Source organism: Choloepus didactylus, chromosome 21, assembly GCF_015220235.1.
Source record: "Choloepus didactylus isolate mChoDid1 chromosome 21, mChoDid1.pri, whole genome shotgun sequence".
NCBI classification, from domain to species: Eukaryota; Metazoa; Chordata; class Mammalia; order Pilosa; family Megalonychidae; genus Choloepus; species Choloepus didactylus.
Genome location: NC_051327.1, coordinates 45,052,375 through 45,124,463, shown reverse-complemented (window position 1 = coordinate 45,124,463; position 72,089 = coordinate 45,052,375). Strand labels below are relative to the sequence as shown.

Below are 72,089 nucleotides of genomic sequence, written 5' to 3'. Positions count from 1 at the left end.
GGGTCTTTAAAAATACATGCAAACTTTGTATTTATTATTAAATATAGAGTCTAGTTCTAATAAATTATAACAAAGGCAAATGTCACTTGATAATATTTCTAACAGGTAAAATTACATTCTCTTTGGCTCTTGAACAAAGATAACATATAAAGAACAGAAAAATAGATTTTCTCATTATATTCATCCAAATTACTTCCAATATATTAGACTCAGTTTAAATGTTACTTCCTCCACAACATTCCTCATTGTGATTGATGCCTCCTTATGTGTTTTCATAGACAGCCATCCTTCCACTGATGGAAACACTTAGTAAACTACATCGGTATACTATATATTTGCTCTTTCTCTTTCTGTTTTTCTTTTAAGGACATGAATTTTCTTAACCTTATTTTCATCATGTTTTCTGAGTCTAAAACAGGCATGCAAGTGAAGATCAAGACAAGGAGTTAACTATGTGCCCTGTTGACACCATGAAGCATTTATTTTTCCTTCTATTATCAGTAATTTCTACTCTGAGAATTTTAACTTTTTCTATGCTTTACTCAAACATGTTTGAAAGAGACATACTAATTTTGATCTGTGAGCACTTAAATGGATTTCTTTCCTCCTATGATACCCAGTGCCCTAAATGATCATTCTCATTGTCCATTTTTCAAATGCACAGAAAATAGCTAGGAAAGAAAGGAATGATAATGAAAAGTGAATTAAAATATAGTGGAGAAAGGAAGGAAGGAAACAAAGGACAGATGTTTAGGATGCTTGATTGGAGGACTGAAGGACTGAAGGATTTATTAAATGTGATATTTAATAAATATTTCCCCAATAAAAGTTTCTCTTATGTCACCATCCTGTATATATAGCAGTATTTCAACAACTGTTTTCTAATCAGGGATATCTAATGTCAAAGAAAAAAACCCCTACACAGGGAGATACAGCACAAAGCTCTATCTCCTATTATATTAAATGTATACAACTCCATAATACACCTATGCTTATTTTGATATGTTAAAATATAATAAAAGTAAATGTTTCATATAGAAAGTCCAAATTTCTTATCACTGAGAAACTGAAGTTCCTGGAAAATGTACCATGTTTGCATACACGGAGACTTTGGGTACACTGTGTCACTTTGACCAGAATTTGTGAGTAGCCCAGAAGGGAATAAACCTGTATCCTGTGAACTTAGTCCAAAGCTTCTGCTTTCTGATTTTGAGGCTATTTCATAATATGTTTGTTTTTACAATATTAATATTTTAAAGGACTTACTATCAAGGCAAATTGGCATTGTAGAAAGATGGATCAACCTAGAGACAATATGTACCTCTTAGCATACTTTCAGAGTACAGGATATAGTCCCTGTTTAGGAACAGATTTACTGATTGGTTCAAGAGGTTCGTGAAACATTGTTTCCAGAACGTGTGGAAACATTTAAAAAAACGAGTAAGGAGTTTTGTAATGCATCCAATAAAAAGAAAAGGATAGATACTGGGTAAAGGGTACATGGAAGCTCTCTGTACTATTTTCAAAATTTTCTGTAAATCTAAATCTATTCTAAAAAAAAAATTACTTTAAAAAAATTCCATCCTTAGCAATTGAGGAACCAAGGGCCAATACTTGCCTGTAACTTTCCATTAAGATAACCTGAATGATACCAGGTCTTAAACTTATTTTGAGCACTTCTCAAACTTGAAATATGCTCCTTTTTTAAGTTATTGCAGTTTTCAGGTTTGTCAAAGAAAAGCACAAGCAGTAGTTAAAGTGGCAGTACAGATTTTATTCGAACTGCCATGGCAGGGGATATGAGAAGCCAGCAGCAGGGGTCTCATGCCCCTTTAGCACAGAGGTAATTAGATTTTTTTTTAAAGCGCACACAAGGGAAGGAAAATGGGAACTGTAAAGTTACTGAAGGTCCGGGGGCGGTCTGGAAGAGAAAAGGGGAACTGAAAGTTTGCTGCCAAAGGTCTGGAAAAGGCCAGGGGCTCTGGCAACGGGCTTAGAGAAGGGGGTCAGGCAGTTGGGCAGTCTTTCTGAGAATACAAAATTCTGTGGTTTAGACAAAAGGAGGGTTGCCTCATCTTATGTAAGAGTTCAGGATAGGGTCAAGGGTCCACCCAGGGACACAGCCTACTATTAGGGAAGTCCACACTCAAGTTTGGACAAATCTCTAGTTCAATGTTTGGGCAAACAGCCAGACGAAGCAGAGTGTCTCACAAGGAGTCACAGGTTCCAGTGGGTTTTTATTTTTTCCTGTCTTACCCTGCTGGGATAGTGGGAAATGCGGTATAAATATTCCCAAAGGCCTGGGATAACAGCCCAACAAACGGGCTACAATAAAGGGAAGAAACTGGAGAAGATGGGAAAACCCTCACAGAATTCACCTCTGGGTCTGTCATAATCAGCACAAGTATGTTAATAGCTCAGCCACTTCACGGCAAATAAGTAAGACTGGAATTAAGCTCCGTCTAACAACAGATCCTAATTTAGACACTTTCCCACTAAAACAAAAGAACAACAGTAACTCCTCAGAAAATGACTACATCTGGGGCCAAACTGTACCGTACCCCTATCCGATAAAGGCACGTTATTTGAGGAGGGTCCTTGCCCTTTCCTCTCCTTCAGGATCTCGCCCTCGCTCTGCAAGGCGGGGTGCAGATACATAACTTTCCTTCCCGAAAACAGGAACAGAGTCTGCGTGTCCCGCACCGAGGTGCATAGTGCGGCGCCACAATTTTATCTCTGCGCCCAGGGCGCACAGAGCGGGAGCAAGGAGCATGCGCGAGTATCGCAAGGAGAGGAACGACTGCGCATGCGGGGAAGGGGTCGCGGGGAAGGGGATCGGGGGAAGGCGGGGTACACTGCGCACGCGCCGCTTCTCCTGGGAGGCGCCTTTCTTTCCTGAGGGTAGGTGAGAGGTTTCCGGTCCTCTCGCTTCGCCCCGCCCCTGCACGGCTCATCCTAAGGGCGTTGCTATGGGGACACAACGGCCACCGCCGACCTGTGGCGGCGCCGCCCGCGAGGTCATCTCTGAGAACCTACGGGCGGCTATGGTGGGAGACCATGGAGCTTTCAAAAAGCGTGGTGGATGGGACCCAGAGGCATTTGGGGCTGGACCGTTGCCGGCATTTCTTCTGGCTGGGTGTCGTCTTCGACACGGTGGGCGTGGCGGTGCTGTTCACCGGGGTCTTCGCTGACCTGCTCTTTTATGACCTGCTGCTCTTCCTGGGGTCCATCATCATCTTCCTCAGCCTCCTGTGGTGGGTCTTCTGGTACACGGGCAACATGGAAATGCCCCCTGAAGAGCACTTGGTCTTCGGCAGGCCTTTCCACATGCACTCCTCCACTGTGGTGGAAGCTCTCCGCCAGAGAGTAAGCCACCGCTTCTCGCTCACTCTCGGTAACGTTTCCAACACGCTTTTGCAGATCAGGAAGCTGCGCCGTCGTAGGGTCGTTCCCACGTCTCTTTCTCTGAGTATGACTATCTCGGGCCAGCTAGAAAAGCAGCCAGAAAAGGAGCACGAGGACACAAACACAACGGAATGCGTTAAGGAGAACAGCGACGCTCAAGACTTTTGTAGAGAGAATCTGGGCTCCAAACCTGAAGATGTGGGAAATTCAGAGGCGGTTTACTCCCCCGGCTCGGATGCTAATCTGCCCCGGTTTCTTACGGAAACACTTTAAAGACTGGTGATACCTGTGTTCGCCGAAAGCCCTCTGGACCAGCCTCCAAGGACCTTGGCCTCTCCAAACGAGTTTATTGCTCCAGCCATCCTTGGGTCTAAGAGCCAGCCTGCTATCTCCTCGACTTTGACAACTCAGCCTCTAGTCCCCCATGCCTTCAAGAGCCAGCCTGCTATCCTCATGGCCTCACAGTGCCAACTCCAGTACCCTGCGCTCTATGAGAGCCAACCCCAGGTGCTTGTGGCCTCACAGAGCCAGTTCCAGGATCTTGCTCAGGCTTTTACTCAGACTGTCGAGACTTCTCAAACCCAGGCTCTGGACACCCAGGTCTCTCTGACGCAGCTTCAGTCCGATCCCTCGTTTCTGACAGTATTTATGAACCCTCAGGTCTCTCTGGCTGTCCAGGACTCTCAGACCTTGTCTCTAATCCAACAAACCTCCGAGACTAGGTCGTTAGTCCAAGAGATTTCTCCAAGTCTGTCTTTGAATGCCCAGGAATTTCATAATAAGCAAATTGCTCAAGCTTCCGAAACTTTGTCCCTGTCCCCCCAAGAACTGCCTAATATCCCATCATCTCCCTCTAAGACAGTGGCTCCGGTGACCCAGGCCCAGCAGTCAGTTCCTACTGAGAGTGCACCAGCTTCTGCTGCTGGGAAGAAAAATAGCTCACTGTAGCACAGATCGTACCACAGCTATTGGAGCTGAAGCTCAGTCCTCTGCCAAATAAGTGCCTTTGGAGGAATATTAAAGTACATTATTCCTTAATTATTTCAGGGTCTGTGTTCTGGTGGTTTCCTCAACCCTTTCACGTCAGAAAAATAAAGCTAGTGGAAATGAAATGGCCTTTTCCTTCAGGGATTAGATATTCTGAACTTTGGTGTTTCTTTTAAAACATATGCTCTTAGCGGATGTGAGCTATTAAGGTTTTACCTACTGTAGCAGATAATTAAATCAGTTCTTTTATTTTGGCTTAGTAAGAAGATCATGGTAATTACATTCCTTTGGGAGTATTGAGGTCTGGGGGTGGGAGGAGATTTTGGCTCATCATCAAGCAGATGATGATTTTAGATGGTACAGGGACACAGTATTAAATAACATTGAGTCATAAAGTGGGAAGTTATTCCCTTTTCAATTCTTTTTCAATCCTTTTGATTATATCAAGGAGAATGTCCTTGGTTTAGTGTTAGTAATCTTTAACACCTCTCCAATGCTTCCTCTCTAATGCTTCAGTAGGCAACAACTACATCCAACTAGGATTTAGTAACATTTGTTTTCAGAAAAATATTTTAGTGGACTTCTATTTAGGCCAATTATACAGGTTTTCAGCATACAATAATGGGTTTGTTTTGAAATACACGTATTTAAGTAAAAACATTCATTGTACATGAGTCAATTTAAAGAGAAATATTAATTTTACAGCTGATACTTGAATGATTCTGAAGTGTGGGAAACATTGACGATTTGTTCTAAACTACCTGAACCTTCTACTGAATCACAAGACCCTCTGTTTTAACCTGTTTAATGAATTTATGGGAAAGCTATTGAAAACAAATTCCACTTAACTCCCCACCCCTTCTGAGTTAGAAAGATAGAAAGATCATGTAGAGATCAGAATTGATGACCCTGCTTCTTCCCGAGTTAAGTAATACTGTTATTAACGATATAAATCACTGAGTATCAATTTCCTAGTCTTTCTTGCCAATCCTATTCCAAAAGTTACCTCTCTGGGGGAGGGGAATAGGGTATGGGGTGAAACCATGCTTTGAGATAATGTGATGCCCCTTGTCATTTAAAGTCTACCAACATATTATCCAAGAAGATGTTTATCTTTATTTCAAATTGGTTTGTTTCATTTCCAGCAAGGGATACAGCTATTAGGTGGAAGTCAAAGTCTCAACTTCCTTACAATTTTCTCCAGTTCTCTTTTAAGAGAATTTATATACATCCTCTCTCTCTAGATATTTACACACATATTTTAGATATAATCTACAGGGGTAAAACATTTTGGCTATTTTGTTTTTGTGCAATTGTTGATGGGTATTTTGTAGATACTTCCTGGAATATGCAATTAATCCTGAAGGCAGTGGGAAATGTTTGAAGGCTTTTTTTTTTTCTTTTGCACCAAGGATTTATTTATGTGTTTGAAAAATCCTACATGGAAACCCAATAAAAAGTGGATAAAAGCACAGTTGCTGTCAGGCATCCAGGCTCCTCACTGGCTTCTCTCTCTCACCCCTCAAGGTGACTCCTAAAGCCCTTATTGGAATCCTGGGGCTCAGAGCTGCTCAGAGTGAAAACCATTGCCCTAAAAAACTCTTTGAAGCTTTAAAGAAGGGTGGAATTGCATTTAGTTTCCAATTCTACTTATGGGCACTGCTGTAAAGTAATAGCAATAGGCCAAAAATTAAGATTAATTAGTAAAGTCTCTCCTATTTAGTTCTAAACTGAAAACATACCCCATTTGCCTGGTTTAGGCCTTCTAGAATGGGCTTCCAGTCCAATTGTGCTCCCAGTGCTTACAGTGTCTGCCTTTCTGGCCAGTGGCCTGCCAATGGCCCACGCCATTCACCATCTACAAGTTGGGGAATTCACTGTTTGCAAAGGATGGGTACCAACCAATGGAATATGAATTCAGGAGTCAGAGACTCAGCAAGTCACCCCTGATCTTGTCTCACCAAGTTGAGACAGCTGGGTTCTCTGGAAGGAGAGAATGGAGTGCCTGGATCTGGTTGGAAACTAAATGCAATTATACCCTGCTAGCAGTATGTGGGCTAGCAGTATGAGCCTCAAAAACCCTGCAGCGGCATCTGTCTCCACCCCACTACTCCCAGTACCATCCAAAAAGCTGGTGGTGGTGGGAGCTGCTACTGGCAGTAGCCAGAGATGTTGCTAAACATCCTACAATGCACAGGACAGCCCCCCATAACAAAGAAGTATCCAGCCCAAAATATCTGTGATGCCAAGGTCGAGAAACCCTGATCTAGAATAATTTTTAAAATTGCTCTATAATTCATGAAGAACTTAAAGAAAAAGTCTTATTTTGATCCTCAGGGGACTCATTTTTCCTTGTATAATAATGGTTATCTTCTCCACTGTACTATGAGGATATCAGTCATCATGTATACCATTTTGTTTCATCTTTGAATCAAAACACACATATGGCATTTATTCATAATAGCTAACATTTATTGAGTGTAATACACCACACACTGTGCTAAGTGATTAAGAGGCATTATCTCGCTCCTTACAACAATGAGGGGTGGGCACTATTATTATCTGGTTACACTTCTAGGATAGTAAATTTGATATTGAGTGGTTAAGTAATTTTCTCAGAGTCACACCGTGTTAATGGAGGAACTGGGATTGGTGTAAAAATAATACATTATAAGTTGTTTTTTGTAAGACTGTTTATTGTAACTTGAGCTATACCATGACAGATCAATCTGTGGGTTACTTGTCTATTTAAAGCTTTACTCTCAAAGAGAATAAGAACCAGCAACTCTTCAATTTTCTTGTTCCATTCTAGATTATTATATTGTAAATGTCATCTTAAGCAAAAACTGCTTTTTTTCTTTCCAGAATGCACCAATGTTTCTGCAGATCCAAGTGCCACCTTTATAAAAGCACAAAAACTTAATCTCATTTTGGAAACCTCTATCTGGAGTTCTGATCTCCCTTCAGACCAGCATGCTTACTAGACGGCCTCTGCCAAGTGGACATGTTTCAGTATTGGGGACAGTTTTTCCAGCTTCAGACAATAAAGTTATTTATTGCCATAATTTTAAGCCATAGTAATCTATAATGTTCCAAAGAAACTTTGTTTTAAAATAAGTTGATTCTGAAATAAACTTATCTCATGAAAGCATTCCAGCATTCCAAATGGAAAATAAGGTCTCACACACTGTGGGTGAAGATATATGTAAGTAAAATTCCATCGGAAATGGGGAAATGCAACTCCTTGTATTTAAGGATGGCTTGTGAACTCATTATGAAATAGCTATCAGAAAGAGTTGAAATAATCAGTGCATTAAAACATGCCACAATTTATATTTATATGCTCATTTGACTTATGTAACATTTGAGTTTCTTTTTATCACAAGGATTTAAAATCTGATTTGAGTACATATTTTAATGATAAATAAAATTATTTGGGACTCCATCCTCTTATGTTTTTTCTTAATATCAGTGAATTGTTTATGTAAGAATGTTCTAATATTTGTATGGTCTCCTTTTTGAATTTTCAATTATAGGCGAAAGTAGGTTTTACATGGTATAATGCTCTGCGTGGAAACTTCCAAAAATTTTAGCTGTTTTTTATATTTTTTTCTTCTTGTTCCATCATATGCTTCATATTATTACTATAATTAAAAAAAAAAAAACTCAAGCTGGAAGATGTTATATATTGCAAATGCTTGGAAAAAAAGAATAGTTGGATTGAATGAGCAATTTAAAAAACATGTGACATTTATAAATTTCTTTATAAGTAATAAATATATGCAAAAGTTCAGCTTCTACATAGACAATGCGTCAGTTAAGCATGGTTGTTTTAATAATTCAAGAACTACATTTAGGAACTTAGGGAAATATCAACTTTAAGGTATTACAGGACAAAGTACTAGTTAGATGCAGAGGACATTGTAGAAGGGCATTATGTGTATGTTTGCAGAAAAACCTATTATCTTACAACACCTGATCAATACTAATATGTTTGGATTTTATCTTGGGTAAATAGAGGTGGTTCTTAAGAACAGAGATTAGTTAACCTCGGGTGGTACATACAGTATGCCTAGAAGCAGAAGATGATGGCCTTGAAAGAAAAATAGAAACTACTCTCATCTTCTTAATTAATATAGAGGTTTATGTATTTCTAAAACACTAAACTTCCCTGGTTTGTTTTTGCAAGTTTTAGGAGAAATGTTTTTACAGAATGGACAAATTTTTTAAAATTTAGTTATTTGTCTAGGTGATATATTTACATATTACAAAATTTAAAAAAGCATAAAAAGGCTCATAGTGGTATCTCCCTAAAACTACCTCTGTTCTCCAGCACAATTCTCTTGACAGACATTAAATGTTATTAGTTTCTTGTAAATCCATATATACTTATATATTTCCACACACTCACACAAATAAAATGCATATTTATACACACACGTATATATTGTTAAAAAAAGTGTTTACATAGTTCAGTGTTGTTCTTTTACATACTGTTCAGCACTTTGCTTTTATCACTTAATGATATATCTAGGGGACATTACCATTTTGGAAGTTAAAGAGCTTTCTTACTCTTTTTTTATGAAAACACAGTATTCCATTGAGTTAATGTATCATAATTTAACCAGTTTCCAATCTAATAAATGTTTTTAATCAATTATAAATATGGACCTTGGTCAACTGCTAATGATTAACCATTGACTTTAAGAAATCCAGTGGCTGTTTAATCTAATCCTTCTCCCCAAAACAAACTAACAAATAAAAATCCTAAGTGACCTGCCTAAAATCACATAGCTAGCTAGTGGCAGAGGCTGGACTAAAATCTGACAGCCTTGACTTTGAGTCCTCTTTCCACCAAATCAGTGTAATTATCATTTCACTGTATTAAAAATAACCCCCCTTTTAAAAAAAATCATCTTAGATGTTTGAATTTGAGTTCAGAAAGGATATTGAAGCATTTTACTTTTTCCTTACCACAAAAACATTTTGATTTTTTTAAGAGGTAATACATGAACAAGGTATAAAAAAAGAAGAAAAACGTGAAATAGTACTAAAAGGGTGAAAAGTAAGTCTTCCTCCAACCCCTGATCCCCCCATTCCTTCTTAAGACCCTTCCCAGAGATTATCATTGTTACTAACCTGTTGTATCCACCCAGTCTATGCCTAATCCATCATAGATGTGTATGTATGTGTGTACGTTTTTCTTTTTTTAACATAAAAGGTAGAGTACTATACCTATTGTTCTGTGCCTTCCGTTTTAAAGTTTCTCTAAAGTTGTTAACATCTGATTAAAATCTGATTTTATAGACTTGTAAACTCTTTGAAAGCTGGAATCATCTCTCCCTTTTCCTCTTTTGTATTTCCCATAGGACATATAACATACACCTAAGTATTTTGGATTTAGTTTTATTCTAGTAATTACAGTCATACTTGATATTAGCCTGAATAAGAATCAACGTGTGTTCTAGTCAGTGCTATTCCAAGCATTTGAATTAATTTATCTGCCATAGTCAAAACTCAGTTGTGAAAAGGCTAGGGATAGTGACAGTACAAAATAAAGTAACAGAGCTCACATAGTATCATTTGTCTTTGTTCTCACCCAAGACTTTTATAACTGGAATTACTAAGAAGTGATTGAATTGATTTATTTTGTATTTTGCATATGCCAAGTGCAGGGGACACAAAGATGATTCTGTTTCTGTAGAAGTCATTTCCTTTCTCTCTGTTTTTACTACTGTGCAGAAAGAAGTTAGGGGGCTAAATAGCCCATAACTAGATAATCAAGCCCTGGACATTGGCTGCAGTTTGTTAATTAAAAAGATTAAAAAGCCCAGGAAACAAACTAAATTCTAAGTAAGAAGATGTAAAATATTACTACTGGGCAATTTATAAATTATTTTCTTCTTCTTTTACTATCTATCTCACAGGTCAATTTTCACTTGACTGCAACTACAACAAGTAACCTAGGATATTTCATATTTATAGGAAGATAAATGGGCAAATATTACTAACTGCCCTTTGCTAAGACCCTACCTACTCTGTCCTGCACACTGTGCCATGCTTTGCGGTCTGTGCTTTATATGCTCTAATTGAATCCTACAACAGCTCTAAAATAGCTTGAAAAAATAAATTATTACTCCCAATTTATAGATAAGGAAACTGAAGTTCTGAGAATATAAGGCAGTTACTCAGAGTTACAGAGTAAATGACAATGCTTGTAATAGAATCTTCCTTCGTGTGACTCCAGGTTCTGAAGGGTGAAATTTCTATCAGCAAAACCAATCAAACAACTCCAAATATAAAAACATTTTAAAATTAATCTCATTAAATGTAACTACCCTTCCCCTATTTTATGAGTTAATATACTTCATTGCACCAAATAAACATAGAAGACTACATGCTATTTAGTCAGCTGCACAAAAAAAAAAAAAAAAGAAAGAAAGAAAGAAAGAAAGAAAACTGCATTTTGGTAAGTGCTAAATGTCAGAAATCACATCAAATCAGAGTGTAATTATAGGCTCAGTGCGGCATGGCTAAGACTTCTTACAATCCACATACTACAGTCCACAAACCCAATGTCAACTCCCACCATCTTAAGAACTCCCAAAGATTGATTTTGCTGGATTAAAAAGGCACAGGGATATTATGATAAAGCGATGCAGTACTTTTGGAAAAGTGGAAACAGGCAGTAATCAGGGGCATAACTCATTATTTCTGTAGTAGTACGGCTTGATTAAATGAGAACAATTACTTTTCTGGTTCTTGTTTCTGAGTACGGCTGAAAGGGGTGAGCTGCCAGTGGAACAAAAGCTTCATAAATGTTGTGAGATAGGAAAAGGCATACTGCTTTAGAATCTATGCTCTTTCTACTGTGATATGCTGCCTCCTTAACATGCTTTTATGCCATACAGTATGTATTTCACATAGTATTTTAATCGATTAGAGAAATAGATCATAGAGCTAAGTACAGTTCTGAGGTCTTATGTCCTCTCTAATACAGAAGTGCTTTTTTACTTAAATAAATCATTTAGTATGGAAAAAAAAATTCCAGCACCATTATCGGATTATACCATGGTAAAATGTTCTTGTTAAATAATGTATTACTTTTTCTGAAACTTAACATCAACTAACCTTAGATTTTTGTGCCTTTGTTTCTTGCTTTGCAAAAGGACTTGTAAATAGCAATTTGAATATAAAGAAGGAAAAGGAGTAAATATTTGCATTACAGTGATTCCCAGACAATCTTCCATTCATTTCAGGATTCCTACTTTGACTGTTTTACCAGTATCTATACTTGAATCGATTTTCTTCATCTAAGCTACCACCGTCCTGCTCGAAATGAGGGTGGACTGTTGAACTAAGTCCTAAGAAAAAGCCCCTTTTCTTGACATGGGGCCTGTGCTGTTTTGAATGTATTATGTCCCCCGAAACGCCATTATCTTTGATGTAATTTTGTGTGGGCAGATGTATCAGTGTTGATTAGACTGTAATTCTTTGAGTGTTTCCACAGAGATGTGACCCACCCAACTGTGAGTGATGACTCTAATTGGATAGCTTCCATGGAAGTGTGGCTCTGCCCATTCAGCATGGGCCTTGATTAGTTCACTGGAGCCCTGCAAAAGCTCAGACAGAAGGAGCAAGATTGCTACAGCCAAGAGGGACACTCTGAAGAATGCCCAGGAGCTGAGAGAGGAGCTGCAGATGAGAAACAGTTTGAAGATAGCTGTTGAAAACAGACTTCTGCTCCAGAGAAGCTAAGAGAGGACAAATGCCCCAAGAGCAACTGAGGGTGACATTTTGAAGAGGAGTTGTGGCCTAGAGAGGAACATCCTGGGAGAAAGCCATTTTGAAACCAGAACTTAGAGCAGATGCCAGCCACATGCCTTCCCAGCTAACAGAGGTTTTCCAGACGCCATTGGCCATCCACCAGTGAAGGTACACAATTGTTGATGCATTACCTTGGACATTTTATGGCCTTAATACTGTAACTGTGTAACCAAATAACCCCCCTTTATAAAAGCCAGTCCATTTCTGGTGTTTTGCATTCTGGCAGCATTAGCAAACTAGAACAGGGCCTTTGCTCACACTTTTCTCTCTGCCTTCAAAACTCTCTCCCCTGCTTAGTTATTCTCAAATCTCAGCTCAGTTATTACTTTCTCAGATAAAGAGGCAAATTCTTCCCACTATAAAACCACATAACATCATGTAATCTCTTTCAAAGGGCTTAATGCATTTGTAAATTCACATTTCTTTGTGATTCCTTGGTCGATGTCTGTTTCTCTCACTAGATTGTAAGCTCCATGAGGCCAAGGGGTATTTCTTATTTGTTGACTGCATAACCTCAATGCCTAGCACAGGGTCTGGTTCTTGGGTGTTCAACAAATATTTGTGGAATGGATGAATATAGATGTTGGCTACTATTAGATTGAAAGCTTTTAGGCAAAGATAAAACTAAGGTAAGGTATCCCTCCCAACTGAAGTCCGATTAGAAAGACAGATAAAGCTAATTTCGATATTATGCCAATAAAACAATAGAACATACGTTATTGATTCACAGTTTCAGTCAAATACATTCGCCTTCTGAGGAATTTGGGGGGAAATTAAGGTATTCTTCTCTGTGTCATTCTTCTGGTAAAAATATGAAAATCATGTTCTAAATAGGAATTATGCAGCATGAGACACTTGTATATCATCACTTTTGTTCCAGCAGAATAAAATGGGAAGTAATTTACCAATGTTCCCCCAAGAATATTAGAGACAGGAATGAAAATTTTTTGAGTATATACAATACAATTTTGTTATATTATGCTTTACTTTTTTGTTCTCTAATTGTTTCAAATATGTCTTGTGTCTTCAATTGGACTAAAATTTTACTATTTGGAAATGTCTAGAGATATTTTTGCTGTTACAACAGTGGGATGGGATGGGGAGTGCTACTGTAGGGTTGCTGCTAAACATCCTGTAGTTCCTCTACCCCCACCCTCAAAAAAGAATTATCAGGCTCAAAATATCAATAGCACTGAGGTTGAGAAACTGAGCTTTATGCTTAGTTCTCTATAATGCCGGGCACAAGAAATGGCTTATACACACACACATCTATCAATTTATCTATCTGACTAAAAGATTTACAATTGAGATCTTGCATTTTTGTCAATAAATGGAGTTTTCATAAAAATAATTGACTCAAAATAACTGTTGACTCTTTTTGGAAAGGGGAACAGAACAAATAGGATATACACTATTGGTTTTGCTATTCAGAAATTGTTGCTCTGTATTCTCCCTACCACTCAGCCATTTGAAAAACATTTGTTGAGTGTTTATAGTGACCCTTTCATCCACAGCCAAGGTTCGTTGGAAGTCATTTGGTACAACATCACCTCCCCACTATAGCCAACATTGCCCAAGCTTGGTCAATGAGAAATTCTTTTCTGGTGCAGTAAGATATCCTTGTAATATGAGTGGCTACAAGAAGGAAAGAAGTTGGGATGCATGCAACTAGGTGAATGAACCTTGAGGACATTCTGTTGAGTGAAATAAGTCAGAAATGAAAGGAAAAAGTATTTTAATGCCTCACTAATATAAACTAACTATAATGAACAAATGCTGAGAATTGAATTTGAGGGCATTGTTTATCAGGGGACAGAAGGTGGGCAGAGATTGGACAATCAACATTGCAGAAGCATAGAATGTTCAGTTCAATAATGCTTATTGTAATGTTTCCAAGATTGTAAGCTCTTACAGCAGTCACATCTATTCCTGAGTTTTAACTGTTATTTTGCGGGATACTGATTACGTGCTTCAACCTGGCGGGCCTGGGCCGGGGGACCGGATCCACCCCTGGGGAGGGTAGTGGGTACGGGTGACAGCGCCCTCCACAGCCCCCCGGGCCTGAGAAGGTGAGGCCGGAGGCAGGCCCCAATTCCTCACCCAAAACCAACCGTTGGAGGAAGCTTGCCGGGTAAGACCACCTCCCTCGTCTAACCACTCAACCCCTCCGCTACAATGCAACGTCCCCTACTGCCAGTGCGCATGCACCAATCATTGTGCAACACCCAACAACCAAAGACAACCTCCGCGCCCTCTCAGAACCAATCCAAGCCTTTAACCTCTACAGCTACCCCGCCCTCTAGACCACCCGTTATAAGCTTGTACTCTCCCCTAATAAACTCTCTTGGTTTCTTCACCCTAAAAAGAAATGTGTCCCGCCTGTTCCTTTCTCGCCGCCCTCCATACTTTGCACGCCTCCGCCGGGGACCTGGCCAAGTCCCCCGCCTCGCCCTTGCCTCCGGGAAAGAGCCCCCGCCGCCGGTACCCCCCGAGCAATCCTGAGAGCCTAGGATTTAGCAACCGGCCACCACCCCCCCCCAGACGAATCAACGACGACCGCATTATTTAAGAGATGTTCATTTGATACACAATGTATATTCTCTGTAGCACATTATCTACCTTGACCTGTAAGTTCAGTTTATTTAAACAACATAATTACATGGAACCTAAAATAGGGAATGAGACCTTATTACTCTGTACAGATTAATTGTAATACCCTAATACATCCCAGAGTATTTTGGGTAGAAAATAAAAAAGTATTTGCAAAGTCCCCTTGAGAGACTGGGGAAAAATATGGAAATATTAAACTTCCCCACCTGGAGAATTCATATTCTCACAAGCATTAGGGACTCCCAATTTAATAAGTCAAGCCCTTGATCTTGGGCCTTGCCGTTATGAAACTTACTCCTGCAAAGGAGAAGCTAAGCTTATTTATAATTATGCCTAAGAGTCACTGCCAGAGAAACTCTTTTGTGGCTCAGATGTGGCCTCTCTCCAAGCCAACTCTGCAAATAAACTCACTACCCTCCCCCCTGCATGGGACATGACTCCCAAAAGTGTAAATCTCCCTGGTATTGTGAGACATGACTCTCAGGGATGAGCCTGGCCCTGGCACTGGGAGATTGACAATGCCTTCTTGACCAAAAAGGGGAAAAGAAATGGAACAAAATAAATTTTCAGTGGCTAAGAGATTTCAAATGGAGCCGAGAGGTCATTGTAGAGGTTATTTTTATGCATTATATAGCCCCCATTGTAAAAGCTGATCCATGTCTGATATTTTGCATTTTGGCAGCTTTGTAAACCAGAACAGGGAGGATAAGGGTTACAGGATATTTTGGGTATTCTTTTTTATTTGTATTTTTTTCTTTATTTTGGAGTAATGAAAATGTTCTAAAATTGATTGTGGTGATAGAATGCAGAACTATATGATGATACTATGAGCCATTGATTGTATACTTTGAATGGATTATATGGTGTATGAATATATCTCAATAAAATTTCATTTAAAAAAAATGAAAACAAGCAAAAAAGAAGCAATGGGGTCTATTGGTTACCTGCTCCATCAAATTACTCATTTGGATTTTGAGATGCTTCAAACATATGACTTTACCATGTACATCGAAATAGGTCTCTGCATTTCTGCTCATAATGGACACAATTCCTTTCTTTTCTTACCTCCTTTTAGTTCTAATTCTCCTGTTATACCCTCCGTCTCCTAACACTGCCACTGATCCAAATTCTTCCTGCCTTTTGAGGCCAAACTCTAGGTTTGCTTTTAGGGTGAAATGCCCTCTGCCTACTCTGCACCACCCGGAGAGCTCATTTCTTAGACATATATCCTTCAGCTCAGTTTATGTGTCAGTGCTTAGCATACAGAGGCTGAGGCTGGGAAGCTTTAGTTCCCCTTGCAGTTGAATATAATGATGGTGTGCTGGTTTGGATGTATTATGTCTCCCAAATCGCCATTATCTTTAATGCAGTCTTGTGTGGGCAGGAAGCGTATTGGTGTTGATTGGGTTGGAGACTTTTGATTGGATGTTTCCGTGGAAATGTGATCACTCAACTGTGGGGAGATCTTTCATTGGATAATTTCCATGCAGATGTGTCCCCACCCATTCAGCATGGGCCTTAATTAGTTTACTGGAGCACTATATAAGCTCAGACAGAAGGAGCGAACTACAGCCAAGAGGGACACTTTGAAGAATGCACAGGAGCTGAGAAGAGAGGAGCTGCAGATGAGAGACAGTTTGAAGATGGCTGTTGAAAATAGACTCTTGCTCCGGAGAAGCTAAGAGAGGACAAACGCTCCAAGAGCAACTGAGAGTGACATTTTGAAGAGGAGCTGTGGCTTAGAGAGGAACATCCTGGAAGAAAGCCATTTTGAAACCAGAACTTGGAGCAGACATCAGCCACATGTCTTCCTAGCTAACCGAGGTTTTCAAGACGCCATTGACCATCCTTCAGTGAAGGTACTCTATTGATGCATTACCTTGGACCCTTTATGGCCTTAAGACCGTAACTGTGTAACCAAAGAAACCCCCTTTATAAAAGCCAATCCATTTCTGGTGTTTTACAATCTGGCAGCATTGGCAAACTAGAACAGAGGGCCACATATAAAGAGCCCTATAAATATGCATTTTAATGTATTAGGACTGTGGTAGTTTGAAGCTGTTATGTACCCCAGAAAAGATGTTCTTTTAATCTATTCCTGTGAGTGTAGACCTATTGTTGATGGAACCTTTTTGATTAGTTTAGCTCAGTTGAGGAGTGCCCTAGGGTGGGTCTTAATCCTTTTCCTGGAGGCCTTTATAAGAGGAAAAAGACTCCAGAGCAGCAAAGAGAGCCAGAAACTAAAAGAAAGAACACAGAAGCAACCAAATCTGGGAGAGGAGAACAGCAGACATCATCATGTGCCTTGCTATCCGACAGAGGAGCCCAACCTTGCCCGTAGTCGGTCTTCAGAGTCCAAGTATCATCCCATCAATGCCTTGATTTGGACATTTTCATGGCTTCAGAATTAATTGTAAGCTAATAAATCCCCATTGTTAAGAGCCAAAAAAAAAGAGAAAAAAAAAGAAAAAAAAAGAAAAAGATGCCCTCGTATCCTTAGAACAAATCCTCTCTTTCTGTGTAAGCTAATTCAAGTTAGTTTCTGTTACTTGCAAGCCAAAAGGCTTTAATCAACAGCACCATTGCTCTAGGGATGATTGCAGAATTCATCTCTAGGGGAGGACTGCTCTTTTGAAAAAAACAGTTTAATGGGCTTTCTGGGTATATGAAAGTAAAACAAAAATTCACTCTGGAGTGAAGACGCTTAGAACAATTAGAAATAACTGTAAAGCATAGTGTTGTAAAAGGATGATTACACCATGGGTGAGGCTGCATCTTTGCAGGTAGTATGTTAACACTTCTTTTGGAGGAGTTTTTCAGTTTGTTAAGGTACTAAAATGCAATATACCAGAAATGGGTTGGCTTTTACAATGGGCATTTATTAGCATACAAATTTACAGTTCTAAGGCCATAAAAATGTCCAAATTAAGGCATCAATAGGACAATGCTTTCTTTGAACAAAGGCTGCTGGCATCCGGGGTTCCTCTGTGAGATAGCAAGGCATTTGGCTGGCATCTGCTGATCCTTCAGTCCCGGGTTTTATTGCTTTCAGCTTCTGGTTCCAGTGGCCTCCTCTCTGAGCTTATATGGGGCCTCTCTTAGCTTCTCCAGGGGCTTTTCTCTCTAAGCTCTCTCCAGGCTTTTTCTGAGTTTTGTCCTCTCATAAAAGACTCTAGTAAAAGGATTAAGACTCACCTTGAATGGGGTGGGTCACATCTCAAATTGAAATAACCTAACCAAAAGATCCCACCCACAACAGGTCTTGACCCACAGGAATGGATTAAAAGAACATGGGCTTTTCTGAGGTACATAACAACCTTCAAACTGTCACAAGGGGGGCTGCTTTATTTTCTCTGATTAGGGCTGGAGATAAAGGAAGATGGGGCTCTGGGGGCTTTTAACTCAGAAAGATGAGTCAGCCTATGTAACAGGGGACTAAGAAGAGGGTCCCCAATGAAGGGGTATGAGCACATAACTCAAGTAGGGAATTATGCTATTTGGTTTTAAGTTTTCTTTTGTATTATTCTTAGGCTTCCATTTCAACTTAAAAAAATCATGGTAGTCTAGTTTTGGGTGTGCTGTGGAAAATAAGGAAGGAGCTATACTCAAGCTTAAGGAGAAAATTTTGCTAGAAGGACCACTTTGGAAAGCTCTTTGACCATTTCTTGTATTGCCATCAAGCCAACAGTTTTACCCTAGAAAAAGATGCCTGTCAATCAAGAGACTATACAAGAATACTCATAGCAGCAATGAAATAATAATGCAAATTAAAAAGAAAGAATCTAAATGTCCAGTGATAGAATAGATAAATGAATCATAGTTTATTCATGTAACGGAATGCTATAGGACAGAGAAAATAAATAAAACTACATATAACAGGGATGGATTTAAGTGGGATAATATTGATTGAAAAAAAGCAACTTTTATAAAATTCAAAATCTGTTTAGAGATACATTTCTCGATGGTAATTACATTTAAAAAGAATGTTTTTAAAACAAGGATAGTATGCAGAATATATATAAAGAACTCCCATTGGGCAAGGGGTTTGAATAGATATTTCACCAAAGAAAATAAATGTCCAATAAGCACATGAAAAGATGCTCAACATCATTAGCTATTAGGGAAATGCAAATCAAAACCACAGTGAGAGTATTCTCCCACTATTATAAGAAATAGCTATTTTAAAAAATAATGGCTATTATAAAAAACAATCGAAGAAGCCAAAAAACAAAATAAGAAGAGTTATTGAGGATGTGAACAGGGGCTGTGGGGAGGGGAGAAATTACTGCTTAATGGGTACAGAGTTTCTGTTTGGGATGATGAAAAAGTTTTGGTAAGGGATGGTGGTAATGGTAATGCAGGATCAGTGAATTGTACACATGAGAGTGTTTAGCATAGGAAAATTTGAATTATAAATATATGTTACCAGGATAGTGACTATCTTTGAGAGAAAATCAAGAAGGTGGAATACGTGAGGAGCACACAGGAAGCCTCAATTTTATAGGCTGATGTTCTGTTTCTTAAATTAGGTATTATAGTCATAGTTGTTTATGTTATTGTTTATACACATCAAAATGTTAGCATATATTATTTTGTACATACTAGCCTTTTTTTTAATGAAAGAATACAGTAATTGCTAAATTGCTTGACAGTCCAAGGTTGCACATTACTGACAGTGTATGAGAGTGCTAACGAATTGTGGTAACCTTTTTGTTTTAAATTTAGTTATTGCTTCGGGGGAAGAGGAAAAGAGATTCCCACTTAAACAGCTGTCTTGAAGCATCCTTGTGAGCTAGGGCATAATTATTTCCTCTGCTCTTGGGACATTGATGATTTCTGTCCAACATTCCCTGTGAACTCTGAAGCAGTGGGGGAACAAATAAATGGTGGGGGACCGAATGGAGACAGCAGAAAGAGTTACCAATTTTACGCTGTTGTAAAACAGAACCGTGCTTTATATTTAACACATAACGCTGTAGCTGGTTTTATGTACTCTTGATAGCTGTATATAGTTTCCGAACGTGCAACATTCTTCCCCTCTTAGAAACTGAGGGGAGGAACCCATCTCTCTCTTTTCTGATTTCTCACTCCAGCATCCACACTCACAGCTCTGAGGCTTTTGGGGAAGTCACCCCGTTAAGCCTTGAGGGTAGGATTATCTTGGGCTTCTATGAGTATGATGGGTAGATATCCTAGGCTCCTGGGTCAGGCAATCTGGTGTGAATCCCCCGGCCTGCCCCTTTTCTATACGTTAATTACCGGCTAACCTCAGTTTCCTCATTTATCTTCAATTATAATATTGGTAAAAGCTCTTTGACTAAGTAATACTCTGACTCCAAAGGTTAATACGAAGGGGAACCCAGCAACTGCTGAGCCCTGTCTTGGAATCTTCAGGGCTGGACGCAACCAGCTTTTCCTACCCGCCTTCTGGCAGTGGTAGGAGGCGGCTCTTAGCACTTTAAATCACCCAGGACGGAGAAAGTCCTCCAAGAAGAAGGCGGGGCCTGATGAGAGCGGGGAGGAGAAAGCTTTGGCGGCACTCTAGCCCGCCGAACTCGCTACCCTCTCTCCAGGTGGGCTCCGTGATTGGCTGAAGGCCGCCGCTTGCCCTTGCGACTTCCGGGGCAGAGAAGCTGGCTAGAGGAAGTACGACTTCCGGCGTGAGGTAGAGCGGTCGTGCTAGCCTGGCCCGATGGCGACTTCGGTGCTTCACACGAGGTTGCCTGGGAATGCGGGCGCTTCGGCCTCTGCTGTCAACAAGCTGGGGGCGTCGAGAACTGGGTAAGGGTCTGGGCTCTTCCTTCTACGTATCTGGGATCAAAATCCCGGACCGGGGTTAGGGCAGAGAATCTGAAAAGGGTCTGGGGCAATAATGGAGTGGAATGGGAGCAGGGGGTAGAGGGTCATCCCAGGTTCTCAAAAATGAGACCATGTTGTAGGTAATGGAGGCGAGAGGGAGCGCTGGAAAAACGAGCCCATTCTCTGTTCCTGAGTCCCTCTTTCTCCCACTGAGCTATATAGCGTTTCGGGCCTAGAAATGGCGTTCATTCCTTTTACTCTTTCCTCCCGTTTTTTTGCTCCAGCTTTGGAACGAATTCCTTGGGCTATTTGTATTGTCAGCCAAATGCTGTCACTGATAGCAAATTGAAGCTGAAATTTTTTGTTTGTTTGGAATTTGACATAACACTTTAATAGCTTTTTCCTTGCACTTAACATTTAAGGCTCTGCCTCCCTTAAAACATTTTGTTTTAATAAGTCATTAGTAGGATGCTATGTTTCTTCAATAAGCTGCTCTGTTTAAATGAGTCAAAACTTGAAAAATACTTAGTGTAATAACATTCGCTATATTTATTGAATGCCTACTCACTGTGTTAAAACTCCTGAGACAGGAGTCTATCAAAAGAGGCAAGTTCTGTCTGTCCCTGCTTTGGAGGAGCTTACGGTCTAGGAGAGAAGTACAGTAAATAGGCCAATAAATCAATGAACAAGATGAATTCAGATAGTGATAAGTGCTGTGAAGAAATAAAACAGGGTAATGGGAGGGGGAACGGAGATGGGGGGTACATTAGATTTCTGGTGGGGAAGGCCTCTTTGACATTTGAGCTGTGACTGGAATGGAGACAAGAATCCAGCCATGTCTATATCAGAGAAAAGTGTGCAATAGAAGGAATAGCAAGGGAAACAGCTTGAGGCATTTGAATAACAGCAGGGACACTATGTCTGCATTAGAACAAGTGGCTGGAGATGAGGTTAGAGGGGTAGGCAGGGGCTAGATTATTGTAGGACCTTGAAGACAGTGGTAAGGAGCTGGATTTTAATTCCAGTAGCAAGAAGACATTAGATGGTTGGAGACTACAGTGGCATGATCTGTTTTAAGTTTTTAAAAGATCATTTGATCACTGTGGCGGCTGAGTAAAGAATGAATTATTGGAGGACGAATGTGGAAGCTTTTGGGGTTGTCGCACTGAATGATGTTGATTGCTTGGTTCAAGAAGTATATTATTCTCTGTCATGCACTTAATAGCTTGATAATCTTGGTTCTACAGAATTTCAGATATGCTTGCAGTAGAGAATGATTTCTTCAGTTCTCCCCCAAGAAGAACTGTTCGGTTTGGTGGAACTGTAACAGAAATCTTGCTGAAGTACAAGAAGGTAAAAGAGGAAATAACATGTGATTGGTTTTTTATTGGTCAGAATATAATCATAGATGCTATACTAAAGACCAGTAGACATGATAATATGAATTTTAGATAACAGCCTTGAAATCAAATAGTTAATAAGAGCAGATGCTGTCAGCTCAAAATTACGGTAATAACAAGTCTTTGCTGAGGTTTCATGTTTTCACATGCTTTATTTACAGCCTATCTTTGAAAAACTTTAGGAGGTGTTAGAATAGAAAACCATTAGAACATTTTATCTTCCTTAAGGAATTATCTAAATATTACATAGGGACGATAAACCAGCTCTGCTGATAAGAGTTTTTGTTTGTTTGTTAGCATTAGTTTACAAATGATGCTATTAAATCTCGTCAGTGGAGGGAAAAAATAAATGACTTTGCATATATATGAAATATCCATTTATAGCCATATATATGAATGGATACTATCTTAGTTCCTCTTTAATTAGATCATTGCAGTGAAGTTTTTTTCACATATATTTTGAAAATCATCAGAGTATCAACTGTCATTCAAATGTCAACACACAAGTATGTATCTTAGCTAAATATGAATGGCTTTTTAGTTATTTGTCATTTTCTTTTATTCAACGCCCTTGGCCCCTTTAACATGAGTTTCTGACTTTTTGTAGTCATGATTTTGTAATCTGCAATTGTGTGAGTTACAATGTCCCCTTTATAATTTTGTCACATGTTAAGGTGTAATTAAAAGTCATGCTGTTGATCTTTTATAGGAAACCAAAGCAAGCATAACTTCATTTTTTTCCCCCTTCTTGTTAAGGGTGAAACAAATGACTTTGAATTGTTGAAGAACCAGCTGTCAGATCCAGACATAAAGGTAATTAATTTAAATTCTGTTTGGTCATTAGCAAATTATCACGACTTTGTGCAGTCATTGATTTGTACTTTTGGTCCTTTTCCATACTCTCAAACTTGCTCTCTCCAGGATACCTTCTTATTTTAATGCAGTGGTTCTCAGCCAGGGGCACTTTTGCCCTGGAGGGGACATTTGGAATCTGGTAATGCCTGGATACATTTTCTTTGTCACAACATGGTAGGGGGAGGAGGCAGCTGGAATCACTTCTGGCATTCATGGGGTGGATGACCGAGGTGCTGCTAAACATCCTACCATATTTTAATCTCTTCCTTTCTGACACCTCTTTCTCCTATTCAGGTCATAAGTCTGTCTCTAATGCTAATTCAAAGACCACAACAAAAGATGACTTCTCTTTCAAGCCATTTACCTGTTACGTAGTAACAACCAATAAGTTTTGGTTTTCTTTTCTTCCTTCACTGTCCAGTTTGGAAAAGAATAGTTTCCAGTTGGCTGGGGTAAAATGATCCATTTGTGTGATCTTGAGCAAGTTGCTGAACCTCTCTACCCCTGTTTACTTCTCTGTAAAACCAGGAAAATAGTAACTCTTATCTCATAAAGGGTTTTAAGAAGATTCCTTGAGGAACGCTTAACACAATCCCTGGCTCATACTAAGGGCTTTGTAATTATTAGCTGTTGTTACTGCTGATGTCTGCACTTTCTCACTTCCCATTCACGTTTAAGTCTACTGCTACCAGTGACTTCTTACGTGCTGATTCCAGTGGACTTTTTGGGTGTGATTCTAATTCTTGTAGCAGTTGACACTTTTGGCCAGCCACTTTATAAAACAACTTCTTCAGCTTCTGTGATCCTGCTGTCTTCTGTTATATCCTTATCTCTAGTCACTCTCTGGACTGATTCTTTTTTTTAAATTTGGTATTGATTGGGTTTCCAAACTTGACCACCTTCTCTAAATTCTTCCTGTGCAATCTTATACCCTCAGGGCTTTGAAATCCACCTGTATCTTGATAACTCCCCAATTTGTGTCTGTAGCTCAGATTGGTCTTGTGGGCTCCAGATTTGTTTCTTAATTGCCTTTTGGATGTATTATTTACTCAGAAGTGTAACAGATGCCCTTAACTTAGCCTGTCTTAAAACTAGCTCATCACCTCACTTCCAAAGCTGTACCTTCTGCAGCCTTCTTTATCTTGTCGAACTGAATTTCTTGCTTACCCAGTTCTTGAGCTAGGAACATTGGATTCTTTCTGGACATTCCTGACCCCTCATATCCATTCACCTACCACATCCTTTGGAAAAAACCTTTCAGGTCTTCCTGTTTTGTTTGTGACCTCTTGTCTGGATTCTTGGAATAATCACACACACACACACACACACACACGCAACCAACCAAAAAAAATGTTTACTCAACAGTGTAGCTTAAATCATCTCTAAAATACATTTCTAAGCATGCCACTGCCCACTAAAAAATGTCAGCCCTATGGAAAAATAAAGATACCAGCTTCTTAGCATGACCTGCAATATTTTTTTCTGTTCTGTTCTTTTTTTTTTTTCCACCGTCATTTCTAAACATTTCATGTGTAATCTTTTGTTTGGTCTCAGTAGATGTTTTTATTCCCTGAATTTGCCGGTTTTTCATCTTTATGCCTTTGCATATCCCTTTTCTTTCTGGCTGGAGAAAGTCCTTTGTACCCACTTTATTTGCTGACTACTTGAGTATGAACTTTGGCTACATTCCTCCTTCCCTTACTTGCTGTGTGACCTAGGGCAGGTTAGTGTACTTTAATGCCTTGATGTCCCTGAATGCGTAAGTGGTATTACCTACCTCAGGTTAATGGTTGTGAGATTAAATGAGTCACATGGATCTATAACTTAGAGTTACTGTCATAGAATAGTGTCTGGCACATAGTAAGTGCTATTTTAATGTTTATTCATTATCACTGTTACAGTTATTACCGTGATATACAGAACCTCACCTCTTCAAGACCCAGTTCAGGTGTGATCTCTTCTGTGGAGTACTCCCTGATTCTCTAAGCACATGTTGTTCCTTCATTCAGGCCATTCCCCACACTTTTAGCAAACCTTTCTAATTACAAAACTGGCTTTCTAGGCCCTGCTTGAGCTGATCCCTGTTTGCTCCACAGATCTGATCTGTCTTTTGCCTTGCTCACCATATGTTCCAGCTTTCCTGTATTACTTTCAGCATCCTGAAAACATACTTTTCCCTGTGTAAGGAAGATAGCTCCCAGAGACTACCCACTCTGTTTAAATACTCATGAGGCAGCACCTCCTCTCTGAAGCTTTTCCTGATCACCACCTTCCCCCACAGGTAGAAAGGACCATTTTCTTTTGTTTCCATTATACTTTATGTAAGCACTTCTCATTCTTGGTATCTTGACATACCAAGAATCTTATCAGTTGTATCTCTTAGTTCGGAGGTGTGCTGCAAGTAGTTTGCTCCTAGTAATAAAGTACTCAAGTCAAAGTTTGTGGATGATTTATTTTTATTTTATATTCATTTTTATTTTTAAATGTTATCCTTGTAATTTTGTCACACTTTCTTTAGTGTGCCTCTGGTCTTAGTGAATTGCATTAATGTTGTTATCCTTAATGGCTGTGAGCATGAAATTTCCAAGGTGTACATGAGCTGTGATTTACTTTATTTCACTTCCAAGTTGCTTGAGGTTTCGTCAGAAAATGTCAAATCCCCTGGAAGTTTATGTACAGATATCACATAGAAAGTACTCAGTGGTGAGTGAAGGTGGGGAGAAGGCGGAGAGCTTCCGTACATCCAGCAAGACCTTGTGGGAGAGTGGACAGAGAGCATAGACTTCGCCTTAGACAGACAGGTTGGAATCCTGGTTCTTTATTGGCTGCTAGGTTGGGCAAATTGCTTATTAATCTCTTTTAGCTTCAGGTTCCTCAACTGAAAAATGGGAATAACAGTAATCATCTTGCCGAATTATTAGGATTAGAAAAAGATGTATGTATGTTGTCTGACATCATGCCTGGCACATAATGTGTCCTCACTAAATGGCACTCCCTATTATTAGTCTGTCACTATAGGTACAACACTGTATTGCTTTTTTTTGCTACCATGCAACAAAACTTTTATTAACATTTTGAACAGGTTCAGCTATTACTGAAACTGGTAATTTCTAAACTTAAATTGGGGCATATGGCTATAGTGCAGAGTAATGCCATCATTGGGCCACTGTAATATCAGACTGAAGAATTAACAACCACTCCTGAGGCGCAGGACCAGGTGCAGAGTGGACTCTTTCTGGATGTTGTAATCAGACAGAGTGCAGCCGTCTTCCAGCTACTTCCCTGCGAAAATGAGCCTCTGCTGGTCGGGGGGATGCCTTCCTTATCCTGCATCTTGGCCTTCACATTCTTGATGGTGTCACTGGGCTCCACCTCCAGGGGGATGATCTTGTCGGTCACGGTCTTCACAAAGATCTGCATGCTCCCCTTCTGCATGCTCCCCTTGAGGCACAGGACCAGGTGCAGAGTGGATTTCTTCTGGATGTTGTAATCAGAAAGAGTGCAGCCATCTTCCAGGTGCTTGCCAGTAAAGATGAGCGTCTGCTGGTCAGGGGCATGCCGTCCTTGTCCTGGATCTTGGCCTTCACATTCTTGATGGTGTCGCTGGGCTCCACCCCCAGGGTGATGGTCTTGCCAGTCAGGGTCTTTACGGAGATCTGCATTTCGAGCTGTTGTCAAAGACCAAAATACCACGAACACCGTCAATCACCTGAATGCTGCCAATAGTTAGCCCGCAGCTCCAGTCGCCTCTGAATTGTATTGCCTTTTTTTTTTTTTAATTTTAATTTTTATTTGAGATAGTTCACATACCATGCAATTATCCAAAGATCCAAAGTGTACAATTAATTGCCCCCAGTACCCTCATACAGCTGTACATCCATCACCACAATTAATTTTTGTTCAATTTTTAGAACCTTTTCATTACTCCAGACAAGAAATAAAGACAAAGAAGCAAAAAAAAAAAAAGAAAGTAAAGGAAACTCAAATCCCCCCATGTCCCTAACTACCCCCCCTCCATTGTTGACTCGTATTATTGGTATAGTACGTTTGTTACTGTTTATGAAAGAACATTGAAATACTACTAACTGTAGTATATAGTTTGCAATAGGTATATATTTTTTTTCCTATGTGCCCCTCTATTATTAACTTCTAGTTCTGGTTCATGGAAGAGATTCTAATATTTGTACAGTTAATCACGGACATTGCCTACCATAGGATTCAGTTTTATACATTCCCATCTTTTGACCTCCAACTTTCCTTCTGGTGACATACATGACTCTGAGCTTCCCCTTTCCACCACATTCATGCACCTGAATTGTATTGCTTTTCAAAAATGTATGTGTCTGTCCTCTATTAGGTCTTAATCAGCATTAACCATTTTCAGAAATTAGGCCCTTTTCCTTATAGTTTTTTCTCATACATGTTTGTTGTATACAAATAATATCTTGTATTTTACATAACTCATACCATATTGTATACATACCTTGTTTCCTTGCTTTATTTATTTAACATTTTTCCCATGTCATTAAACATTGTGAACATTCGTTTTATTGCCTGAAAAATGTTTCATGGAATGGTTCAACCTTCATTTATGTAAAACATACCTCAATCCATTTAAAAGCATTCGAGTCCTTAGTCATATATACTACGTTCTCTGACCATAGAGAAGTTACTAGAAATCTATAAGATCTCTGGAAGGTTCCCAGCTATTTAGAAAGATGATGAATGGGTCGTCTTTGCTTGATTTTTGTTTAGCCATTTTTCCTTTGTTTTATTTTACATTTAGGCTGTTTCATTTTGTATTTTTTTTGTGTGTTTTTATTTTCAGTTTTGCTAATTGGAAAAAAAATCCTACCATGAACATATCTGGCCGCAAATCTTCAAAGCTCAAAGTGGAGTTAATAAAGGAAAGTAGATAAACATACTGCTATGGTGTTTATCAGAAAAGTTCCCAAGTTAATACAGATGGTCCTTGCTTTGCGAGGTAATGCAGGACCACAAAAATGACCATGCAAGCTGAAATTGTGCAAAGTGACCTTCATAATCAGTGGGGAAAATTACAGCTGTTTTGTAACCTTTAAATTTTTTTGTCAAAACATTAAAAACTCTTGTACTGATGTTTATAAATGTGTAGAGATATTTTAAAAAATAGTAAAACTATTTAGTTCACTATAGTTTCAAACATTAGAAACATTGAGAGTTAAAGTATTTTATTTCTTTCATAAAAAGAAATAGTTTTTATATAAAAAGAAATAGTTTAAAGAATGATTGCCTTCTCACATAATATGTAATACGGAGCATGCATCTCTTCTATGCCTTGGCGAATTGTCATAATCCTTTGTAAGTTTAGATCAGCTTCCAACATTTTATTCTTTGCACTTTTAATGTCATGAAATATCTTTGAGTTCCATTCATGTGAAGCTTTTTGCCAGCATTACTCTCTGGGACATCTTCATTTTCATCCTAACCACTTTCCTCATTAAGGTTGATCAATTTGTCTTCACCAAGTTTCTGTGGTTCCATATCTAGAGTCTTTCAAGTGACAGCAGTGTCACTATTGCACAATCAGCTGTTTCTTTCTAAAATTTTATTTATATTCCATTAGTATTTCACTTCCATTGTTATTATGTTTCATTTCTTTGCTGCACTCTCAACTTTGCACTTTGCATCTACTGTACTTTGAGACCAGGAGGCATACATGCCTTGCTGTCTGTATGGTGGAGTAACAGATGCACGGTAACCTATTATGGGCACACCTTGAAAGAAGTGATGTGACTTGTTATGAGTCATGATTCTCACCTGTTTTTTACATAGTGATTTGTGGGTTAAACAGCTTGCAGTGAAGTTTATATTTTAGGCAACTACTAGTTAACATGCCATGATGATGGAAGTTTGTCATATTGTTAGGAGATTGGTGTTATTTAAACTGTTGTACCTGAAATTTGTGCACATTGGAATTATGCAGAGTGCAAGGACTGCTTGTATTTCTACCAACTGAAGTTTGGGTTAAATAACTGTCTGATTTCTCCTTTTGTGGGAGAACTACACACTTGAGTTTAGAGAAAGTTGTATTTATTGATGACTCCAATTGATTAACCTAGATGGAATGTTATCAACATGCTTGCAGGTCAGCTTGAGTATAGAGAAAATGTAAGTGGCTGTTTGTCCATGTGGTCTTATAATATTTGGATCTGCTGTAATTCTGCAGTTTAAAAACAGTCTAAGTTGTCAACATTTGAGGTGTTTTCATATAGGGCAAACAAAAGCTATCAGGCATTTAATTATTTAAAATTACATTTAACTGACTTCTTTTTACTCCACATCAGTTACTAGATTGCTGTTTAATCAGGGGAGTTTATTGTCATCTTTCTCTCTTTTGTTATAAGCTAAGAAATTTCATCCTAATTTTGGCTTAATTCCAAGTTTGTAACGTTTTCCCCCAACTTAAATACTATTAATAGGTGATTGATGCAAGGTAGATGTTTTTCTTGTTATTTTAGAGGATTCATGATTTTGAAAGTACTTTTCTTTGTTCAATTCAAGGATGACCAGCTCATTAACTGGCTGTTAGAATTCCGCTCTTCCGTCATGTACTTGACAAAAGACTTTGAACAGCTTATCAGTATTCTATTGGTAAGTCCATAAGTTATCTCAGTGATTAATATGGAATTAAGTACTTTGAAAATAGTATATTTGTATCAATAAAATGTTTCTATTCTTCTCCCTTCCAACTCTAGAGATTGAAGTGGCTGAATAGAAGTCAGAAAGTGGTGGAAGAGTACTTGGCTTTCCTTGGTAATCTTGTATCAGCACAGACTGTCTTTCTTAGACCTTGTCTCAGCATGATTGTTTCCCATTTTGTACCTCGTAAGTGGTTTCTCGTTGCTGGCTTTGATTTTGATTTTTCTTTTTAAATATCTCTCTTTATTAAAATCCTACCTTCCCCATATGCTATTCAGGTTGCACCATCTTGGAAGATTTCAGGGTGCATATTAGCAGCAGTTCTGGTACATCTTTGCTCTCTACAGTGACTTCTGTGAAGGTGTTTAGATTCATTTGTTGCTGTGATTTTTTTGGAGTTGTAATTTGCTTTAGTGAGTGACAAAGTCTTAAGATCCTTACATAGGGATTTTTAGATTGTAAATTTACCATTGTGCAAAGTTCAGGCTTTGGAAAATAATAGCTTTTTTATATAGCTGTTTGTTGTTTAGATCAATGACAAGAAATTTTTTTTTCCTTTTCTCTCAAAAGCGCGAGTGATCATTAAGGAAGGTGACGTGGATGTTTCAGACTCTGACGATGAAGATGATAGTAAGTATAAAGATTGCCTCCAGTGTCTTAAGAGAATGCATGCTAAATGTTAAAATATACTTGCAACTCTGGAACATAGTCTAATAATTAGACTGCAGCAGATGGTAACCTTGAGGGACTCTTTTGTTATATTTAGCATTAATATGCAAAATTGCCCTAAATGCATTACTGGTAAAATTAGTCAATTTAGTTTTTGCTGAAGTTGGTTGCAGAGAAAAATCTTGAAATTATTATTTTCTGATAAATCTTTCAGTTTTGGTTAACAGGTATTTTTAGTTTCAAGTGCATAATTTTCTGGTTTTAAGTTTTGTTTTGATATTCATACTCTCTTTGTAGATCTTCCTGCTAATTTTGATACATGTCACAGAGCCTTGCAAATAATAGCAAGATATGTCCCATCGTGAGTATACTTTTGTTATTTATTTTGAATCACATGTTCTCAAGAAAATTATAATCTGTGGAAAATTATAAAATGTTAGTACCATCAAACCTCAGATTGTAGTGTGTGTTTTTGTGTCCTGTTGGTGAGCCATTACGTTTTACAGAAAACTGTGTTTTCTGTTCATTGTCTAATTTTTTCAAAACTTGTATGCAGATTGTCCCCCAAATTTTATATAGTGGTTGGAATTTTGCTTTTATCTTCAACAGATGTAATATAGAAAAATTTTCAGTGAGAAACCCCTGGGTGTGTTGTGTCATACCATATGAATAAAAATTGCCGTTCTCAGAAAAACTTTTCAGGTTTGTTGGTTTCTTTTGGAGGGGTGGCAGGACTTCCAGTTTATTGTCTGTTAGTTTAAAAAAATATCCAAGTTGATAATTTTTTAAATTCAAAATCATTATATGTGTAGTGGAAAATGTATAGATTTTAAACTGAAGCTCTTCATTTACCTTATGTGGGAAAAGCCTTTCCCTCTTATTTGCTTATTGGTATCAAAGTTAATATGCTTTCCACATATATCTAGGGAAGGCCCCCCCCCAACCCAAGTCATTAGGAATTTCTCTGATAAAACTATATGTTTATCTGAAGAATCAGTTGCTTAAAGTAGCAGCTGCTGTTTCCTGTATCTATTTGCTCTAAGAATGGAAATGTTATCTTCCTAGAAAGTTCAGTTAAAATTGATTGGTTGATTTCTCACAGGACACAGTGGTTTCTTACGCAGATACTGGCGGAAAAATTTCCATTTGTTCGAAAATCAGAGAGAACGTTGGTAAGAAATCTTTTTAAAGGGAAAATAATGGAAAAGTTCTTTTTTGTGTTTTAGTTTTAGATGATATGTGTTTTTCTTAAAGGTTGTTTCGTCTTTTAGATTTTTAAACCCAGGATTAAGAATTTGCTTCAGATTACTTTCTTATCAAGGGACTGGCTGGAGATTCCCAGTGCCCTTTTCCCTTTTTACAAAGTGTAAGTCAGGGGCAGATTCCATTTCAGAAATATTTTTACAAGGTTAATGCTTATATGTTAGTATTTCCTGTATTAACAGATATAAGCATGCCTTATTTAAAGATGGAACCAGAGTCTTTTATAGATGAATTTTGCTTAAGTTTTTGTGCATTATTTAGGTCATCTTTGTAGTTTTAAATAATTTTAATAGTTTCCATCTAAACATAGGTTATTTTTTCCTAAGTAAAGTGTTACATATATTTTAGGAGTTGATAACAGGCAAATTTTTAAGGTGGTCTGTTTGAAGTGGAAAATTAGAAACCACTCTCCCTTACAAATATACATGCAAAAATCCTTAACAAAATACTGGAAAACTAAATCCAGTAACATATAAAAAGAATTATAACATTAAAAAAGATTTATCCTAGGAATTGAAGGTTAGTTTTTTTTTAACTTTTAATTTGAAATACTTGGAAACAGGACGTAATAGGACAAAATAATTAGGACAATTGACAAAAGTAATACAAACTTAATAGAGAGCGTTCCAACATACCCCAGCATAGCATTCTGTGGGATTTATCACAGTATTGCAATACCATCTCACATTACTAGAACTTTCCAGTCTCCCCAATAAAAACCCTATAGCCTTTATGCATTAACTATCTATTCCTCTATATAACAATCTTGTTTGCTTTGATACCATCTTAGCTTGAATAGTATTCACCAGCTATGTTCCTATACCCTTCCGTCACCCCACCTTTATAGTTCTTGTCACAAGTTACATTATGAGTCCAAACCCACTGATATATCATCATTTCTTATGCATTGCCTTTGAAATCCTGTGAGAAGTAAAAAGTGGAGTTACAAACCAAAGATACGATAATACTAGCATTGGTATTTACCCATGTCATTACCCTCTCTGGAGATCTTTATTTCTTCATGCAGCTTCAGTCTATTGCCTGTTACCCTTTCCTTTCGAACTGCCGAACTCTCTTTAGCATGTTTTGTAGGGCATGTCTAGTGATGATGAACTCCCTAAGCTTTTGTTTTTCTGGGAATGTCTTAATCTCTCCTTCGTTTTTTTTTTAAATTTGATTTTATTGAGATTGTTCACATACCATACAATTATCCAAAGATCCAAACTATACAATCAGTAATAGTTGCCCATGGTACCATCATACAGCTGTGCATTCATCACCACAGTTATTTTTTTTTCAATTTTTAGAACATTTTCATTACTCCAGAAAAGCAGTAAAGACAAAAAAAGGAAACTCAAATCCTCCCATTCCCCTAACCAGCCCTGCTCCATTATTAACTCATAATATTGGTATAGTACTTTTGTTACTGTTACGAAAGAATGTTAAAATACTACCAACTGTAGTATATAGTTTGCAATAGGTATATTTTTTTTCCTATATGCCCCTCTATTATTGTCTTCTGGTTATAGTGTCATACGTTTATTCTACTTAATGAAAGAGATTTCTAATATTTGTACAGTTAATCACAGATATTACCCATCACAAGATTCACTGTTTTATACATTCCCATCTTTTAACCTCCAACTTTCCTTCTGGTGACATATGTGACTCTGAGCTTACCCTTTCCACCACATTCACACACCATTTAGCACTGTTAGTTATTCTCACAACGTGCTATCATCACTTCTGTCCATTTCCAAACACTTAAGTTCACCCTAGTTGAACATTCTGCTCGTAATAAGCAACCACTCCCATTTTTTAGCCTCATTTTATATCCTGGTAACATATATTTCATGTCTATAAGTTTACATATTATAATTAGTTCATATCAGTGAGACCCTACAATATTTGTCCTTATGTGTCTGACTTACTTCACTCAACATGGTGCCCTCAAGCTTTCTTCATCTAACCTGTTTTTTTTTTTTAAGATGGTTTTGTTCACCCACCATACATTCCATCCTAAGTAAACAGTGGTTCCTTGTATAGTCACGTATATATGTATTACCACCCTCACCACTATCTGTATAAGGACATCTCCATTTCTTCCACAAAGAAGGAGGAAGAGTCAAAGAAGGTAGAGACACAAAAGAAAAAGAAAAAAGAAAGAAAGAAACAAACAAACAAACATGACTTCTAGGAAGCAAGAAAAGGAAAGATAGAATTAAACTAAGGTAGAATAAAGAGACATCACCAGTGTCAAGAGTCCCATACCCCTCCCTTATGTCCCCCTCTTATATGTGTTTAGCTTTGGTATATTGCCTTTGTTACATGAAAGGAAGCATAATACAATGTTTCTGTTAACTGTAGTCTCTAGTTTGCATTGATTGCATTTCCCCCCCAGTACCACCCTATTTTTAGCACCTTGTAGGGTTGACATTCATTTGTTCTCCCTCATGTAAAAACATATTTGTACATTTTATCACAATTGTTGAGCACTCTAGGTTTCACTGAGTTGTACAGTCCCAGTCTTTATCTTTCTTCTTTCCTTCGGGTGTCCCACATGCTCCTAATCTTCCTCTTTCAACCATACTCACAGTCATCTTTGTTCAGTGGACTTCCATTGCTGTGCTACCATCACCCAAAACTGTGTTCCAAACCTCTCACTCCTGTCTTTTCCTATGTCTGTAGTGCCCCCTTTAGTATTTCCTACAGAGAAGGTATCTTGTTTACAAATTCTCTCATTGTCTGTCTGTCAGATAATATTTTAGTCCCTCCCTCATATTTGAAGGACAGTTTTGCCTGATATAGGATTCTTGGTTGGTGATTTTTCTCTTTCAGTATCTTAAATATATCACACCACTTCCTTCTGGCCTCAGTGGTTTCCACTGAGAAATCCGCACATAGTCTTATCAAGCTTCCTTTGTTTGTGATGGATTGCTTTTCTCTTGCTGCTTTCAGGATTCTCTCTTTATCTTTGATGTTTGATAATCTGATTTATTAAGTGTCTTGGCGTAGGCCTATTCAGATCTATTCTGGGGTACACGCCGCTTCTTGGATCCGTAATTTTATGTCTTTCTTAAGAGATGGGAAATTTAATTATTTCATCTGTTATTGCTTCTGCCCTTTTTCCCTTCTCTTCTCCTTCTGGGACACCTATGACATGTACATTCATGCATTTTATGTTGTCATTCAGTTCCCTGAGACGTTGTTCATATTTTCCCATTCTTTTCCCTGTCTGTTCTTTGTGTAGGATTTTGGGTGTCTTGTTCTCCAGTTCCTGAGTGTTTTCTTCTGCCTCTTGAGATCTGCTGTTGTACGTTTCCATTGTGTCTTTCATCTCTTGTGTTGTGCCTTTCATCTCCATAGATTCTGTCAGTTTTTTCAGATTTTTGATTTCTACCTTATGTTCACCGAGTGTTTTCATTATACCTTTCATCTCTTTTACCATATCTTCCCTAAACTTGTTGAATTGTTTTAGCATTAGTTGTTTAAATTCCTGTATCTCAGTTGAAGTGTTAGTTTGTTCCTTTGGGCCATATCTTTGTTTTTCTTAGTGTAGGTTGTAGTTTTCTGTTGTCTAGGCATCTGGTTTCCTTGGTTACCCCAATCAGGTTTTTCCAGACAAGAAATGCTCAGGTCTCAGAAGGGGTAGTATTCAGTATCAGGTTTCCCTGACACACCCTGTGAGGCCTCTAGCTGCTGTGCTTTTCCTAACCTGCCCAGCAGATGGCGCATGTCAGCCTGTCCCTCCTGATTCATGTAAAGTGGTGTGGCACTCTGAGTTTCTATTTAGGCTGTTTTCCCCCAGGCTCTGGGGTCTGGTTCTGAGTGGAAAGCCTGTAGTAGAGCTGGGCACCACCTCCTTCCTCTTAGGGAAAATACACCCTCTAGGGAGTTATCGTATGCATTTAAATAGGTTCTTTGTCTCTCTGACTCTGGTATCTTCCACCCTTGTCTGGGTCAGAGCTCTGTGAACTGAAAATGGCTGAGGTTTTCTCCACTGAGCTGCTCAGGTTGAGCAAGAAGAAAGGGACCAGAAAACCCCATTTCAGAGCCAGTCTATGGACTCCAAGTTTCACTTGTCAGCTAGAGGTAACACCTGGTCTTTTGGGCTGCCCCTCCCAGGACAGCAGAGTCTTTTGGTTCTTTAAGATCAGTCGTCCCTAAAAGCCTCTGTCTGATTGTTGGAGATCTGTAGCTTGTATTGAGTAGTCCACATTTGTTAATTAAGACCCCAGTTGGAGCTGGACTGAGGTATATTCACTTGTTCAGAGAGTGCTGCTTTCTACCACATTGAGGTTTTGCTGTTTGGCCTGCTGTGGGGGATGGGGTAGGGGTGGGGTGCTCCTGGTGTGTTTCTGCAGCTTTTACTTACAGATTTTGTGCTGTGATCTCAGGCATTCCTCCCAGTCCAGGTTGGTATACGATGTGTGGACCGTCACGGTTGTCCCCTAGCAGTTATTCCAGATTATTGACTAGTTGTTCCTGGTTATTTATTAGTTGTTCCCGGGGATCAACTAACTTCCATTCCTCTCTATTCCACCATCTTGCTGCCTCTCCCTTTTTTTTTGAAAGATAATTTTGCTGCGTATAGAATGCTGGGTGACAGTTTTTTGCTTTCTGCATTTTAAATACATCTTCCCATTGCCTTCTTACTTCCATGGTTTCTGATGAGAAAATGGTCCTTAATGTTATTTAGGCTCCCTTGTCTGTAACACATTGACTTCTCTTGCAGTGTTCAAAATTCTCTATATGTTTGGCATTAGACAGTTTGATTACAATATGCCTTGGTGTGAATCTATTTGGGTTTATCCTGTTTGGAATTCATTGAGCATCTTGAATGTAGGTACTCATGTTTTCATTAAATTTGGGAAGTTTTTAGCTATTATTTCTTTGAATATTCTCTCTGGCCCTTTATCTCTCCTTCTGGGACTTCCACAGTGCATATATTGGTATTATTCATGGTGTTCCGTAGGTTCCTCGGGCTCTGTTCACTTTTCATTCTTTCTTCTTTCTGCTCTTTAGATTGGATGATTTCAATTGTCTTATCTCCAAGTTCTCTGATTCTTCCTTCTGCCAACTCCAATCTGCTGTTGAACCCTTCTAGGTAATTTTTAATTTCTGTTACTGTTTGGTCCCTTTTCATCATTTGCATCTCTCTTGAAATTTTCTTTATGTTCATCTGTTGCTTTCCTGATTTCCTTTTGTTCTTTGTCCATGTTTTCCTTTTGCTCTTAAGAGCATATGTATGTAACCCTAGGAATTTTCCCTTCCCCCATTTATACAGTTCCAAGTGTCCCCTCTTCCCTAGTTTCTTCACGATTCCAGATGCTTCACTATGTGTTCTACAGCCAGCAATCTCTTGCCCTAGGCAGCATGTTATGACTGCTTTCCCACAATGTTCTGTAGGGGCATTCGGTGAGCTCCCTTCTTACACAGAGGGCAAGTTCTGGGACAGCAAGTTTCTTAGGCCACCACCTAAGATTAGGCCAACAACAGTCTGGTGGTTCTCAAAACATTAAACGTTGAATTACCATGTAACCCAGCAATTCCATTCCTGGGAGAAATGAAGACCTATGTCCACACAAAAGCTTGGATGTGAATGGTTATAGTGGCATTGTTCATAATTGCCAAAAAATGGAAACAACCCAAATGTCCTTTGTTTGAGGGATGGATAAACAAAATTTGGTATAGCCATATAATGGAATATTATTCAGCCATAAAAAGGAACACTTTATATGCTACAAAATGGATGAACCTTGGAAACGTGGGAGAAGCCAAAGACCATGTATTATGGGATTCCATCTCTATGAGATTTTCAGAATAGGCAAATCCTTAGAGACAGAACGCTGGTTAGTGGGAAGTCTTTTGGAGTGATAAAAGTGTTCTAACACTGATTATGGTGATGCTCACATAGCTGTATATAAAAGTCATTGACTTGTACATTTTAAATGGGTGAATTGTATGGTCTATGAATGATATCTCCATAAAGCTATATTAAAAGTAAAACTCTGTAGAAGTATATAAATTTACCAGTTCAACTTACCGGGTTAATTAATATGGTAATTATATTGACCATGGTTTTGCTTTTATGTATTTTAGATCCAGATTTACAAACACTGTTTCTATGTTGTTGGAGAGTGTATATTTTTACCCATTTAAATATTTGAAACTAAAGGTTGTATAATTATGAAACATATTCTCTGTTGACATTTTTATCTTTTTATGTTTTAGGAATGTTATGTTCATAACTTACTGAAGATCAGTGTGTATTTTCCAACCTTGAGGCATGGAATTTTGGAGCTTGTTATTGAAAAATTACTCAAGTTGGATGTAAGTATTGAATAATTTGGTTTTCTCCTTAACTTTCACTTGTTGAACGTATATTTGTTTATAATCGCTATATGTAAAGCAACAATAACTTGACACTGGAAGAGAATGCAAACCTCTACCATCTTGTGATTCATTTCTTGTAACAATATTTCTTGAACTCCATCCATGTGCAGGGCTTATGGACAGTTCTGTCACTCATGTTTGGGGAAAGAGGCATTGGTTAAATGGTCACACACAAAATGTGTTAAAAAAAAAAAAAAGTATAGTATGAGTGCAAATTATAATTGTAAAGAAACTTTTTTTTTTTTTTAAAAGAGATCTGAGATATAAGTTACAGTGGGAATGGGAAGGAAGTGTTGGATTCTAACAACATTAGGAAAAGTGGTCCTTGAGGCAGGTTTGGAAGGGAATAAGTAAGGGTAAGGCAAAGGAATCTTTCAAAGTAGCTCCTTGTGGAATAGGATCTTGGTGTTAGCATTAATAGTCATAAAAAATATCCAGGGGAAGAATTTTGAAGATGATGAGTTCTGTTTTAGGCAGGCTGAGTAGATGGGTTAGATGGTGAATACTCACCAAGCATGTAACTGCAGGTAAGAGACTGGGAACAAACTTGTGAAATAATCAGGTATTGCTGACATTTTTAAGGAGGATGAGAAAAGCAAAAGGTCTTGGGTTTGGTGAGCTAGAAGATGTTTTGTTTCTTTTGCCTTCTAATGGGCTTTCAGTGAAGAGGTGGAAATTCCATTTCAGGAGAGTCTGGGTGGCTAGGAAACAGAGGCTGTTACAGGCATATGTGAGGTTTTATGATGAAAGGAGGGGAAAGAGCAGGGTAAGAGAGACTTTTTTTGGGGGGGGGGGATTGGGAAGACTTGAGCAAATTTGTGGACTGAGGAGATAAGATTTGGTGGAGGAAAAAAATTGATGCTATATAGGAGAACGGAGCTCTGAGGAGGCCAGTCTTGGAAGAAATGGAGATTGGGCACACTGGTACAGTGCTGATGTGGAGTTACACCTCTCTAATTAACTACTTACATAATCTGTAAAGTCTTTTTCTGGTGTATACTTAAGGAACATGTTAGAGTATGTATAGAAAGAAGGTCATGCATAGATAGTAAAAAATAATTGACTTGAATGTTATGTCAAACAAGATATTTGATGTGCTCTCCCAAAAATTTAAAAAATCAAATGTTGGCTAGCATTTCATCCCTTGTTCAGTTGATTGATAATATGCTTTTTATACAACATTCCTTATGCATAGTAAGAGATCAAATTAATATTGAATTTGCTGAGGTGACTGATTTAGAGCATCTTGACTCAGTTCATGTTGATTTTATACAAATACATAGCAGTTATGTATTGGTTTCTAATCTTATAAATTAATGACCCAGATCCATTTAAAAGGTCTGTATCATAATTTTGTGTTGTATTATGGTACTATATAGGATGTTTAAACTGGACACCTTCATGGTTTGTATATCAAATGAATTTCCAGCCCGAAAATAACATAGTTGTATTTTAAATGCTTTTAATTGTTTTTTCTTTTCTTGTTATAATGTAGGTGACTGCATCCCGGCAGGATATTGAAGATGCTGAGGAAACAGCAGCCCAAACTGGTGATGGGATAGATGCCCCAGAAGGGTTGTTTAATATGGTGAGTATTTATACTAATGAAAGCAAACATATAAACTATTCAAATTTTAGAGGGTGAGAAGAGACAGCTGAAAGTGTTTCAGTTTTATTATCTTGGATGCTTATTCTAATTATTTTTGAAAAGTACATATTGTTTGTGAAGGAGTGGTAAATAGAAAAGCATACCAGTTTAGTGTCTGTGTTTTACAAGTTGTATACTTTAGAGCAGTACTCTCTACCTGAGGTGAGGTCTTTAAGTTGGGTCCACTGGAAGGAGAGCCTAAGATAGGGATTCAGGTGCTCTCAGGACACAGGGTGTGACGAGGCGGCGAAGGAGCAAAGCAAGGGTTTGGTCTCATTTGTAAAGTTGCTACCACCTGGGGCTCAGGAGCACCAGTTGCACCACAGAGTTGGTCCCAGTTTGAGGTCCCTTGTGACCCCTTTTTAGTCAGTCATTGGCTCTGAGGGAGAGGGGCAAGAGAGAGGGCAAGAAGGGCAGTTCTCTGGAGAAGGGGCAGCTGTGAGCTGTTGGCAGCCAACATTCACAGCACTTGGGCGTTGGACGTCCTGGCCTAGAAAAGGAGGCCCGGCCTCAACAGTGTCCACCACAGTAGACACCAGGAGCTGGGGAACTCGGTCATGGTTGCACAGCCAGGCTCAACTTGGGTCTTCTAAATAAGAATCAGATGGTTCTGAGTCGTATCCCTGATTGAGAGCCCCTGCCTGGAAAGGTATCTCTTTATTTTCTTTGTTTTATCTTTTAAAGGAAATAACCACTTCTGAGAGTTTACCCATGAACCACTTTGACTGAATTTTTTAACATCCCTTTTTAACTTTACTTTCAAAGGATGAAGATGAAGAAACTGAAGGCGAAATACAGGCTGATCCTGAACGGCTCAGTCAGATGGTACACCCTGTAGCTGAACGCCTGGACATCCTGCTGTCTTTACTTTTGTCCTACATTAAGGAAGTCTGCTATGTAGATGGTAACCACCTATAATAATAACAGCTTCTGTTTGTTGAACATCTGCAATGAATTTGGCTGTGTGCTGGGCATTGTTCACACATTATCTCTGGTACTGGTAACAGTGCTGTAAAACTATTTTGAATATGAGGAAAAGGTTTAGAGAGGTCAGGTTACTTCCCAGTGTCACGTGTCTTGAACATAGTAGGATTGGGATTCAGGCTCTGTTAAATCTGTCTTCAGATCTTTTCACTGAATAATGTATCAAAAAAAAATTATATAAGGAATTTTTTAAATGGGCAAAGTATTTGCATAGACATTTCTCCAAAGAAGATAAAGAAATGGCCAATAAGCTCATAAGATGTTCAGTATCACTGGTTATTAAGGGAATGCAGTTTGAAAAGAGGGAAAATAAGTGTTAGTGGGAATGTGGAGAAATAAGGACCTTCATACATTGCGGTGGGAATGTAAATGATGCAACCCTTGTGGAAAAGTTTGGTGGTTCCTCAAAAAGGTAAATATGGGATTACCTTATAACCCAGAAGTTCCACTCCTGGGTATATATCCAAGAGAAATGAAAACATATCCACGCAAAAACTTGGAAACAAATGTTTAGAGCAGCATTATTTTTAATAGTCAAAGGTGGAAACAACACTAATGTCTGTGAGCTGATGAATGGGTAAACAAATTGACATGTTCACATAACAATGGAATATTATTCAGTCGTAAAAATAAGTGAGCTTCTGATGCATGCTACAACATGAATAAACCTTGAAAACATACTAAGCAAAGGAAGCCAGACACAAAATCCTGCATGTTGTGTAATTCCTTTTATTTGAAATATCCAGAATAGGCAAATCCATACAGACAGAAAACAAATCAGTGCTTGCCAGGGAATAGGGAGTGATTACTTAATGGGTAAGGGCATGTCCTGGGTTGATAAAAATTTTGAAACTAGAGAGAGAAGGTGGTGGTTCACTGAGTTGTGCACTTTAAAATGGTTAGTTGTATGTTAATGTGGATTTCATTTCAATTTTTTAAAAAGTTTTATATATAAGGAGTTTGGTCAGTTTTAGACAGAGATCAAATTATGCTCAAGTTGCTCTAGACATCTAAGAATGGTGCAGAAGGCACTGGTTTGTTACATTTTGTGCTATGGGTTTTTATTTAGAAGGTCTGCCTGGTCTCATCGTTGGCCCAGGTATGGCAGTGAACCACCCTCGTATGCTTAATTGCCCTGGTGGTTTTGCCATGAAAAACCAAAAAAAAAAAAAACAAAAAAGAACAGACAATGCACTCAGCTACTTAGAATAATAAACTGGAGTTTGAGTAATATTTCTATTTTAACTTTCTTCCTGTTGTACAAATAATGTGTTGATTAGAGAACATATTGAAAACTCAGAAAGGATAAAAGAGACCATTTAAACTATTACATTCCACCATTTAGAGAACAATTATCAGCATTTTGATGTGTAATATATATTTTTGTCCTGTTAGTATTTGTAGATTTTGGGTCACACTGTACTTTCATAACCTGCTTTTTTCATCTGACTATTGTAAACATTTTCTCGTAACATTTACTGTTCCTCGAAAAGAGAATTGTTAGTGATACTTGGAGTGTCCCATCATATAGATTTAACTGGTCCCCTATGTTTTTCTCCTCCCTTTTTTTGCCATTATAAATAACAGTGTAATGAACATTCTTGGGCCTATATCTTTGAGTATTTGCTTTTGATAAATTCCTGAGAAGTAGAATTACTGGGTCAGAGGCTTCTGCTACATGAAAAGAAAAACTCTCTGCAAAGTAAAATGGGACTTCATTTTAATCAAAGCTTAATGGATGATGTGTTTCTTAATGGTTTTGTGTTCGTTTTAAAACTTTGGCAAATGAATTCAACTTGCAAATATGTATTTATGAAATTGAAATGCTCTGTTTTCCCCATAGGTAAGACTGATAACGACAAAACAAAGGATTTGTATCGAGATCTGATAAAAATCTTTGACAAACTCCTCTTGCCCACTCATGCCTCCTGCCATGTGCAGTTTTTCATGTTTTACCTCTGCAGCTTCAAACTGGTAAGTTCATCATTAACGTATCTCAGCTTAGTTTGTTCTTGCCCACTAAAAAGGGGCTGGGGGAGAGCAGCGGGACTTGCTGCCTGTGCAGGAGCTAAGGGTTCTGAAGACATCTGTAGTTGGTCACTAGGTGGTGCCGTTCCCTTCAGCCCAAGCCTTTCTCTATTCAAATGTTACCTTCTTGAGAACTGTTTAATTTTCTTTATGCTCTCTCAGCTGAAGTGTTAAATATCCTGAATAAACTTTTTAATCCAAAATTTTAACACGTAGGGCTTTTTGCTTTCTTTTTTGGAAAAAAAAAATCTCAGGAGGTTCTTTCCTCTCTTTTCCTATAATAGGAGACTAGTAATGATGGATAAGAAAGTTAAACTTAATTTACCCAAAAATATGTATTAATAGCTTTTGAAAAGAGCTTTTTTGGGTAGCAGTAGGGGTAATTTGCATCCTTGACTAAAGAGAAGCTTTTGTTCCATGATTAGCATGATTAGTTGAATCCTGACTGTAGTTTAATCCACAGTTCTGTCTCTGGTTAAGATCAATATGCGCAGTCAAAGACTGGAAGGATACTCCGTACTCTGAAAGATACTGCAGAAGGAATTCCCATGCAAGCGTGGATATCACTGGTTTCCAATTCCGGCTGAGCATCAGAATCACTTGTAGAGCTTTTAAAATATGTGATTCCGAAGTCCTTGTCACAAATCTACTGAAACTGTACCTTCACGGTTGATTTTGATGCTCAGGTAGGTTTGGGATCCATTGGATCATTTACTGCCCAGGATGCCTTGTTTTTTTATAGTAGTATCTTAAAGTATGTTAAAAATAAGAACGATGATAACTTTATTCATTATATAGCAGTGTAACCAAGATAGACACTAGAGTTTTCCCACATTGGTGAACCAAAATCTTAGGATTCTGGTAGTCAGAGTGTCTAAGGCATAAAAAGAAGATCAGAGACCAACATCTTCTCTTTTAATAGGGATTTGCAGAAGCATTTTTGGAGCATCTCTGGAAAAAGTTGCAGGATCCAAATAATCCTGCCATCATCAGGCAAGCTGCTGGAAATTACATTGGAAGCTTCATGGCAAGAGCTAAATTTATTCCTCTTATGTAAGTAACTTAATTTTCCTTTTTTTGTTTTCATATCGTACTTTAAAAAGATTAAAACATTGTCTCAAGTCAAATAAATATCTGCTTTATTTTTTGGTCAGTCTTTAAAGTAAAAAAATATTACCCCTCATTTTATAAGAGATGGTAATCTTTCCAAGAGGCAATTTCAGAATAAAGTGCCTCTTTTTTAGATACAAAGCTTCATATGCACAGCTTTTGTCTTCTGTTCTGTATGGTTGCACTTGAACATGAAGACCCATTTGTCTTCATGGATAGTGTACACTATTCTTTACTTTTTTCTTTTTACAGTTTTGTCATTTTTCATTTGCATTCCAAATCAATTGTAACTGTTAAAGCAGAATAAAAACCCTTTTTGAGGTATTAGAAAGACCTATCTAGGAGGGCCAGCTCTGGGCTTATTTCTTCAACTGGTCTGTGGACAAGGATGCTGTTAAAAATCCTTCCCCACCAACTGAAGGCTCTCTGGCCATTTTGGCACCAAAGAGTTGACCTCAGGACTTCATTTAGTACCCAGTAGGGGATGGTAAAATCAATCATCCTTTCCTTCTAAGATGTTGGTAAACATACCCCATTCTTTGGCAGTATCGCCTTTGGAGGACTGGGGGAACACTGGAGAAACCCTTTTGAATTGGTTAGCAGAAATTGCAGAAATTTCTCCATCCCTTGGGACTTCATGCATCTTTAGGTTCCTACCAGTTCTTAGAAATTCTGTGCTCCTACCTTGTAATTGGAAGGTTGTCTCCCACTGACCATCCATCCTTTTCATTCTTTTGTTTGCTTCCTTCTATGCCTGGGGTAATGTTTTTTTTGTTTGTTTGTTTGTTTTTTTTTTAATTCAGTTTTATTGAAATATATTCACATACCATACAGTCATCCATGGTATACAATCAACTGTTCACAGTACGATCATATAGTTATGCATTCATCACCACAATCTATTTCTGAACATTTTCCTTACATCAGAAAGAATCAGAATAAGAATAAAAAATAAAAGTAAAAGAAGAACACCCAAACCATCCCCCCCATCCCACCCTATTTGTCATTTAGTTTTTATCCCCATTTTTCTACTCATCCATCCATACACTAGATAGAGGGAGTGTGCTCCACAAGGTTTTCACAATCACACTGTCACCCCCTGTAATCTACATTATTATATAATCATCTTCAGGGGTCCAGACGGCTGGGTTGGAGTTTGGTAGTTTCAGGTATTTACTTCTAGCTATTCCAATACATTAAAACCTAAGAGGTATTATCTATATAGTGCATAAGAATATCCACCAGAGTGACCTCTCGACTCCATTTGAAATCTCTCAGCCACTGAAGCTCTTTCATCTCATTTTGCATCCCCCTTTTGGTCAAGAAGATATTTTCAATCCCACGATGCCGGGTCCAGATTCATCTCCGGGAGTCATACCCTGCATTGCCAGGGAGATTTACACCCCTGGGAGTTGGGTCCCACGTAGTGGGGAGGGCAGTGAATTCACCTGCCGAGGTGGCTCAGTTAGAGAGAGAGAGCGCCACATCTGAGCAACAAAGATACTCAGGGGGAGACTCTTAGGCACAATTATATGCATGTTTAGCCTCTCCTTTGCAGTAACAAGCTTCATAAGGGCAAGTCCCGGGGTAATGTTTTAAAGGGCTGCAGACTCTTCATATTTGTAATGATAAGCAATTTGTGCATGTTTATGTCACTCTAGTTTTTTTTTTTTTTCACAAAGCAAGTAAATTTGACGTGAAATTTTTTTCCTTTCTAGTACTGTAAAATCATGCCTGGATCTTTTGGTTAACTGGCTGCACATATACCTTAATAACCAGGATTCGGGGTCAAAGGCTTTTTGTGATGTTGCTCTCCATGGACCATTTTATTCAGTGTGTCAAGCCGTGTTCTACACTTTTGTTTTTAGACACAAGCAGTTTTTAAGTGGCAACCTGAGGGAAGGTAAGTGACGTTTGATACAAGCGTGATGGATATGAACTGGGTTTTCATTGTGTAACTTGCTGCCTTTTAGAATGTCCATTCTTTACTTTTTTGAGAATTGGGTACAAACAGTGGATCCAGGAAAATGCATGCACTCAAACTTTTATAATGAATTTCCCACAGTTTATGAGCCTCTAAAAACCCTTAAGCCTCTTTAACAGTTGATGGATTTGAGGTCGAGAATCCCTGCTTTAGAGGTGACGTCCAAAGTACATGTGGACCATGAAGATGCCGTTCTTCAGAGAAGAGGCTGAGCACTTGCTCTGTGCCGGCACCATGTCAAGCTTTCCACACGCTCTCTCCTTGGTATATCAGAGCACAGAGGAGCAGTTTGTTGAAGGTAGTAGAGAAAACAGCCCATTAAAACATTTGAATTGTTCATGAAAAGAAAGAAAACAACTTAAAGTGAATAAAATACATTATTCTCAGGGACTGCCTTCAACTAAAATACATTAATAAACAAGCTTCGTCTGGTAGATTTAAATTATAAATTAATTCTCAAATCTTCAGACAGAAGAGCATAATTCAACGGGGTTCAATTTCTAGTCTTGCCAATAAGTTGGACAAACTGCTCCCCTGTGCCTTTGGTTGAGAATGACAGCTCTAAACCAAAAGTTTTATATATGTTGTGTTAAATATGTTTTTATCTTGCATATTCTAAAAATATGTATGGGTTAAAATTAGTTGTATAAACTAGTAGAATTCACCCAGGTAAGTAAAATGTCTACTTTTCTTTGTATAGATAAATAACTATCATCTTGGTTAAAGAAGATATATTTCTTGTAAGCTATGGATGACAAAATATACATTGAAAAAACTCTTAAGAAAATATACTTAAGCACAAGTTGGTCTGCTTGCCTCTTAAAATAAGTGTGGTGTCTTTCATTAATATAGGAGAGGATTACATTCTCTAGTTCCAAGACAGTGGTCTTAGTTTAATTTTTCCTTCTACCTCCAGAGTTTTTGTTAAAATAAAATTTTTTAAAAAGGTGAAATACAGACGACTAATGCATACTTAAAAAACGATGTTCAACTTGACTAATAATTTAAGTCGTGCAAATTAAAATGAGGTTTCTCTTTTGTTTTATTTGTTGGCTGATTAGAATATTTATATTGATGAATTCAAAGAGAATGGGTTTCACTTTGTTGCTTGAACTTCTTTATTGTTTATATTTTAATGTGATAATCCTGTATGATATTTTTAAATTTTGCTTTCTAAGGAAGCCTTTCTTAATGATTTCGTGATTGTTAGCTAAAATCAAATCACATGGTCGTCTTTTTTTTCTGTATATACTCAGCATATGCTGAGCTTGCATATACTCAGTTTCCAAGCTTCATATAGGTTTATACCCACTGGGAACAATGTACCTTACATCCTGGGTCTTTGAAAGAATAAACTGCTTTCTGAATTGCCTTTAGAAAAGCTGGCATGGTCATAAATATTGTTAGCTTAGTGACATTCTTGGCTACAGATTGTGTGACTATCTACCTGTACCTTTATTTAAAGCATTTCCACAACTAAGTGGTTTGTAAATCTGTTTTTAATACGTGAAATAATCTGAGCTTTTTAAGATATCTTTTAAATTGTATCTGTACCTTTTAAAAAATCTTTTGTTCTTTTAATCAAAGGTTTGAGGTACCTTCAAAGTCTAAATTTTGAACGCATTGTAATGAGTCAGCTAAATCCTCTGAAGATTTGTCTACCCTCAGTAGTTAACTTTTTTGCTGCTATCACAAGGTAAGTTATTTACGTTTCTTGTTGGAAGTATTTAAAAGTAACTTTGTATTAATGTTAATATAGTAAAAGTCCATTAAATGTCTCTGAAATTCATAACATCAAAACATTAAAAACCAATAACCCAGTATTTTCAGGAACCACTATAATGAAACTATTATTTTTATACTTTTGCTGGCATTGGAATTGATACTTGTTATCCAAAGGGCATAATTCAACAGAAGCCTAGGCACTTTGAAATAAGGAAGGCAACTAGTAAGATAAGAGGTACAAACCAAAGGTGTTTATTAGATTGACTTCTAGTAGAAGTAAACTGGACATAAGATAAATATCCAAACATAGGAGATTAGTTTAGAGAAGGACTGTATTTTCTCAGGCCTGTGGCTGCAGCTAGCACATAGGATTTACTGTATGCTTGTTCTAAGCACTTTAACTCATTTAATCCTCACACAACTCTGTAACCTCTATTTATAAATGGGGAAAGGTGGGCACAGAGGTTAAATAACTTGCTTGAGGTCGTGTAGCCAGACAGCCCAGATTTGAATGCATGCAACCTGGTTCCTTCATAAGCATTCACTGTTAGTCTGCTTCATCTAGAAAATGAACTGGAGACCATGGGCATTTATTTAATCAAGATGTTCAGGTAGGACCAAAGCTTACAATCCTTAACAGAAAGGTATCTGTTCTATTAGAGGACAAGACTGATTCCTTCCTCGTTCCTCAGTCCCCTTTAGACAGCTTGCTGCTCTCATTCAGCAACCTTAATTCTCTTTTGCTCAGTATATTTCAGAAAGATGGTATATCCTATCTCTCTTAAAAGATCTCAAAAACTGTTAGTAAAGAATTAAGAAAAAGAATAAAGAAACCTACAACAGGGAAGAGTGATTAGTAGTTAAAAGATTTCAGCATGGTGTTGGGAGATAGGAAGGAGCCAGAAAAAGAATAAGGGCTGATGAAGGCAAGTGAGATAGCTGCCTCCTAGAATATATTTGGTGTGGGAGTGGGGGCTGCAGTTGATGAGTGGACTTAGCAGTGGCTCTAGATTTGGGATTGGCATGTGCAACTGAGGTTAGTGAGATTCAGAGCTAAGAGCAAGGGATCAAAATAAGGTATGTATCTAGGATTTGACATATCATTCTCTAGCTACATCTTTAGCTTACTTAATGGCTTTGAGAGTCATCCATATTGAACATATCTTTATTTTGAACTTAACTGTTGTGTATGTTCTATTAGTTTTTTTTTTTTTCCATTTTTATTGAGATTGTTCAGATACCATATAATTATCCAAAGATCCAAAGTGTACAATCACTTGCCCCTGGGTACCCTCATACAGCTGTGTATCCATCACACTTAATTTTTGTTCAATTTTTAGAAACTTTTCATTACTCCAGATAAGAAATAAAGTGAAAGATGAAAAAAGAAAAAAAGAAAAGGAAACTCTAAACCTCCCCTATCCCTAACCAGCCCCCTCAATTGTTGACTCCTAGTATTGATATAGTACGTTTGTTACTGTTTATGAAAAAATGTTGAAATACTACTAACTGTAGTATATAGTTTGTAATAGGTATATAGTTCTTCCCTATATGCCCCTCTATTATTAACTTCTAATTGTATTGTCATACATTTGTTCTGGTTCATGAAGTGATTTCTAGTATTTGTACAGATGATCATGGACATTGCCCACCATAGGATTCAGTTTTATACATTTCCATCTTTTGACCTCCAACTTTCCTTCTGGTGACATATATGACTCTGAGCTTCCCCTTTCCACCTCATTCACACACCATTCGGCGCTGTTAGTTATTCTCACATCTTGCTACCAACACCCCTGTTCATTTCCAAACATTTAAGTTCATCCTGATTGAACATTCTGCTCATACTAAGCAAGAGCATCTACATTTCTTCCACAAGGCAGGAGGGAGAGTCAAAGAAGGTAGAGAGGCAAAAGAAAGAGGAAACAAAAAAAATGACAGCTAGGAAGCGAAGCAGCAAAAGGAAAAATAACCTTAAATCAAAGTAGAATAAAGAATCAGACAATACCACCAATGTCAAGTGTCTAACATGCCTCCCCTATCCCCCCCCCTTATCTGCATTCACCTTGGTATATCACCTTTGTTACATTAAAGGAAGCATAATACAATGATTCTATTAGTTACAGTCTCTAGTTTATGCTGATTGCATCCCTCCAATGCCTCCCCATTTTTAACACCTTGCAAGGTTGACATTTGCTTGTTCTCCCTCATAAAAGAACATATTTGTACATTTTATCACAATTGTTCAATACTCTATATTTCACCAAGTTACACAGTCTCAGTCGTTATCTTTCCTCCATTCTTGTGGTGTCTCACATGCTCCCCATCTTCCTCTCTCAACCGCATTCTTGGTTACCTTTGTTCAGTGTACTTACATTGTTGTGCTACCATCTTCCAAAATTGTGTTCCAAACCACACACTCCTGTCTTCTATCACCCTGTAGTGTTCCCTTTAGTATTTCCTGTAGGGCAGGTGTCTTATTCACAAAGTCTCTCATTGTCTGTTTGTCAGAAAATATTTTGAGCTCTCCCTCATATTTGAAGGACAGCTTTGCTGGATACAGGATTCTTGGTTGGTGGTTTTTCTCTTTCAGTATCTTAAATATATCACACCACTTCCTTCTTGTCTCCATGGTTTCTGCTGAGAGATCCGCACATAGTCTTATTAAGCTTCCTTTGTATGTAATGGATTGCTTTTCTCTTGCTGCTTTCAGGATTCTCTCTTTGTCTTTGACATTTGATAATCTGATTATTAAGTGTCTTGGCGTAGGCCTCTTCATGTCTCTTCTGTTTGGAGTACGCTGCGCTTCTTGGATCTGTAATTTTATGTCTTTCATAAGAGATGGGAAATTTTCATTAATTATTTCCTCTATTATTGCTTCTGCCCCCTTTCCCTTCTCTTCTCCTTCTGGGACACCAATGATACGTACATTATTGTACTTTGTTTCATCCTTGATTTCCCGGAGACGTTGCTCATATTTTTTCATTCTTTTCTCCATCTGCTCCTTTGTGTGTAGGCTTTCAGGTGTTTTGTTCTCCAGTTCCTGAGTGTTTTCTTCTGCCTCTTGAGATCTGCTGTTGTATGTTTCCATTGTGTCTTTCATCTCTTGTGTTGTGCCTTTCATTTCCATAGATTCTACTAGTAGGTTTTTTGAACTTTTGATTTCTGCCGTATACATGTCCAGTTCTTCCTTTACAGCCTCTATCTCTTTTTTTTTTTTTTAGGAGCCCCAGTTCTAAATAACACCCTTTTTGGACATTTTGTGAGTGAGAAATAAACTTCTATTGGTTACTTAATGCCATGGATATATTGGGGGTTCTCTCTACAGAGCTAATATTACCCTAATAATGCAGATAGGAAGCGATTGGAAGCTTTTGAGCAGAGAAGTGACATCATCTAAGAGTTTTAAAGGATCACATATAGACTGAACAGGGTAGGGTTAGGAACAGAGAGCTCATTTAGGTTTTTGAAACAATACAGGTGAGAAGGATGTCTTGATGATCACAGTGGAGATAGTGAGAAGTGATCAGATTCTCAGTATGTTTTTAAAGTAGAGTAGAAAGGATTTCTTGATGAGTTGGAAATGGGGTGAGAGAGCAATGGGAGAGTATGACTCCAAGATTTTGAGGAATTAGAAGAATGGAGCTTCCTTTCATAGGATTGGGATGACTGTGGGAGGAGACTGTTTTGGGAGATAATATCAGGAGATTAGTTTTGGCATGTTAGTCACCTATCAGTCGTCCAAATGGAGATGTCAGGTAGGCAGATGGATATTCAGAGTGGTCTGGACTAGAAAGGTAAATTCGGAGTAATTGGTGTACATGTGGTATGAAAGCCATAAGTTTTGATGAGAAGACATCTGAGGACTGAGCCCTGAAACTTCTGTTTAGATATGGTGGAGGGGTGTTGATGAGAAGGCATCAAAGGGAACTGAAAAGCCAATGAGAGAAGAGGACATCCAGGAGACTATGATGTCCTGGAAGCCAAGTGAAGAAAAGGTTTCAAGGAGAAAGGAGTGATTGCGTATGCCACCGGTGCTGACAGTGAGATGAGGACAGATTGGCCATTGGCTTTAGCACTGTGGGGATCATTGTTAACTGTTACAGGGTCATTGGGGTGATGGGCATAAAACTTGACTGGAGGGGTTCAAGAGAGAAGATGAGGTGAGAAATTGGAAACTGTTTCAAGGAATTTATAAAGGAGTGGAGAAAAATGGAGCAGAAGGGCAGAAGTTCTAAGAAAAGTTCTGATTTTCTTTTATTTTTAAATAGAAGAAATAACAGTATGTTAGGGAGAAATACCAGTATGTCTGTTGCTAATAGGAAAGATCTCATACTAAGGAACAAATTGATGGAGGAAAAAGAGAAAGTTACTGGAACAATATCCTTGAGTTGGTGAGAGGGTGTGATATCTAGTGCATATGCAAGGGGAAGAGTTGGACGTTGCTTGTAGCAGGGACAATTCTTCCATAGTAAAAAGATGAGAGGCTAGAGTCTATGGGTCTGGTTCCAGATCAGTGGTAGAAATGGTGGGAAGAGCTTGGATTTATCTTTTTTTTTTTTTTTTTTTAAATCTTCATTTTATTGAGATATATTCACATACCACGCAGTCATACAAAACAAATCGTACTTTCGATTGTTTACAGTACCATTACATAGTGGTACATTCATCACCCAAATCAATCCCTGACACCTTCATTAGCACACATACAAAAATAACAAGAATAATAATTAGAGTGAAAAAGAGCAATTGAAGTAAAAAAGAACACTGGGTACCTTTGTCTGTTTGTTTCCTTCCCCTATTTTTCTACTCATCCATCCATAAACTAGACAAAGTGGAGTGTGGTCCTTATGGCTTTCCCAATCCCATTGTCACCCCTCATAAGCTACATTTTTATACAACTGTCTTCGAGATTCATGGGTTCTGGGTTGTAGTTTGATAGTTTCAGGTATCCACCACCAGCTACCCCAATTCTTTAGAACCTAAAAAGGGTTGTCTAAAGTGTGCATAAGAGTGCCCACCAGAGTGACCTCTCGGCTCCTTTTGGAATCTCTCTGCCACTGAAGCTTATTTCATTTCCTTTCACATCCCCCTTTTGGTCAAGAAGATGTTCTCCGTCCCACGATGCCAGGTCTACATTCCTCCCCGGGAGTCATATTCCACGTTGCCAGGGAGATTCACTCCCCTGGGTGTCTGATCCCACGTACGGGGGAGGGCAGTGATTTCACCTTTCAAGTTGGCTTAGCCAGAGAGAGAGGGCCACATCTGAGCAACAAAGAGGCATTCGGGAGGAGGCACTTAGGCACAACCATAGGGAGGCCTAGCCTCTCCTTTGCAGCAACCGTCTTCCCAAGGGTAAAACCTGTGGTAGAGGGCTCAGCCCATCAAACCACCAGTCCCCTATGTCTGTGGTCATGTTAGCAACCATGGAGGTGGGGTAGGCGAATACCCCTGCATTCTCCACAGGCTCCTCAAGGGGGCACTACATCTTTTTTTTTTTTTCCTTGTTTTTCTTTTCTTTTTTTTTTTTTTTTTAACTTTCCCTTCTTTTTTAAATCAACTGTATGAAAAAAAAAGTTAAAAAGGAAACAAACATACAATAAAAGAACATTTCAAAGAGACCATAACAAGGGAGTAAGAAAAAGACAACTAACCTAAGATAACTGCTTAACTTCCAACATGTTCCTACTTTACCCCAAGAAAGTTACCTAATATAGCAACATTTCTGTGAACTTGCTCCTACTATATCCATCAGAAATTAACAGACTATAGTCATTCCTGGGCATCCCCAGAACGTTAAATAGCTTATCTGTTCTTCTTGGATTATTGTTCCCCCTTCCTTAATTGCTCTCTATTGCTAGTTCCCCTGCATTCTACATTATAAACCATTTGTTTTACATTTTTCAAAGTTCACATTAGTGGTAGCATATAATATTTCTCTTTTTGTGCCTGGCTTATTTCGCTCAGCATTATGTCTTCAATGTTCATCCATGTTGTCATATGTTTCACGAGATCGTTCCTTCTTATTGCCGCGTAGTATTCCATAGTGTGTATATACCACATTTTATTTATCCACTCATCTGTTGAAGGACATTTGGGTTGTTTCCATCTCTTGGCAACTGTGAATAATGCTGCTATGAACATTGGCGTGCAGATATCTGTTCGTGTCACTGCTTTCCGATCTTCCGGGTATATACCGAGAAGTGCAATCGCTGGATCGAATGGTAACTCTATATCTAGTTTTCTAAGGAACTGCCAGACTGACTTCCAGAGTGGCTGAACCATTCTACAGTCCCACCAACAAAGAATAAGAGTTCCAATTTCTCCACATCCCCTCCAGCATTTGTACTTTCCTGTTTGTTTAATGGCAGCCATTCTAACCGGTGTTAGATGGTATCTCATTGTGGTCTTAATTTGCATCTCTCTAATAGCTAGTGAAGCTGAACATTTTTTCATGTGTTTCTTGGCCATTTGTATTTCCTCTTCAGAGAACTGTCTTTTCATATCTTTTGCCCATTTTATAATTGGGCTGTCTGAACTATTGTCATTGAGTTGTAGGATTTCTTTATACATGCAAGATATCAGTCTTTTGTCAGATACATGATTTCCAAAAATTTTTTCCCATTGAGTTGGCTGCCTCTTTACCTTTCTGAGAAATTCCTTTGAGGTGCAGAAACTTCTAAGCTTGAGGAGTTCCCATTTACCTATTTTCTCTTTTGTTGCTTGTGCTTTGGGTGTAAAGTCTAGGGAGTGGCCGCCTAATACAAGGTCTTGAAGATGTTTTCCTACATTATCTTCTAGGAGTTTTATGGTACTTTCTTTTATATTGAGATCTTTGGTCCATTTTGAGTTAATTTTTCTGTAGGGGGTGAGGTAGGGGTCCTCTTTCATTCTTTTGGATATGGATATCCAACTCTCCCAGCCCCATTTGTTGAAAAGACCATTATGACTCAGTTCAGTGACTTTGGGGGCCTTATCAAAGATCAGTCGGCCATAGATCTGAGGGTCTATCTCTGAATTCTCAATTAGATTCCATTGATCTATATGTCTATCTTTGTGCCAGTACCATGCTGTTTTGGCAACTGTGGCTTTATAATAAGCTTCAAAGTCAGGGAGTGTAAGTCCTCCCACTTCGTTTTTCTTTTTTAGTGTCTTTAGCAATTCGAGGCATCTTCCCTTTCCAAATAAATTTGATAACTAGCTTTTCCAAGTCTGCAAAGTAGGTTGTTGGAATTTTGATTGGGATTACATTGAATCTGTAGATGAGTTTGGGTAGAATTGATATCTTAATGACATTTAGCCTTCCTATCCATGAACATGGAATATTTTTCCATCTTTTAAGGTCCCCTTCTATTTCTTTTAGTAGAGTTATGTAGTTCTCTTTGTATAGGTCTTTTACATCTTTGGTTAAGTTGATTCCTAGGTACTTGATTTTTTTAGTTGCTATTGGAAATGGTATCTTTTTCTTGAGTGTCTCTTCAGTTTGTTCATTTCTAGCATATAGAAACATTACTGACTTATGTGCATAAATCTTGTATCCCGCTACTTTGCTAAATTTGTTTATTAGCTCTAGTAGCTGTATCGTCGATTTCTCAGGGTTTTCTAGATATAAGATCATATCATCTGCAAACAATGACAGTTTTACTTCTTCTTTTCCAATTTGGATGCCTTTTATTTCTTTGTCTTGCCGGATTGCCCTGGCTAGCACTTCCAGCACAATGTTGAATAACAGTGGTGATAGCGGGCATCCTTGTCTTGTTCCTGATCTTAGAGGGAAGGCTTTCAGTCTCTCACCATTGAGTACTATGCTGGCTGTGGGCATTTCATATATGCTCTTTATCATGTTGAGGAAGTTTCCTTCAATTCCTACCTTTTGAAGTGTTTTTATCAAAAAGGGATGTTGGATTTTGTCAAATGCTTTTTCAGCATCTATTGAGATGATCAATTGATTTTTCCCTTTTGACTTGTTAATGTGTTGTAATACATTGATTGATTTTCTTATGTTGAACCATCCTTGCATGCCTGAAATAAACCCCACTTGGTCATGGTGTATGATTTTTTTAATGTGTCTTTGGATTTGATTTGCAAGTATTTTGTTGAGGATTTTTGCATCTATATTCATTAGGGAGATTGGCCGGTAGTTTTCCTTTTTTGCAGCGTCTTTGCCTGGTTTTGGTATTAGATTGATGTTAGCTTCATAAAATGAGTTAGGTAGTGTTCCATTTTCTTCAATGTTTTGAAAGAGTTTGAGTAAGATTGGTGTCAGTTCTTTCTGGAAAGTTTGGTAGAATTCCCCCGTGAAGCCATCTGGCCCTGGGCATTTATTTGTGGGAAGATTTTTGATGACTGATTGGATCTCTTTGCTTGTGATGGGTTGGTTGAGGTCTTCTATTTCTTCTCTGGTCAGTCTCGGTTGTTTATATGTTTCCAGGAAATTGTCCATTTCCTCTACATTATCCAGTTTGCTGCCATACAGTTGTTCATAGTATCCTCTTATAATTTTTTTAATTTCTTCAGGATCTGCAGTTATGTCACCTTTTTCATTCATTATTTTGTTTATGTAGGTCTTCTCTCTTTTTGATTTTGTCAGTCTAGCTAGGGGCTTGTCAATCTTGTTGATCTTCTCAAAGAACCAACTTTTGGTGATATTTATCCTCTCTATTGTTTTTTTGTTCTCTATGTCATTTATTTCTGCTTTAATCCTTGTTATTTCTTTTCTTCTACTTGGTTTAGGATTGGTTTGTTGTACATTTTCTAGCTTCTTCAGTTGATCCATTAGTTCTTTGATTTTGGCTCTTTCTTCCTTTTTAATATATGCGTTTAGTGCTATAAATTTCCCCCTTAGCACTGCTTTTGCTGCATCCCATAGGTTTTGGTATGTTGTGTTCTCATTTTCATTCGTCTCTATATATTTAGCAATTTCTCTTGCTATTTCTTCTTTAACCCACTGATTGTTTAGCAGTGTGTTGTTTAACCTCCAGGTATTTGTGAATTTTCTAAGTCTCTGATGGTTATTGACTTCTAATTGTATTCCATTGTGGTCAGAGAATGTGCTTTGAATAATTTCAATCCTTTTAAATTTATTGAGGCTTGTTTTATGTCCCAGCATATGATCTATTCTGGAGAAAGTTCCGTGAGCACTAGAAAAGTATGTGTATCTTGGTGATTTGGGATGTAATGTCCTGTATATGTCTGTTAAATCTAATTCATTTATCAGATTGTTTAGGTTTTCAATTTCCTTATTGGTCTTCTGTCTGGTTGATCTATCTATAGGAGAGAGTGATGTGTTGAAGTCTCCCACAATTATTGTGGAAACATCAATTGCTTCCTTTAGTTTTGCCAGTGTTTCTCTCACGTATTTTGTGGCACCTTGATTGGGTGCATAGACATTTACGATTGTTATTTCTTCTTGCTGAATTGCCCCTTTTATTAGTATGTAGTGGCCTTCTTTGTCTCTCAAAACATCCCTGCATTTAAAGTCTATTTTATCTGAGATTAATATTGCTACACCTGCTTTCTTTTGGCTGTAGCTTGCATGAAATATTTTTTTCCATCCTTTCACTTTCAGTTTCTTTGTGTCCCTGTGTCTAAGATGAGTCTCTTGTATGCAACATATTGATGGTTCATTTTTTTTGATCCATTCTGCGAATCTGTATCTTTTAATTGGGGACTTTAATCCATTTACATTCAACGTTATAACCGTGAAGGCATTTCTTGAATCAGCCATCTTATCCTTTGGTTTATGTTTGTCATATTTTTCCCCTCTGTCTATTAATATCCTTTATTGTACCCATACCGAATCTCTTTAGTACTGAACCTTTCTCCAAGTCTCTCTGTCCTTTCTTTGTTTCTCTGTCTGTAGGGCTCCCTTTAGTATCTCCAGTAGGGCAGGTCTCTTGTTAGCAAATTCTCTCAGCATTTGTTTGTCTGTGAAAAATTTAAGCTCTCCCTCGAATTTGAAGGAGAGCTTTGCTGGATAAAGTATTCTTGGCTGGAAATTTTTCTCACTCAGAATTTTAAATATATCGTGCCACTGCCTTCTCGCCTCCATGGTGGCTGCTGAGTAGTCACTACTTAGTCTTATGCTGTTTCCTTTGTATGTGGTGAATTGCTTTTCTCTTGCTGCTTTCAGAACTTGCTCCTTCTCTTCCGTGTTTGACAGTGTGATCAGTATATGTCTCGGAGTGGGTTTATTTGGATTTATTCTATTTGGAGTTTGCTGAGCATTTATGATTTGTGTATTTATGTTGTTTAGAAGATTTGGGAAGTTTTCCCCAACAATTTCTTTGAATAGTCTTCCTAGACCTTTACCCTTTTCTTCCCCTTCTGGGACACCAATGAGTCTTATATTTGGACGTTTCATATTATCTATCATATCCCTGAGGTCCATTTCGATTTTTTCAATTTTTTTCCCCATTCTTTCTTTTATGCTTTCATTTTCCATTCTGTCATCTTCCAGGTCACTGATTCGTTGTTCAACTTCCTCTAGTCTTGTACTATGAGTGTCCAGAATCTTTTTAATTTGGTCAACATTTTCTTTAATTTCCATAAGATCATCCATTTTTTTATTTAGTCTTGCAATGTCTTCTTTATGCTCTTCTAGGGTCTTCTTGATTTCCTTTGTATCCCGTACTAGGGTCTCATTGATCATCTTTAGTTCTTTGAGTAGCTGCTCTAGGTGCTGTGTCTCTTCTGATCTTTTGATTTGGGTGCTTGGGCTTGGGTTATCCATATCGTCTGGTTTTTTCATATGCTTTATGATTTTCTGTTGTTTTTGGCCTCGTGGCATTTGCTGAACTTGATAGGGTTCTTTTAGGATGTGTAGACCAATTGAAGTCCTTATCTCTGATTTATCAGATCTACAGCTTCGTGGAGTACACTTTCTCTAACTAACCAGCAGGTGGCGTCCACGAGCCACCTGTTCTCCACAAGCCAGTTCTCCCCTGTTTAGCCTTTTTGGTGGGTGGGGGAGTGAGTCTTGTGGGGTCCAATTGGTGTACCAAGCTTGCGTGTGTAGTTGGTGTTGCCTGCCCTGTATATGGGGTGTGTTTCTGGGCAGTCAGGGATGGGGGGTGGCTCTAACAATCAAATCTCCCTGGTGATCCTAGAGTTTTAAAGCTGCTGCAATAGTCTAATCCTTCAGTTCAGTCCTGCCACAGTTTGTCTCTGCCACTGACCCACAAGTCCTTGGTATTGGCGTATGGCTCCTGAGACTTGCAAGCGGGCCCCTCTTCCAGGCCGTGCACCCCGGGTCCTCTGTTGAGGGATGACTGTGCTATGTCACAGGTGAGTGCTGTCCCCCCAGGGCAGTTCTGGGCTGCTGGGCTGTGTAGGGAGTCTCCCAGTCTGCTGAAATGATGGCTGAATGGGGCTTTGTTAATTCACACTGCTCTACCTTCCCAACTCTGGGACAATCAGCTGAGGTTGCAGGGAAGGCTAATGTCCACGCCCAGTTTTGTGGTGTGTGCCTGTTATTTGAAGCACTTCCGTCACACTGGGTTGTTTGGGGCAGCTCTGGGTTATGGGGCTGGCGATGGGCAGGAGTGTTTCCTGTCCACCAGGATGATGGCTGTGAGCGGACACCCCCCTTTTCTTGGGAAGTTGTGGTGTTTAGTGAATTTTCTCAGCCACTGGATTATTGTGTTTTGTCTCAGAGCTCTCTTAGTTCTGCTCTTGACTTGACCTGCCCAAATTGCAAGTCTTTGGAGCTTTCTGTATTGGGCTTCTTAGAGTAATTGTTTTAGAAAAAGAAAAAAGGATTTAAAAAAAAAAAAAAAAAAAAGTGCCCTCCTCAGAGATCTAATGGGTTATTGAAATGCTAAGAGACAAAGCAACCAGGGCCATTAAGGAAAGGTCCACAGGGCAGAGAGATCAGCTTTTCTTCGGGATTTGCATATGCGCCTCAGGGCCTGAGCTCGGGCCTGCGCTCTGCCCTTCCCCTTTCTATGTTCACCAGAACTCCAAAAATCCTCTGCTTTTATTTTGGAGTTTTTTGTGTTGTTTTTTTTCTCTATGCCTGTCTCCTCTCTGCTGGGCTGGCTGCTCTCAGATTCTCTGGTGTCTGGTCTCAGTCTATCTATGGTTGGAGTTTGGATCAGTAGAGTGAGTTTCCGATAAGGGCTGCCACTGCAGTTCTCCCTTCTCCTTCCCGGAGCTGACAGCCCCTCCTCCCACGGGACTGAGCCTGGCAGGGAGGGGCGCGGGTCCCCTGGCTACAAAAACTTACAGATTTCGCTGATCTCAGTAGTTCCACGTTTTCATGAGTGTTGTATGAAGTATGCCCAAAGACAGATTGCTCTGTGGTGTCCAGTCCACGCAGTTCCTGGCTTTCTACCTACTTTCCTGGAGGAGTAACTAAAACATACAGCTCACCAGTCTGCCATCTTGCCCCCCTTTATCTCTTTTGCAGTATCTTCTCTAAACTTTTTGAATTGATTTAGCATTAGTTTTTTAAATTCCTGTATCTCAGTTGAAGTGTACGTTTGTTCCTTTGACTGGGCCATAACTTTGTTTTTCTTAGTGTAGGTTGCAATTTTCTGTTGTCTAGGCATGGTTTCCTTGGTTATCCAAATCAGGTTTCCCAGACCAGAACAGGCTCAGGTCCCAGAGGGAAGAAGTATTCAGTATCTGGTTTCCCTGCGGGTGTGTCTTAGAAAATTGCTCCACCCTTTGATGCCTCGGGTCACTGTGCTTTTCTGCCCAGCAGGTGACGCCTGTTAGCCTGTAATTCTTGACTGGTGTGAGGCAGTGTGTCCGTGTTCCCCCAGGCTCTGGGGTCTGGTTCTGAATGGAAAGGGCCCCACCCGTTTCCTCCTAGAGAAGACAGACCCCTCAGGTGGAGGTCATTAGCATTTCAATGGTCTTGCTCTCTGCTTGTGCTGTCTCCACCCTTCTCCGCTTCACAGCCCTGGAAACTGAAAATGACTGGGGCTTTCTCCACTGAGCTGAAAAATAATCAGATAGCCCCCTCCAAGGCTCTCCAAGGTCAGTCATCACCCAAATCCTCTGTCTGTTTTTTGGGGGTGCGTACCTGTAGTGAGCAGTTCACACTCGCTACTTAAAACCCCAGTTGGAGCTCAGCTGAGCTGTATTCGCTTGCTGGGAGAGAGCTTCTCTCTGGCACCACAAGGCTTTGCAGCTCGGGCTATGGGGGAGGGGGTCTCAGGACTTGGTTCCGCAGATTTTACTTACAGATTTTATGCTGTGTTCTCGGGCATTCCTCCCAATTCTCTTTGGTGTATGATGAGTGGATGGTCTCGTTTGTCCCCCCGCAGTTATTCTGTATTATTTACTAGTTATTTCTGGTTTTTTGTAGTTGTTCCAGGGGGACTACTTAGCTTCCACTCCTCTCTGTGCCGCCATCTTGCCCGACCTCTCTATTAGTTTTTAAAACCAATTCTTTGTTGGGATTTGAGCTGTTCTTTTTTTTTTTTTTTAATTAAATTTTATTGAGATTGTTCACATACCATGCAGTCATCCAAAGTGCACAATCAGATTGCCCATGGTTCCATCATATAGCTGTGCACCCATCACCACAATTATTTTTTTTTCAATTTTTAGAACATTTTCATTACTCCAGAAAAGAAATAAAAACAAAAAAGAAAACTCAAATCCTCCCATACCCCTAACCAGCCCCCCTCCATTATTGACTCATAGATTGGTATAGTACATTTGTTACTGTTGATGAAAGAATGTGAAAATACTACCAACTGTAGTACATAGTTTGCAATAGGTATATTTTTCCCTATATACCCGTCTTTTATTAACTTATAGTTATAGTGTCTTACATTTGTTCTAGTTCATGAGAGAGATTTCTAATATTCTTACAGTTAATCACAGAGATGGTCCACCAGAAGATTCACTGTTTTATACATTCCCATATTTTAACTTCCAACTTTCCTTCTGATGACATACATGACTCTAAGCTTCCCCTTTCCACCACCTTCACACACCATTCAGCACTGTTAGTTGTTCTCACAATGTGCTTATGTCACCTCTGCCCATTTCCAAACACTTAAGTTCAACCTAGTTAAACATTCTGCCCATAATAAGCAACTGCTCCCCATTCTTTAGCATTGTTCTAAGTCTTGGTAACTTATATTTCGTGTCTATGAGTTTACATATTATAATTCATATCATATCATTGAGACCATGCAATGTTTGTCCTTTTGTGTCTGACTTATTTTACTCAATATGGTGCCCTCAGGGTTTCTTCATCAACCTGTTTTTTTTTTTAAGGCGGCTTCGTTCACCCACCATACATTCTGTCCTAAGTGAATAATCAATGATTCCCTGTATAATCACGTATTTAGGCATTCACCACCATCACCACTATCTATATAAGGACATCTCCATTTTTTTTCCACAAAGGAGGAGGAAGAGTCAAAGAAGGTAGAGACAAAAGAAGAAGAAAAAGGAAGAAAAAAAAATGACAGCTAAAAAGCAACAACAGGAAAGATAGAATTAAACTAAAGTACAATGAAAGTCAGACAACATCACCAATGCCAAGAGTCCCATACCCTTCCCTTATATCCCCCTTTTATAGGCATTTAGCTTTGGTATATTGTCTTTGTTACATTAAAGGATGCATAATACAATGTTTCTGTTAACTATAGTCTCTAGGTTGCATGATTGTATTTTTCCCCCAGTACTGCCCCATTTTTAACACCTTGCAAGGTTGACATTCATTTGTTCTCCCTCATGTAAAAACATATTTGTACATTTTATCACAATTGTTGAGTACTCTAGGTTTCACTGAGTTATACAGTACCAGTCTTTATTTTTCCTCTTTCCTTCTGGTGTCCCACATGCTCCTAACCTTCCTCTTTCAACCATAATCACAGTCATCTTTGTTCAGTGTACTTGCATTGTTTTGTTACCATCACCCAAAATTGTGTTCCAAACTTCTCACTCCTGTCTTTTCCTATCTGTAGCGCAGGTATCTTGTTCACAGACTCTCTCATTGTCAGATAATATTTTAGTCTCTACCTCATATTTGAAGGACAGCTTTGCCAGATATAGGATTCTTGGTTGGCGGTTTTTCTCTTTCAGTAGCCTAAAGATATCACAGCACTTCCTTCTTGCCTCCAGGGTTTCTACTGAGAAAACCACACACAGTCTTATGAAGCTTCCTTTGTATATGATGGATCACTTTACTCTTGCTGCCTCCAGGATTCTCTGTTTGTTTTTGACATTTGATAATCTGATTATTAAGTGTCTTGGCATAGGTCTGTTCAGATCTATTCTGTTTGGGGTATGCTGCAGTTCTTGGATCTGTAATTTTATGTCTTTTATAAGAGATGGGAAATTTTCATTGATTATTTCCTCTATTATTCTGCTCCTTTTCCCTTCTCTTCTTCTGAGACACCCATGACATGTACATTTATGCGTTTCACATTGTCATTCAATTCCCTGAGACGTTGCTCATGTTTTTCCATTCTTTTCCCTATCTGTTCTTTTGTGCGTAGGATTTCAGGTGTCTGGTTCTCCTGTTCCTGAGTGTTTTCTTCTGCCTCTTGAGATCTGCTGTTGTATGTTTCCATTGTGTCTTTCCTCTCTTGTGTTGTGCCTTTCATATCCTTAGATTCTTCCAGTTGTTTTTTCAAACTTTTGATTTGTACCTTTGCCCAGTGTTTTCTTTATATCCTTCATCTCTTGACTTGGTTTTTGAATTGATTTAGCATATTTCTTTGAAAATTTTTATTTGATTGTTTCATTAAAGTGAAATATTATCTCAACTGTATCTTAATTGAGGTGTAAGTTTGTTCCTTTGACTGGGCCATATCTTCGTTTTCCCTAGTGTAATTTGTAGTTTTCTGTTGTCTGGGCATCTGGTTTCCTTGGTTACCCCAATCAGATTTTCCCAGACCAGGCCAGGTTCAGGTCCCAGAATGGGGCTGTATTCAGTGTCAAGTTTCCCTGAGAGTGTGTCTTAGAAGATTGACTGGCTTTCCTATGAGTCCTATAGCTTTTGTGCTTTTCCTAACCTTCCCAGCAGGTAGCGCCTGTCAGCCTGTTTCTCCCGACTGGTGTAAGGAGGTGTGGCCCCTTTAATTCTCTGCTTAGATTGTTTCTGTTTTGACTGTTTTCCCCCAGGCCCTGGGGTCTGAGTTCTGAAGGGAGGACTGGCACTAGAGCTGGGCCCCACCTCCTTCCTCTTAGGGAAGATACACCCCCTAGGGAGCTATCTTCTGCATTTGGATTACTCCTTTGTAATAATCCTCTCTGACTCTGTTAACTCCACCCCTGTCTGTGTCAGAGCACTGTGAAATGAAAATGGCTGAGGCTCTCTCCACTGAGCCCTCAGGCTGAGAGAGAGGAAAAGCGAAAGAAAGTCCCCTTTCAGAGCCAGTCCACAGTCCTCCAGTTTCCCCCATTGGTCAGAGAGAGCACCCAGTCTTCTGGGCTCCCTTTCCCGGGGCACAGGTATTTTTTGGCTCTCTAAGGTCAGTCATCTTTAAAAGCCTCTGTATTTTTCCTTTTTTTTTTTTTTTAATTAATTTTGTTCCCTGTCAGCCCCACCTCTTCTCCACTGGGAGCGACCTCAGGATACTTTGCTGCTTGTTAGGGGTTCGTTTATGTTTGTAGCTTGTATTCAGCAGTCCACATTTGTTGACTAAAACCCCAGTTGGAGCTAGGCTGAGCTATATTTGCTTGCTTCAGGAATGCTGCTTTCTCCCACAGCAAGGTCTTGCAGCTCAGCCTACCATCAGGGGAGGGAGCTCCTGGTACAGTTCCACAGTTTTTACTTAAAGAGTTTATGCTGCGATCTCAGCCATTCCACCCAATCCAGGTTGGTGTACAATGTGTGGAGTCACGGTTGTCCCCTAGCAGTTGTTCCAGATTATTTGCTAGTTGTTCTTGGTTGTTTATTAGTTGCTCCAGGGAACTAACTAAATTCCACACCTCTCTATTGCCGCCATCTTGCCCCTCCTCTCCTCTGTTTATTTTTCAGTAATGAGAACAACAGCTTAGGAACAGTCTGTGTGTCTTGGTGTGCAGGCTCACACTTCCTTGTCATACCCAAAAGTGCAATTGCTCAGATGTAGGAGATGCACCTGCCTTGTGAAAAAGGCTTTAGCAGATATTACCAGTTGTTTTTCAATGCGGTTTTTGCTGGTTTGCACTCCCACCAGGAGCAGGGAATCAAATACAGTCCTTGACTAATGGAACAGAAATAGAAGTATGTTGTGTAAAGTTGCAGTAGTGATCTGAGAACCTTAGAATACATATTTTGAAGAACTGTTGTGGGAGGAGGGCGTGGGAGGTGAATTCCTGACTTCTTTCAACCCTGTGTTCTTCCCTCAGGAAAGTCCTAATTTCTTCTTTATCACCAACCAAGTTTCTCCACCAATAACCACTACTTCTTTTCACTAATTCTTTAATTTCTATTTCACCAATCCTTTAATTGTTTTGCAAACATTAAAAAAAAAGACAGCCACGTAATTTTACAAACTTGTACTCTGCAAGCATTTTAATTTTTAGTGAGTAATACCTATTAATCTACACCCAATCCCATAGAGCTTCTGAGTGGTGGCTACATTTCCTTTCTTATCAAACTTGTAAATAGTAGACACTGAGAACTGTACCCTGAAAGCATTAGTTTCTGCTTTATGTTATTTTGTTTGCTCTGGTAATGTTCAGCAATATTTATGTGGTCAGTATAATTGTCACTTGTAAATCATTGTGTCCCTGTGGAGTAATTCCAGCATGTAAATGCCTCGGTCTGTGTTGGTTTTGGTGTCCCACAGTAAATACCAGCTAGTCTTCTGCTACACTATCATTGAGAGGAATAATCGCCAGATGCTACCAGTTATTCGAAGTACAGCTGGAGGGGACTCCGTGCATACCTGCACAAATCCACTTGACACCTTCTTCCCCTTTGATCCTTGTGTTCTTAAGAGGTAGGTACTCTTAAATAATTGATGCTGACAGCGGTAAATTTAAATGTTATATGTATATATATGTTTTTCTCAAGATTGGGATTTAGGTATTCTTTGTCATAAGTGGCCCTTCCTTGCTGTTCATTAGAGTCTCATGGTCTCCTTGCACATAGTTCACAGGCCCCAGGTAGAAAATGACTGTCACAGTCTACTGCGTACACAGGGTTGGTAGAGCTTTACCTCAGGAAGAGCCCAGATTGACACCAAAGGTTTTTTGCTTGTTTGATTTTTTTTCTTCTCTAAACCTGTTGGCTGAAACATAAGAGCTTAAGTATATCTCAACGTGCTGTGATAGGGATTGGGCTGCCTTTTCTTAGCTCAGATTAATTTTTTGCCATGTGACTTACTCCTTCCTCTAGAGACCACATCATATACTATTCAGTACAGGATTAACAAAAGCCAAGCTTTTTATTGACACTGATAATTCTGGAAAACCACCAAGCATTAACTTTGCATCTATTTAAGGAAGACAGATTTTTGCTTATTATGCAGTTTCTAACTAGCAGCACTGTGAATTGAGATTGCCTGATTTCCCGAATCTTGGTTGACTAAAAAAACCAGATTAGTTGTTTTTCCCAGACTTCTTACTTTGCAGCAAGTTACTGTAGTAATATAGAAAAGGAAGCTCCAGAATATTGTAATTTAGTTTTCATTTGGATAAACAGTAATTCTGGTGTCAGTCTTTGCCAAGTTTAGAAACAATTTCACTTGAAAATGAAAAGATGAGACACAGTAGATGCAATATTTAATCTATATGAGTGGATGGACACTTGAAAGAGCCTACATTAGTTACGGTACTTGCATATAGTATCTTTTGACACTGATTGTTGGACCATAATTTTCACTCTTGACTTTGGGAGATGGGTCTTGTGAGAAAAGAGCTAAATATGCTTTGACATCCTCTATAGTATTTAACTGTGAAATGTCATTTAGCTGATGTTACCTTTGTTGACAGGTCAAAGAAATTCATTGATCCTATTTATCAGATATGGGAAGACATGAATGCTGAAGAGCTTCAGGAGTTTAAGAAACCCATTAAGAAGGTAAATTTATGATTCCATATACTATCTGGGAAGCTCCTTTGACAGATCCCAGTCAAATAGTAAACAGCAATGTTATGCTTAAAAAATACTAAATTTTATTTTATTTTGCTTTTAAAAATTCCAAGTGCAGTTTAGTTCTTCTTCTGAAAAGACATGTTTTTTGTTGTTGTTGTTTAATTAATTTTTAAACCATACACTTCACATCCTGGCTTTGGAAGTAAAAGTTAATAGAAAATTAGCCAAACAAATTTAAATTTAGATCTTTATCACTTACTGCCACCAAGTAACAATCTCAAATTGCCTTATGTTGACATTATACTGGATGATTACATTAATTTTGTAGATCTTTGTGAATATGTGGTAAAGATACAGATTTGCAGCATATCCTCCAGTACGCATTGGGTGGAGCTGAGTCAGTTATTGCCAAAGGAAAAAATTATAATCCAGTAATAAATAGTGTCATTCTTTTTCTTTGTAGCACATTTATTTCCACATTAAAAGTCAGCTTTAATATGCCTGTCCCTTATCTCATAAATAACCATTGAAAAGGCCATTGTGTGCTTTTCTTTATATTTTGCATGGGGCAGGGAGGCCCATTGTGTTAGATACAAGGGCTGTAACACTTAGTGAGATAACATGGCATTGCACTTCCCTCACTAAGCTTAAAAATCTGTTTGAAAATCAGACTTTCAACAGATAGTTACAAAGTGTGTTAAGTAATTATGTCCTTGATTTGTAATAAAGAAGAACATATCAGAGGAAGCTTTCAGAATTGCTTCCGATATTTTCTTAACCTTTATCTTTACGGAAGTAGCACATTCCTGAGGAAAGGAACTCTTGAAAGCTCTTCAGCTGCCACTTGTGATCTTATTGATAATCTGTGTTGTTTACACAGGAGATGGTAGAAGATGAAGATGATGATTTTCTGAAAGGTGAAGTCCCCCAGAATGATCCTATGATTGGGATTACGCCGAGCTCCTTTGACTCACATTTCCAAAGCCCCTCAAGTAGTATGGGCTCCCCCCCGGTGTTATATATACCAGACCAGTCCCGTCTCATACCGAGGATTTGTGAGTGAGACACCACATTTCTCCCCATCTTGCCCTTTGGTACTGAAGTTCCTACTGTTTGAGCATCACATTGAACTAGAACAAGTACATGCCTTATGCATCTTACTTTCAAGCTAGACTTAATCTAGTGTCTGAACAGATAGGGTTGTGTTTTTTTTTCCTGTTTTGCTCCCCTTATAGACAAAAGGAAAATGTTGAATATCATGTGCAATATTTTGCAGTGAAGTTGATGACAAACGTTGAAGGCTGTTTGTATATTTAATGTATACATTTTTTGTGTTATGACTTTCTGACATAATTATTGTGAAATTTCTAATCAGTATCAGTCTGTTTTAACAGTTGCATCTTAAACAGGTTTTTGTCAAAGCCATAGTCACAGGACTGTGTTGATTTGATTTCTTTTCAGTGAAAAATCTTGCAGGACACTATTTAAAGTCTTGAATTAGAGTGTGTCTATTTTGGATACATTGTTTGCCTTCTGCTGTAATTGTATCTGTATGTGGGATCTAGCTGGAAAGTGGGGAAATGACCAGAGCTAGCCTGGGATGCCCAGAGTTGGAGCTGGCACTCAAAGAGATAATCTCACCAGGGACATGAAAGACCAATAAATGCCAGGAGGGAAGAGACAGAGGTTTTAGGGAATAAGAAGCAGACAGATAATACACTTGTGCACTGTAAACCTGAATTTAAAAGAAAAATGGATTTCCAAGTAAATGTAATTCACATTGGCTGAAAATTGGTTTGGATTTTTCTAAAATATATTCACAGTATTTTACCCTTAGTCTCTCAAAAGTACTGTTAGAGCTGGAACTGTTTATTTATAGTAAAATGGAACAGCAAGTTTTTACTGACCAGCATCAGTTGATCATTTTGAGAATTTCTTTGTCCAAACATGAAATACAGTTTTTTTAGTTGTTTTGGTGCAGTGATTTTGCTAGCACAAGAGGCTGACGTTTGTGCTGTAGCCTAATAGCTGTTCATATCATGGGTTCAGCTGTATGAAATCCTCTTCCAGTGAGGCTCTTTTTGTATTTTTATAACTAAATCCCCAGAGAGGGGGAGTCAAGACAACCTCGCTTTATAACAGATTTGTACAGGAGTCATTTTGAACCCCATAAGTATTTTAGCATCATTCTTTGTGTGTACCTTTTTGCTTACTTGTGAAAATAGGCATCTTCAAATGTATTTATTTTTCTGCCAATATTTCTGTTCTTTATTTAAAAGCAAGCAGTATTTTCTTCATCACAGATATTTTCTAATATTTGCTCTTTCCTAGGGCTCTGTACACTTGTATAATTACATGGACGGTAATTTAGAATTTGATTTTCAGTCAGTAAATAACATTTTGGAAAATAGAAATTTTTAATTGCATTAAAAAGTTTGGGTTTTGAAATGTTCTTTCAGTGACATGGTGAAAAGTCATTTGAGAACCTTAAAGGTTCTCTGTTTTTTAACTGCTGACAAAAAGTGGAATTTTTTTATACTGGATAAAATGAGTAAATGAAAATGTGTCTACTGACGTTAATGCTAAGTGGAGTCTTCTTTGTGGGATGGAGAGTAGTTTTAATGTAGTATGATGTATTGACAAATAGGTGTTTAATTTCAAAGCAGGAGCTTCAGGAGAGGAAAAAACATTTGAAAATAAAACTGACATAATCTGGAACTTTTGTTCTTATGCCAATAAAGGAAGGTACCTTAATAAAGAGAGCTCTCACATAAATATTGTTTTCTGTGTGCTTTTTACTGATCCAATGTATGAAAGCATCATTTTGCTATGGAAAACTGCTATTTGAACCTTCACTATTAAAAAGCAGAAAATATTGCCAGTGTGGTTGGGAGTGTTCAGAAATAAATTGCACATCAGTGATGAGGGTGACTTCCAGGTGCATCGTCTGAAGGATCAGTAACTGCCCGATTGCACTCTGCCAAGGATGACTGAGTCTTGAACTTGAGAAGCAAACATTTTCAAAAGAGTTACATGTTTTAAAAGGAACCTTTTTGGAAAAAAAAATATGAAACTCCTTAGAAATTATATAAAAACAATGGGATTTTTCTATCCCTCTTCTGAAACGTGAATCTTCAATTGGGTTGGAGTTTTCAGGTCTTTGTTGTTCTTCATGCTCTGGTTGGGTCCTCCTTAATGAGATGTGGCTGATTTATGCAGGTGTGGCAAAAGGGCCGGTGGGTGTCAGGCCTGGCTGCCCTTCCCAACCAGGTGCATGACTTTCAGCAAGTTACCTACCGTCTGAGCCCCACTTTCATTGAGCTGTAAAATGGAAATAATTAATACCTGTTTTCGAGTTGTGAGGATTCAGTAGAAGTGCACGTATTCACTTAAGCACAGCTGTTGTTTGGTTTGCTCTTGAGAAACCTAGTTAAGCAGGAAGCACTTTCATGGAAAGGTCGTCTTGAAGCCAAGATAACTTCCACTTCTTCCATAGTACCTCCTTAGTGCCTACTTAGGAGATCTGAACTGGAGAGAGAGGGTCAGTGCTTCCCCAGCAGGAACTGCTTATGATAGTGCTTCCTAACCCTGGTTGTGCCTTAGAATCCTCTGGGGAGCTTTGAAAAACTGGATGCCCAGGCTCAACACCATCCAATTAAATCAGAATCTCGTGGGAAAGGGGCCTGAGCATTGATCTGTTTTGGGTTGTGTTTTGCTAACATAAAAAACTTGACATTTCAACTATTTTAAGTATACAATAGCATCCATTACATTTTAAATGTTGTGCTGCCATCCCACCATCCGATACCAAAACATTCAATCACCCAAAACAGAAACTGTATCCTTGAAGCAGTAACTGCTCACTCATTCCCCACTCCCACCAGTCCCTGGCCACCTCTAATTTACTTTCTCTTTATGAGTGCTTATTTTAGATATTTCATGTGCGTGAACTCATGCCATTGATGTTTTTAAAAGCACCCCCCCCCCACACACACACACACACATACCCTCAAGCTGGTGCTAAGGTGCAGACAGAGTTGAGAACCATCCATTGCTTCACACTGTTTTTTTTTCACTAGATGACCACACATACTCTGCCATGCTAACTCATCAAATGCTTGGTTTCTGTGTATTTCAGTTCACCATATGCATTTTTTAGTTGTCCTTATACTACAGATACTAATTTGGATTCACTAAATATTTACCAAGTTTCTACATAATGTTCATATTTTTCTAATGGTCGTGATACACATCACAGTGTTGCTGTACTAAGATTATACCATTCCTTAAAAGTTGATCATGATGATTATTGTCACTATTACGGAGAAAGCTGCAGAAGCATCTTCCGTTAGTGGAGGGTGGTTTTGGTTTGGTTGTGATGGTGGTTTGATTTTGTTTTCTACTTTCGGTGAATCGCTTTTCTCAGATTATTTCCCAGGGGAGAGCTCATGATCTTCATGTTCTTGCTACATATTGACCATAGAATAATGTGATGTGCTTACAGTTTTAAACACTTTCATATATATATAGTTTGAACCTTGCAGTCAGCCATCTTGTGAGGTAGGCAGGGCAGGAGCCCCAAGGCTGTGTTTGGGGTGTTTGTCGGATGACGGAACTGACTAGGGGGTCCTCCGTTGTGATGAAGGTCCTGGTGTGTCTGAGGAAAGGGACTTGAACTCGAGGGCATTAGGAACTGTGGAACTGTGGAAGGGGCTGTGGGCCAGATTTCATTTTAGAAATACCTTTGGCTGCCAAGTGGAGAGGAGATGGTCTGGAAGAGGCAGACGGGGGAGCCCAGCAGGAGGTGGGCATGTGGGCGAGGTGTGTGTATGTGTGTGTGTGTGTTGGGGGGGGGGTGCTGTTAAAGTTGGCTGGAGCGGGTGGCCAGGGCTAAATTCACACAGATGTGTGGGGAGTTCCAGAAGGCTGAGGTTTCCTGGTTGCAAGAGGAAGGTGAGGCCGTCTCCTGGGTTGAGGGGAAGTTGCGGGGAGGGTGGCCAGGGAGGTGCAAGAAGGCCTCGTGCCACTTTGGCTGGGCCCAGTGAAACCCACTTCCTGGTGACACTTTCTCCTCTTTTTCAGGTGCAAATTGTCAGGAGTTCACTCTCTATTTGCACAGATGTGGGCCAATCTCTGCCACCTCCAGGCTGAGCCTCCAACCCCCTCTTCATTGTGACCCGGATGAAGGTTTGCAGCGTGTTCTGGAACACAGCCCGGCCTGGGTCCTATCTCAGGGCTTCCCGAAACACCCTGCTAGTTCAGTTTCTGAGGAAACTGGCTCAGAGAGGTTAAGTAACTTGCAAACTGTGACCTTGGTTCAGTAACCCAAACTGCACAGCCTCTGCCCAGCTGGTCTCCGTGGGCGATTGCAATGTCGTTTCTGAATCGGACCTGGAGAACGGATCCTGCCCACCCTTGCTGCGCCCCCCGCCCTGGCCGCAGACTTAGACCCAGATTCCCGACCAGGCTTCCTGGATCCCCTTCAGGCCTCGCGGGAGGTGGCAGATGTTATTGTTCATATGTTTGTTTTGTGAAAAAATGAGCTTTGCAGTATTGTGATTTTAGTCCAAAGGCAGAAACCTACGATTGCTTCCACAGTATCTGGCGGGGATAGACAGGATTGGTGGTTTCCTTCTTATCTGACTGGCTCAATCCTTTAACACAAGGATTTTTAGCCTAGGATATTCATAAACCTTCTGAAATTTCTTGGAAAGGGAC

The 72,089-nt window shown here is 38.8% G+C and overlaps 2 protein-coding genes across 2 annotated transcripts; both read left to right on the top strand.

Moving 5' to 3' along the window:
• The first annotated feature begins 2,911 nt into the window (after nt 1–2,911).
• On the top strand, nt 2,912–3,711 carry LOC119517920 (transmembrane protein 238-like). The gene has a single exon (XM_037814982.1). The coding sequence runs from the start codon at nt 3,058–3,060 to the stop codon at nt 3,676–3,678; it is 621 nt and encodes a 206-aa protein (XP_037670910.1). The 5' UTR covers nt 2,912–3,057; the 3' UTR covers nt 3,679–3,711.
• Nucleotides 3,712–20,486: 16,775 nt separating this feature from the next.
• On the top strand, nt 20,487–69,146 carry RRN3 (RRN3 homolog, RNA polymerase I transcription factor). The gene is made up of 18 exons (XM_037814192.1): nt 20,487–20,610; nt 21,876–21,981; nt 22,785–22,841; nt 29,427–29,516; nt 29,621–29,750; nt 30,135–30,194; nt 30,531–30,594; nt 31,336–31,405; nt 37,731–37,829; nt 39,388–39,480; nt 40,306–40,444; nt 42,368–42,498; nt 43,475–43,605; nt 45,381–45,565; nt 47,234–47,342; nt 65,122–65,274; nt 66,269–66,356; nt 67,252–69,146. The coding sequence occupies exons 1-18, from the start codon at nt 20,522–20,524 to the stop codon at nt 67,432–67,434; spliced, it is 1,977 nt and encodes a 658-aa protein (XP_037670120.1). The 5' UTR covers nt 20,487–20,521; the 3' UTR covers nt 67,435–69,146.
• The last annotated feature ends 2,943 nt before the right edge of the window (nt 69,147–72,089 follow it).

Coding starts and splice junctions, on each gene's coding strand:
- LOC119517920 (XM_037814982.1), top strand. CDS start 3,058: ATGGAGCTTTCAAAAAGCGTGGTGGATGGGACCCAGAGGCATTTGGGG.
- RRN3 (XM_037814192.1), top strand. CDS start 20,522: ATGGCGACTTCGGTGCTTCACACGAGGTTGCCTGGGAATGCGGGCGCT. Junction 21,982..22,784: donor TCTTGCTGAAGTACAAGAAG/GTAAAAGAGGAA, acceptor CTTCTTGTTAAG/GGTGAAACAAATGACTTTGA. Junction 37,830..39,387: donor AAAAATTACTCAAGTTGGAT/GTAAGTATTGAA, acceptor GTTATAATGTAG/GTGACTGCATCCCGGCAGGA.